This window comes from Bidens hawaiensis, unplaced genomic scaffold, assembly GCF_021521415.1.
Source record: "Bidens hawaiensis isolate Kalapana, Puna unplaced genomic scaffold, B.hawaiensis_p1.1 tig00000978_1, whole genome shotgun sequence".
In the NCBI taxonomy this organism is placed as follows: domain Eukaryota; kingdom Viridiplantae; phylum Streptophyta; class Magnoliopsida; order Asterales; family Asteraceae; genus Bidens; species Bidens hawaiensis.
In genome coordinates, this window is record NW_027491058.1 from 4,770,664 (window position 1) to 4,842,752 (window position 72,089).

Below are 72,089 nucleotides of genomic sequence, written 5' to 3' on the forward strand. Positions count from 1 at the left end.
GAATGGGGGAAACAACCTGAGAGCGACACTTAAGATTTTATGGTAGACAATTATATAGATACTTAGATGTTATTAAAGTATATAAACACACTTATAATATTTATTATTTTTATTTTTTTGAACGACGACTTTCTTTTAGGCTATCGCACTCTCCAAATTTGGAGAGTTCGATGCCCACTCTTGCTTGACTATATTATCTTAATCGGGCCCACGCTAGCTTCAGAGTTTGGCTAAGGCATTCCCCCGGGAAACCATATCGCCGATTGGCACATGACTTTCGTGGTGCCACCATAAGAGTAAAAATCTCTGGCGTAACACACAGTTGTTCGAAAACCGAGGTGAGCTCAGGGTTAGAACTGACAACCTTTGCACATAGCCTAGATCAGATTCATCATTTCCAATATCCACCCAAAAGTAACAAAAATAGAATTCGAACTTGAGTCTCCACGGGAAATGTAACATCCCGAAATTTCTAAAAATAATATTAATTATATTATTTAATATTGGTGGGAAAGTTTACTCGGTTTAGTTGGGAAATAATAAAATAAAGTAGGAGTTATTATGAGACGGACTTGTCTTGGGTTAAGTAATATGGGTAATGGACTTGGATGAAACAGGAAGGAAGATAGACCATGGGCTCAAGCCCATGACCCATAGTATATAAACCATAATTAACCCTTAATCCATTTATTTACACATATTCCATACACCACCTAAAACACACGCATAGCTCTCTCTCATCCTACCTTCTCTCTCTAGCCGAAACCAAGAAGCAGAGCTGATCCCGACCCGAGGTAATGATAGTATGATATTGTAGAGATCCAAACCCGTTAGATCTAGCTGTGAAACGACAAGCCGACACCTTAAACCGTTAAAGTCACGAGATCCGGATGGAATCGGGTATAAACCGATCGAAAGATGAGCTTAGGGATCACCCTAGCTCAGATCTGGATCGAATGGGACAATAACGGTGAAAACGGTGGTGAAACAAACGAGATCTCTCTTTTCCAGCGAGATCCCGTTTTTCCTGTAAGTGCGGAGCCGAAAAGGCGGTGCTGAGGTTCTGATGTGATATCTGACGAAATGTCAGAATCCTAGCCCTAGTTCGTTAAAGGGAACGTAACGAACTAATCCTGCTTCGTTAACGGAGACATAACGAATTAACAAGTAATTCGTTATGCCCATTCGTTAAGCCAAGATGACGAATTAGAAATAGCTCATTACGCAATTCGTTAAAAGGGATAACGAACTAGAGGTAATTCATATAGCCAGTTCGTTAAGGTCCAGTTCGTTATGAGGACCAGTTTGTTATGATGACCAGTTCGTTATAAGGTCCAATTTGTTATGAGGACTGGTTTGTTATATGGTCCAATTCGTTAAGGACTGGATAACGAACTAGGAGTATGGCAGAATTACAGAATGGTCCCTGGACTTAAGATAGAATGATTTAATTACATAGAAGCCCCTAGACTTTATTAATTTATGGAAGATACCCTTTAAAGGTTAACGAGTAACAATTAATTAATCGGGTAAAGGTTTAATGCAGTAAAAACAGGCTTAGACGATTAAGACTAAATAACCAAACGGATAGGAATGGGTAGAGCGGTATTTGATATTGTGTTTACTAAGCAGTTAATCGCGCGCAGCTCAAGGAAGGGATAACCATTGGCGGAGAAAGAAACAGTGTTCAGGTGAGTTTCTAGCCCCACTTCCTTATTATGTTTTCGGGGCTGTGTGCATACTCGATTAGATATGCGAATACACTTACCTTAAGTGGTATGTGTATGCTATAATGTTTTATATGATATATATATATATATATATATATAGATGTTATAAATAGATGTCTGTCGATGCGTGAACGATATTCGGATATTGCACGTATAGACATGGAAAGTAATGTTTGTCGGTGCGTGAACGATCTTCGGATATTGCAAGTATCGCCAAGGAGTGTGATTGCTAAGAGGTTATAAGTGTGTATATATTATGATGCAACTTTCTTTTTATGTAATAAGGAACTGATAGTGAGTGTGTTATAGATAAGTAGATGTATAGTGTGATAGAAGTGGAGAGGGGTCTAGTAAGAGTGTTAGTGGCATGATGATAGTACGTGGTAGGGTGAGCCTATACGTGCCTTCGTTAATAAAGTGGAATAGCGTGAGTGTGTGGTGGGACAAGCCTATACGTGCCTTCGTTATTAAGTGGCATAACGTGAGTATGTGGTAGGGTAAGCTTATACGTGCCTTCGTTATTTAGTGGCATGACGTTAGTACGTGGGTGGGTAAGCCTCTACGTGCCTTCGTTAATTTAGTGGCAATACGTAAGTATGCGGTAGGGCAAGCCTTAATGTGCTTCCGTATTTAAGTGGCTAAGCTGTAGGGGTAAATAAGAGGTTAGTGGTGAGGTAAGCAGGTTAGATAGACGACTATGAGTCTTCGGACACATAGTATATTTATAAATGTATGAAGTGGTTATATGATAAGTTGCTTGATTAACTAGAACTCACTCAGCGTAGCTGACCTTTAGTATGCACGCAGGTGATCAGACTAAAGAGCTAGCATGAGGATGGCACATGGCATGGATTGAACGGCTGGCGTCTGAAGATGGAAGAAATGATGTTTTTAAATATGATGTTATGGTTTTAAGATAAAGATTAAATATTTTGTAATGAATGATTGAAGTTAACGTTTCCGCGAAAAGTTTTAATTAACTCTGATTGTAGAACTGTGTTTATGAGTAAATCCGACGTTAAAGTAGGGCTACCGGTTCGGGGCCTTACAGGAAAACCCAAGCCTCCTACCACTCAACCACAAGAGGGAGATACTTTTTTAGTTTTTTACTTTTAAAATTAAGATTTATAGTATTAAATTTTTTCAACCCCTTTACTTGATGGGGTACTTAACTTATCTCCACTTGTGGCCTAGTGGTAGGAGACTTGGGTTCTCTGGTGGAGTCCCAAGATCGAATCTCAATTGTGTCACTTTTAAGTTGATATTGGTAATAAAGGTTTTAAGCTAGGCCTTGTTCAAAGGTTGTCAGTTTGAACCCAGAGCCCACCCGAGTTTTAGTCCCACCGTATGTTATGCCAAGGAGTTCTGCTCTTGTGGTGACACAATGACTGTCAAGTGGCAGTCGGCGACATGGTTTTCCGAAGGAACGCCCAAACTAAACTCTGAAGCCAACGTGAAACCAGTTAAGACAGCATAGCCTAGCCAGAGTGAAACATCAGAGCTCTAAAAATTTAAAGAGTGCGATAGCTTAAATACAAAAAAAGTCGTTCTAAAAAAATAGGATACCTAACTTAAAAAAAAGTGTTAGAAACTATCAATAAAATGGATTAAATCTATATGAGGAATATTCACGAGGGAATTCCTAACAACTTTGATAGTGACAATTAAGTCATTAAAAAAATTACTTAATGTAGTCCCATTAATCAAATCCTTAATTAACTTTACACTCGATAATTGCGTAGATTAAGATTGAATATATCTTGGGTTTTAGATATGTGGCGTGCGGCAACCGTTTGTCAATTACCTAGCGGAATTCTACCACGGGCATCACGACCGGAGTTGGACATGCCCATATAACTACATTATTAAAACAAAATATATTGTACACATGGTACCAATATACTATACTAGGCTGTTCATATAGAATGCCACACAATCTATTAGTATTTATAATATTTTTACTTAATTTATTATTAATTAAATTCAATAATTACTTAATTCACTTTTATTATTAAATTTTTTAAAGTGGTATTTCTTTTTGCAATTTCAAACCTTTTTTTACTAGAATTTTAAGTTAAAATATGTTACTGAAATTCTTAATTATGATAATTAACTAAGTTTTATTAAAAAAAATAAAACAAAAAAGTATTTCAATTATATGACATCAAAATTATTGCAAATATTTCTGAAGTTACCGATAATTATTAAAACAAAGATATAATATTTCATATTTTTAGATGATTCCTTATTTTTTCCGCGTATATTATTCATGATCTTGCTGACTTGTTTTTTAAATCAAATATTATGTTTTTTTTTGTATTTCAAATAAAATTTGTCACCAGATAAATTTTATGTTTGGTTAAATACAGGGAAATTGAATTCAAGCTAACGTTTTCAAGTATTGGAGTTTCTGATCTCAAAGGTTTTTTTAGTTTTTAAGTTTTGTAAACGTTGTACGGTGTTTTAAGTAATATAGTTATGTGAAGATGTAATTTTATTACAAAAAAAAAGTAATTAACTTGGATGGTTTTTAATAAACATGCACATCTAAATTGTGTTTTCAATATTTTTTTGTGGTTTAAAGTTATCAATAGTAGATTGTTAGTATTAATGACAAATGATAAAATAACTGTTTCATAAATACTCATTTTGTAATACTTATAATTCACAAAATTCATTACTTACATACTGTTTGTTTTTAACTTGTAAAGTTTATGTTTTTTTTAAAAGTTAACCTTATAATTATAAGTTTAAAAAATATTAATTTCAAGGTTACAAATTATAATTTGTAATGTTTTATTTACCTAAAAAAATTATTATTTTTCGCCCGTATAACATCCTAGTAAAACATAAATTAATGAAACTTATAAACGTAAACTTTCATAAAAAGAAATTGAAATCAAATTGTATCGCAACCAAAAAGCATAAAATTGATTGTGGGTACTGGTTTTGTTCGAACGATATCAATTTGGTTTTGTACACAATTATGTGTATTAAAAGAAATAATAAATTTATTTTACAATGATTTATAGTTGTTTCGCACAGCCTAGAAAAACAATAATCGCTAATACTTTGATATTCTTGTTCCTCATTGCCTTCACCCCGCAAAGAGTTAAACTTTATGATTGTTGGGTCTTGTATAAGTTTTGGATTTGTATGACGGTTGGGACGAATGTTCTGATTTCTTGTTGGGACGATCGTAGCTATATGTTGGTGTATTGATCCTTTCTTGATCCTTTGATCTCCTTCCAACCTAATGAACCGTAGAGCCTGGTTCCTAAATTCATCTAAGTTTCTACAAGGATTCATGACAAGATCCTCATAGAATCAACCACTCTTCAATCCCATCTTGAAAGCTTTTTGGGATATTCAATGCTTCTCTGCTGAACCTGCCAACATAATCTCTAAGATACTCTTCATGCTTTTGAGTGATTATGTATAAATCATTAGTTAACTTCTTAAATGACCTACTACAAGAAAATTGATTATTAAACAAATTAACTAAAGGTGCAAAAAAAGTAATAGAACTAGGAGGGATACTTAATAGCCATTTTAAGGCTGATCTTGTAAGTGTAGATCCAAAGCCCTTGCATAAGCATGCTTCCTTTAGATCGGTTGAGATGGGTATGATCTCCATCCTCTCTTTATATTGAGCCACATGTTCTTCAGGATCCGTTGTTCCATCATAAAGCTTAATGTTGGGAGTTTGGAAACATTTGGGATTTCAACATCACATATTGGTGAGCCAAACCTCGAAACCTTTGTACTTGCAGCGGTCACCTTTGGTATAGGCTGAACTATGTCGGGTATGCTGGGAATCATGTCATTAAGCTTTTGTAGTTCCTTAACCATCGTAGGATTCATACTTGTATCCTGCACAAATCCATCTTTGTTAGAAGTCAAAATAAGATTCTGACTGATGTTACCGATGTGAGGATCATTGTGTGATAATCCTGGGATCCTTTCGGGGATCCTTGCTGTTGCGATTCTGGCGTGTGATTTATGATTCTGAACTTTAGGAAGAGAATCCATAGGAATGAAATCCTCAATACCCCCCCCCCCCCCCGAGGGCCTGATGTGTTTAAATTTTCATTGCTTTTACTTCTGGAACATGAGGCTTCAATGTTTAACTTCTTAGCATGTAGGATAGCTACCGGCTCCACTGCTTTGATCTTCTCTGATTTCAACTTATTTATCTCCTCTAAGAACGTTTTGTTGGTTTGTTGTTGCTCGATCATTTGCTTATGGACTTGGTTAAACAAAGAGATGATATCATTTTATGAAACCGTGATAGGATTCTCAACCCAAGAAAATGGTGGATAAGGCAAGCTAGTAGATGTATTCCTTGTAGAGTTATCTGGCCTTCTTGGAGTTGGTGGCATCAATGGTAAAGATTGGTTCAGACTCGCACTCGTAGATTGGGTTGACGGATGAGTTGACTTGCTTGGAGAAGATGATTGCTTCATCTGAGATGCCATTGGTGATGATCAAAGGGTAGTGATTGATCACGGAAACTAGAATTCGAATGTGTAAAGCGCCACTTACCCCATGAGGGGCGCCAAACTGTTTTGGTAAAAAATTACCGGAGGATAATCAAGTAATCAAACTTTGAGGGTAGAATGCTATATATTGCAGATGAAATAGTAAGTAAATATTTCACGTGACACAACGATTTGGCGAGGAGAAACCCTTGATTCTTAGAGGATGTTCAGCAAAAAACCACGGGAGGGGAAAAGTATCCCGCTGCCTTAATTATATTAATAAAAAAATGATGGTTATAAGTGTTTGAAGTGCTTGATCGCTACTATGAGTACAAGAGTATGTAGTACGGTGTGTGTAATGTGTCTTATGCGATAAGGACATCTTCTATATATAGTTACATGTGTGATAATTAACAATAACTAGCATTTAATGATTTAGCGAGGATCCTTGAGCGGTTATAGATTCACAAATCTTCATCATTAACCGCTTGTAACCGCTTCCAATCTCTTATCTTTACTAGCCTGGCCAAGTCTTTAGCTGGACATCAACTGTTGATCGTTACCAGAAAGACCAAGTCAATGGTGAAAGGATAATGATAGTTAAAAATAATACTTACTGAGGTTCCAGTCTGTGATCCTGACGCGCTGCGAGGATTCTGCCTGCCATGATTCTTGAAATTTCAACCCACAACATCTACCACCCAAAATATTCAATGATCATGTACTTAATATAGGCTTTAGGCGAAACCTTTTATGAATGCCATGTGAACAATGTTTGCACGTTTAAGATAATATCTTCTTACTTCACTCAAATGTAAAGTTTGTCTTTATTTATTAATATATGTGCACCATAATGTTTATTTTAGGCAAACATATTCTTTACCGCCTAACCTATAAATTTAAAGATGATATCATTGCCATAATTGATAGGGGTCTTTGCATTGATCATAATGAAAGTGACTATATCAGTTTGTTTTTATGCTATCATAAGAAGGTTTAACGAAATTACTTAAATTTATTACTTGGCCAATTAGTGTTCTTTTACATGTATATATAGTACACATGTGTTAGTGCACGGTTTTTTCGTCTCGAGTCTTTGTAACTTATCGATTGTAATTTATTATTATTTTAATGTAAGGGTATTTAGGAAAACTATCTACTTTGTTATGTATAGGCCAATTCGTTAAGGATGTTTAACGGATTAGACATTTCGTTATATGTAATGTCCATTCATTAAGGATGTTTAACGAATGGACTGTAATTCGTTATGTATGTTCCCATTAGTCATGGAATGTTGACGAATGGGGTTATAACAAATCAAGTGATTCGTTATGCTTTCCTTTATATTATTGTAAGTTAACGAATTGAAGCCAATTCGTTACGGGGTGTGTAACAAATTGGTCTTCATTGTCTATATAAGGTTGTGTAGCCTTACATTAAGTATTGAGTTATATTATACCGAACCTCTACTCAATCTCTCTCTCTCGTTCAATACTTCCTAATCTTATTACTATTATATCAATTACTATTACACATATAAATATAACTAAGAACATATCATTAACTAGATCTGTAAAACTATTCGATCTAATACGATTATGTTAGATTGATTAGATCTGAGATTGATATAGGTAATTACAAGTGGTATCAGAGCATTCTGGTTGTTAGATTGCTCTTAGTTAATATATTTTGATACGAATTATATATTCGTTGGTTAAGTTTCGGTTTCATTAAACTTTTATTGAACTTTGATTGAATTTCGAATTGAGTTTAATAATTATGGTTTTATTTGGAGTGAATTGGGTTTGGTGTGGATTGAGGAAAGTTTGTGTGGATTGATTGAGTTTTTGTAGTTGATTGAAGTGGTTTTGGTTTAGATCTGAAAGTGTACGGAACAGGGAATCGTTTGGTTGAAAATTGGTGATTGTTGGTTTGATTTAAGTATACGATATAGGTTTTGGTGTGTTCGCGAGTTGATTAGCCAAATTTGCCAAATTGAGGTTGTATTACACATTTATCGTTTGGGTTTTGATTAGTTGTGAATCTGGAAAATTTCCAGATTTCTGGAAATCTGTTTGAAGATTTGAAGATTTGAATATGGCCGTAATTCGTCATGATCAATTCGTTAACCACGTGTCTTAATTAGTTATTAGTCCTTAACTGATTCGTGCCACGTGGATAGTTTGTTACAATTGAATAACAACCTCGTTCGTTATTCACTATAGCTAATTCGTGCTTACTGTAGCTACTTCGTGTTCACTAATTCGTTATCGTTTCATCCTTGATTCGTTATTCTGATTCGTCATTATGATTCGTTATTGACTCATCATTGATTCGTTACTCTTTCGTTACACTTGATTCGTTATTGACTCATCATTGATTCGTTATTGACTCATCTTTGATTCGTTACTAGTTCGTTACACTTAATTCGTCGTTGAATCACTATGTTACTGTTTCTAATTCGTCATTCTCACATCACTTAATTCGTTAAATATCACTGTTCCTGATTCATTAAAGAAATTTTAACTTTTGACCATAAAGTTTGACTTTTATCAAATTTGAACCTTTTACTTAAATGGCTGGTTTTTATGCGTTGGCGTCTCAGAATGTACTTATGAAACAAATGTTACATCTTGATGCGGAAATTCGATCTCATTCGAAATGTCCTCATTTGATGAAATTCAATGACTTTGCCAAATGGGAACCACGTTTTCGAGCACATCTTGGTTATGTGCATCCTGACTGTTCTCATTGTCTTGATGAAGTGTACACAGTTCCTATGATTGGTAGTGAAACAACGGGTTTTATCCCAAAAGCTTTATCTCAATACTCACAAGAAGAAAATAAGGCATTAGAGATTGAGACCAATGCTTACTCAACTCTGACTATGGCATTACACGATAACATATTTCATCAAGTTGGAAGTATTAAGATAAGTGCTTTATTGTTCCAACACATTAAGATGAGAAGCATGGGAAACACAGAAGAAAGCAAGAAAGTGATGTTGAAGTTTCAATTTCGAAACTTTAACTTACAAAAGGGTGAGACTGTCGAAGAGATGCTTACTCGTTTCAATCACTTGATTGCTGAAATTAACAAACTGAAGATGGAGCCTTTTGAATCTGACAAGATTGATACTGTCAAGAATGCTTTACCGGGTTCGTATTCAACATTCCTGTAACATTTCGGGTTTTCATTTATGTATTCTTGAAATTATACCCGGCCCGTTTAAGGGTTCGGGTCACTCATTTAATAAAATCGACGCATTTATTGAGTTTTTTTAATTGTTTTAGTTTTATTATTTAATAGTTAAATATTTAAACTTACAAGAATTTGAAATTTTCACCCAAACTCAAACTTTAACCCATTCCCGTTTCCATCTATAAACTCCAGGGGCCTGTTACGTAAATTCTGATATTATAAAATAATATATTATATTCAAAAATAACCCTAACCCTTCTAACCGGTCCGACCAGACCACCCTTAGATCCAATCCAACCCGGCGCACCCCAAACCATTCAAACCTTCAATTCCTGCTCGTTTATGATCGATTAATTTAGGAATTTGGCATATTCCACCGAATAAACGCTTAACCGTCATCCAATTTTAACAAATATGCTTTCATCATCCGTAATTTAATCAATTAACTATATTAAGCCCCAAACGAACCCTACATTGTGATCTTATATAAACCCTTCGTCATGGATCAATTAAAGTTACAAAAACCTTATTCTCCCCGTCGCCAACGTTTCCTCTAAACTCAATTCAGTTTACACTATCATCCTGTCACATAAATTAACCCACTTCCAGCCGCAACTCGCTTGATCAATTTCACCATCTTACCGGTCGTTATAATTCAATTAATATGTATGGTTGGAATCCCGATTTACCATAGATCAATAGCCTCAACTTTGTTTGATCGAACATGGACCAGATTATCCAATTGGATAATCTAGGGTTCATGTTCCTTTATAATTGTGTTTATATATTTTCGGTTCTGCAATGTTAACAACTTGTTTAGTTGGCTCAGTTGGTTGGTCACTTGTGTAACAATGGCTGGGTCGGGGTCGCGGGTTCGAACCCGACCCAACCGGTTTTGGAAATTCTTTTTCTTTTTTTTGTTAACTTTATTTAATTGTTTAAAAAAAATTATCCTCTACACAAATAAACATTTAAATATTATAAACCGATACATTTTCCCGTCATCCTAAAACCGGTTTTACTAGCGTTATATTATTATTATTATTATTAATGCTTATTATTATTATTTTCTAATATTATTATTATTAGTATTGTTGCTATTATTATTACTAGTACTATTGTTTAACTATTATTATCATTATTACTGCAAATATTAATTGGAAATATTCTTATAAATAAGTATTACCTTTATTAAAAATATATTGAATATTATTAAACTTAAAATATTTCATTTAAGTCCCTCGTTCATTATTTACTTATACTTTTAATCCCGAATAATCAAGTTTCTTTTCTTATCTTTTCAATTATCGCAAGAGAATTATTATTAATAATCCTCTAAAATCAAGTTCGTTGTACGTCTTATTAGCGTCCATATTAATTCGTTTATTATATCAAGGAACCTTGGTAGACGTAGTGCGAGGAGTTTAATTGATTTTATTGTATTCTCATCCTCATCAACGATTTTACATGGTAAGTAAATACACATCCCATGTTTTACCGCTTTACAATTTTGGGAGCGTTATGCGTTAAAAATCAACTTATTGTTTTCACTATAATTCCATTATATGCATAATTGTAATTGCTCGATTAGTTGTTATGTGCGAATATGACTATATGCTTATTTTATGTTGGTTGGTACCTCATTCTCATCCTCATCCTCATCCTCATTAGTATGATAATACGCCGTCGGAGTAAATCGTTATCAATGCGATTCGGTTGAAAAGACAACTTTTATTTATTGTTACTAGTTGTAGTAATTTACGATTATTGCATGGAATTGTCATTTTAGTATTATATGTATTTCAAAAAATGTGGTTTACTTGCTCAACTTTATGTTGACAAATATATATATATATATATATATATATATATATATATATATTCCCGCATGACGCAGGTAGCTTTATTGGATGAATCAGGTATTGAAGTTTAGATGATACGTTTGGTTGCTTTGATGAATGAAGAACACATTAATTTTAAGTTATTTACGATTTGAATATTTGTAACGTTATTTTTGAGACAATTTTTGTGCTTTTGAAATTTGATATATGAATGAATAATTTAGATATTTACACGTGTATTTTAATTAGTGTCTTCTGAGCTATGATACAATATTGTCGTGCCCCGACATGTTCCGCCGTAGGTTGGGGTGTGACAGATTAGTATCAGATCCGAAGGCTATAAGATAGGTGGTTAGACGTAACGACCTAGTTGCATGCTTAAGGTTCCTATACGTGTTCCTAAACGTGCACCCTACTTGTTTAAATTTTTGTACATAGCTTAGCATATTTATATTGTTTATCATATACAATCATTCACAAAAGCACACAATTATTCCGAGGCTATGCCTCACTCTCAAAAATTATTTTTAAAACTCTAGGACCATTTTTAATCTAGAAATTCCATATGAAATCCCACCTTTTTACTCCCATCTCCTTGAGGATGATTCGTGAGACGAATAAGTAGTAACTGTAAGAGGAACGCACTTGTTTACTGAACCCTTAACACCAAGGCTTGCGAGCCTAAGGAAGTGCAATGCGCATAAATCTCAATCAATCGCGAGACCTGGTTTCCTTCCTGGAGTGTTCGGTAAGGGTGTGGAACTTATTAACCCAAAGCATATAACACCAAACGTACCCGAATCTACTACTCTCATTGTATCAAACATGGTCATGTGACGATTACATCCTTAAATTTATAACCGAATTCACGGAGATCCGTGGCTAAACTCGGTTTTTCTGTATTGTATTTTGTTGAACGGATGGATGAAGTATGTATAATGGGGTGGTTCCTGAACTACTTCAACTATCTACCTCAACATCCCCTCAAATCCGATTTTCGATTGATTTTATCTAATTGTTGTTAGATATTTTTCATTTGTCGAAACTACCCATGGTGGTTCATGAATCCCTAACTAACAAATGAACCCATGTATTTTAATTTAAGTTATGCTATTATATATATTCATTTTTCTCAAAATGTTAAAGATGATAAAATGTTATATAATCAAGTCTCGTAAGTAATGAAATTCTCAATCTCAACCATAATCAAAACCACAAATTATTAATAAAATTCACAAGTATCAATTAATGCTACTCATATATATACAAAAATTACCCGAGCCTCACGAAATTTTTTGCATTTTACCCTTGCAGTATGTCTTCCCGCCTCATCAACCGTAACCATCGCACTGGCAACTCTGGCCGTAGAATGTCATCCCGCATTGCTAAGGGCATCGTGGAAGCCCAAAGATCATCTCTCAATTATAAACCGTAACTCCGAACCCAATTTCTTGCTCCATCAAACAATTCAAGAGTGCCAATCCGCCCGAATACTTCGGTATCGACGGTGCTACCATTCTCCTCCAATGGTTCAAAGAAATGGCAGGCGTGTTCCTCCAATGTGAATGCCCCGAGGACAAGAAAACCACTTACAACTCTAGCGTACTCAACAAGAATGCCCTCAATTAGGGGAATAGTGAGAAGAGCACGCTTGGTGCTGAGGTTACCATGGCCTTGCCATGGGATGGCCTCAACAAACCCATGCTCAAGAAGTTTTGCCCAAAACATGAGCATCGGAAGTTGGAAGATGAATTTTGGAATTTGATACAAGAAAGTGGTAATGACACCATCTACAAGGATCGTTTCCATGAACTGAGCCTTCTCATCCCCCACATGGTCACTCCCCTTGAGCGTTCAATCGACAAGTACATATCAGGTTTGCCTATGCAAATACAGGATTGCATCCTAAGTCGTGACCCTCAAACCTCCATGATGCCATCACCATAGCCGGTACCCTCACCGAGAACCATGTTAAGGCCGGGACCTTGACGCGGAAGAGTTCTAAGAAACCCAATGATAAGCCACACCTGAGCCAACTAAGGAATCTAAGCCTGAATCCTCTAAGCCTAAATCCTCCAAGAATAACAACCACAACAACTCATCCCACTACCACAACAACAAGAGAAAACACAATTCCTAAAATTATGTCTTAGCCCAACCACAAGCCCAACAAGCCCCTCCAAACAAGGAACCCTACACTAGCCCACACCCGTACTGCAACACTTGCCAACGCCACCATCCGGCCCAAGCTACTTGTCGGGTGTGCACCAATTGCAACCGATTCGGCCACCTCACCCAATATTGTCGAGAAGCACGTGCAAGCCGCTCCACCGCAGTTCGCACCGACAAACCAACCCAACCGAGCTATCCCTCGTGCTCCAATCATTAACCCCGTTAGGGCTTGCTACAATTACGGTGACCTAGATCACCTCCGTAACGCGTGTCCTCGACTCGCTCAAGCACACTAAGACTATGTTTCACCACAACCCTACTACACCTCCCAAGCCTATTAAGTGCAAACTTATCAACCCCAAGTACCCCAACTCATGGCTCCTCCAACTCTTCAAGTTCAACCCATGATCATTCAAGCCTATCAAGCCCCAACACCTCAAGCTTCGACTTCTCAAACCCAAGCACCTCGAGGAACTTAAGGACAAGATTTCACCATCAATGCTTATCAAACCCGAAACTGGAATGATATGGTGAACGATACGTTCCTAGTTAATAAGCACCATGCTTCAGTACTATTTGATTCTGGAGCTGATAGGAGCTTTATTTCCTTTGATTTTGAATACATACTTGATGTGCCCCGTAGTAAATTATCTAAGCCCTTCACGGTAGAGATAGCCAACGGTAGTTTGATCACTATTGACTCCGTCATTCGAAATTACACGATTACTCTCAATGGACAAAAGTTCTCTATCGACCTTATACCTATGAAAATGGGTAGCTTCGATGTTATCATTGGTATGGATTGGCTCTCTCTCCACCATGACGAAATTTATGTTTCGAGAAACTCATTCAAATCCCTATCGATGGGGGCGTGATTCTAAATGTTCTTGGAGAAAGACCCTTCTCCAAGCTAAACTTCATGTCGTGCTTCAAAGCCCAACGTTACTTACGCAAGAAGTATGTCGCCTTCTTAGCCCACGTCACCACAAAATCCGATGAAGAAAAGAAACTTTCCGACATCCCGATTGTCCGCGACTTCCCTGAAGTCTTTCCCAATGACGTTTCTGGACTCCCTCCCATCCGTTATTTGGAGTTCCGTATTGATCTCGTACTAGAGCAAACCTCGTAGCCAAAGCACCTTACCGCCTTGCACCTTCTGAGATGCAAGAACTCTCTAACCAAATCCAAGAACTTATGGACAAGGGATTCATTCTCCCGAGTTTGTCTCCATGGGGCGCACCCATCTTGTTTGTTAAAAAAATACGGTACTCATCGTATGTGCATCGATTACCGTGAGCTCAACAAGCTTACTATCAAGAACCGTTATCCCCTTCGGCGTATCGATGATCTTTTCGATTAACTCCAAGGAGCGGCATGTTTTTCTAAGATTGATCTATGCTCGGGTTATCACCAACTCCGTGTCCAAGAAGATGACATCCCCAAGACCGCCTTCTGTACTCGTTATGGCCACTTTGAGTTCTGAGTAATGCCTTTTAGGTTGACTACTGCTACTGCCATTTTCATGGACCTTATGAACCGTGTTTGTAAACCCTACCTCGAAAAGTTTGTGATTGATTTCATCGATGATATCTTGATATACTCTAAATCCGAGACCAAGTACAAAGACTATTTGCGCGCCATTCTCAACTTGTTACGAAAGGAACAACTTTATGCTAAGTTCTCCAAATGCGACTTTTGGCTAAAGCAAGTTTCAATTCTTGGGCCACATCGTTAACAACAAGGGTATTCACGTTGATCTCCCTAAAATTGAGGTCGTTAAAATTGGATGACCCCGTCCTCTCCAACAGAGGTTCGTTCATTTCTTGGTTTAGCGGGGTATTACCGTCGTTTTATCTGCAACTTTTCAAAGATTGCTTCACCCCTTAGCGCACTAACCCACAAAGGGAAGGTTTACGAATGGGGTTCCGATCAAGAGGAAGCTTTTCACACTCTTAAGGACATGCTTTGCAATGCTCCAATTCTTGCTCTTCCCAAAGGCAACGACGATTTTGTTGTCTTTTGTGACGCTTCTATTCAAGGTCTTGGTTGTGTTCTTATGCAACGAGACAAGGTCATTACTTACGCTTCGCGTTAACTCAAGGTGCACGAGAAAAATTACATGACGCACGACCTGAAACTTGGTGCGGTCGTGTTTGCCCTGAAAATATGGAGACACTACCTTTACGGCACGAAATGTGTGGTCTTCATTGACCATAAAAGTTTACAACACATTTTCAACCAAAATGACCTCAATATGAGACAAAGACGATGGGCCGAATTGTTAAGTGATTACGATTGCGAAATTCTCTACCACCCCGGGATAGAAAATGTCGTGGCCGATTCTCTTGGTCGTAAGAGTCATATTAAATTTGTCTTGCTCCATTGTGTCACCTTCCAATCTGACCTCCAATACGGAATCTTCGACGCACAACACGTCTCTGTCACCGAGGGTAACTTACACGACGTGACATGGAACATCATTTGCCTCCATGGAATGCCTTTGACCATTATTTCCGATCGTGATGGTCGGTTTACCTCTCATTTTTGGAGATCGTTGCAAACCGTTTTGGGTAACCATATTGATCTAAGAACCGCTTATCACCCGCAAATCGATGGTTAATCCGAGAGAACGATCCAAACTCTCAAAGATATGCTCCGCTCTTGCATACTAGAATTTGGGGGGAATTGGGATACTCACTTACCGCTAGTAGAGTGTTCCTACAATGATAGATTTCACACTGGTATTGGCATGGCACATTTTGAAGCTCTTTATGGCCGAAAATGTCGTTCTCCAATTTGTTGGAACGATGTTGGTGAATCACAAATCACCGGTCATGATCTTGTTCAAGAAACTTCTGATCGAATCGCTCTTATTCGTCAAAATCTTCTTGTCGCTCGTAGCCGTCAAAAGAGCTACGCCGATAAGCGTCGTAAACCTCTTGAGTTCAATGTTGGTGATCAAGTTCTCCTTAAAGTATCTCCTTGGAACTGGGTTGTTCGTTTTGGCAAAAGGAATAAACTATCTCCTCATTTCGTTGGCCAGTTCGAGATAGTTGAAAGGATCGGTAAAGTTGCTTATCATCTCAACTTTCCTGATGAACTCTCCAATGTTCATCCAACCTTTCACGTTTCCCAACTCAAGAAATGCTTAGCCGAGGGAATTCTTCATATACCTCTTAATGAAGTCCAAGTCGATGAATCATTGCTGACTATTGAGAGACCCGTTGAGGTTATGGATCGTAAAGACAAAGAGACCAAGCGTAGTCGTATACCGTTGGTTAAAGTTCGATGGGAATTTAAACGTGGTACCGAGTTCACTTGGGTAAGGGAAGATCAGATGAAGTCCAATTACCCACACCTCTTCGTTACGGCTTACTTTTATAATTTCGGGATGAAATTTCCTAAAGTAGTGAATGCTGTAACATTTCAGGTTTTCATTTATGTATTCTTGAAATTATACCCGACCCGTTTAAGGGTTCGGGTCACTTATTTAATAAAATCGACGCATTTATTGAGTATTTTCATTGTTTTAGTTTTATTATATAATAGTTAAATATTTAAACATACAAGAATTTGCAATTTTCACCCAAACTCAAACTTAACCCATTCTCGTTTCCATATAAAAACTCCAGGGGCCTGTTATGTATATTCTGATATTATAAAATAATATATTATATTAAAAAATAACCCTAACCCTTCTAACCGGTTCGACCAAACCACCCTTGGATCCAATCCAACTCGGCGCACCCCAAACCATTCGAAACCTTCAATTCCCGCTCGTTTATGATCGATGAATTTAGGAATTTGGCATATTCCACCGAATAAACGCTTAACCGTCATCCAGTTTTAAAAAATGCGCGTTAATCATCAATAATTTAATCAATTAACTATATTAGGCTTCAAATGAACCCTAACTTGTGATCTTATATAAACCCTTCGCTGTGGATCAATTAAAGTTACAAAAACCTTCTTCTCCCCGTCGCCTACATTTCCCCTAAACTCAATTCAGTTTACATTATCATCCCGTCACCTAAATTAACCCACTTCTTGCCGCAACTCGCTTGATCAATTTCACCATCTTACTAGTCATTATAACTCAATTAATAGGTATGGTTGGAATCGCGATTAACCATAGATCAGAAGCCCCAACTTTGTTTGATCGAACATGGACTAGATTATCCAATTGGATAATCTCCGGTTCATGTTCCTTTATAATTGTGTTTATATATTTTCGGGTCTGCATTGTTAAAAACTTGTTTAGTTGGCTCAGTTGGTTGGTCACTTGTGTAGCAATGGCTGGGTCGCGGGTTCGAACCCGACCTAGTCGGTTTTGGCAATTTTTTTTTCTTTTTTAGTAAACTTTATTTAATTGTTTAAACAATAATTATCCTCTACACAAATAAACATTTAAATATGATAAACTGACACATTGAGACATTTTCCCGTCATCCTAAAACCGGTTGTACTAGCATTATATTAACATTATTATTATTATTAATGTTTATTATTATTATTTACTAATATTATTATTATTAGTATTGTTACTATTATTATTACTAGTACTATTGTTTAACTATTATTATCATTATTACTACAAATATTAATTGGAAATATTCTTATAAATAAGTATTGTTTTAACCAAAAATATCTTAAATATTATTAAACTTAAATATTTCATTTAAGCCCCTCGTTCATTATTTACTTATACTTTTAATCCCAAATAATCAAGTTTAGTTTTTTATCTTTTCAGTTATCGCAAGAGAATTATTATTAATAATCCTCTAAAATCAAGTTCGTTGTACGTCTTATTAGTGTTCCATATTAATTCGTTTATTATATCTAGGAACCTTGGTAGACATAGCGCGAGGGGTTTAATTTCTTTTATTGTTCTCATCCTTATCAACACTTTAACAAGGTAAGTAAATACACATCCCCCGTTTTACCGCTATACAATTTTGGGGGATTTATGCGTTCAAAATCAACTTATTGTTTTCACTACAATTCCGTTATATGCATAATTGTAATTGCTCGATTCGTTGTTATGTGTAAATATGACTATGTGTTTATTCTATGTTGGTTGGTACCTCATACTCATCCTCATTAGTATGATCATACGCCATCAGAGTAAATCGTTATCAATGTGATTCGGTTGAAAAGACAACTTTTATTTATTGTTTACTAGTTGTAGTAATTTACGATTATTGAATGAAATTTCATTTTAGTATTATGTGTATCTCAAAAATTGTGGTTTACTTGCTCAAATTTATGTTGACAAATATATATATATTTTCCCGCATGACGCTGGTAGCTTTATTGGATGAATCAAGTATTGAAGTTCAGATGATACCTTAGGTTGCTTTGATGAATGAAGAACACATTTATTTTAAGTTATTTACGATTCGAATATTTGTAACGTCATTTTTGAGACAATGTATGTGCTTTTGAAATTTGATATATAAATGAATAATTTAGATATTGACACGTGAATTTTAATTAGTGTCTTCTGAGCTATGATAAAATCTTGTCGCACCCCGGCATGTTCCGTCGTAGGTTGGGGTGTGACAATTCCTGATGGTGTTGAAAGAAAATAATTATTTCAAAAATGAAGAATTATTTAGCTTCAGAATTCATGCAAAAGGTTGAAGCTAGAGAATATGATCTGAAGTGTCTGAAATCGTCAAAAGAAATTCAAGATCCATCTTTTCATGGAGGAAGTATGCCATTAAGTAGCACTGCATCTCCGTTCACTGCATTTCTCACTCAAAATGCAAATGAAGGATCATCAACTTATAGTGATCCAAATGTATGCTTTATGGCATCTGGATTCACTGATAATTCTGGTGGGTCTTCTTCTACAAACAAGTTCACTCCACCTCCAAACATGAACATGAAAGAAACCAAGCAGAATTTCTCATTTCTGTGTGCTTTTATGACATCGTATGAGAATCTGGTGGGTAGAAAGATTGCTACGAGTGAGCTAACTGTTAAAGATTATGACCAAATAGATCTAGGCAATTTGGAACTTATGGATCTTAAGTGGAACATGGCAATGATTGTGAGAAAAGTGAAGAAATTCATGCAAAGGACTGGTAAATATCTACCATCTTTGAACAATAGAGATGGGTTTGATAAACTGAAAGTCAAGTGCTATAACTATCAAGAACATGGCCATTATGCGAACGAGTGTAATAAGCCAAAGAATGAGTATAATGGACCACGAAGCCAAGATATAAGTTCTGGGATAAAGGGTAATGATGATGATAAACCTTGTGGCAGTAAACCTTCTGCTTCGGGATCACAAGCTCTGCATTCTGCTGCTGATGGGACTGACTGGACCCAAAGGTTTTTATGCAACGTCAATCAAGCTAACTTGGCTATGTTCGAAATGAAGGAAAGATTTCAAGACGCAAGTGGGAATGAGCTGTCATCCAACAATGAAACGGAATCAGATTCTGATGATTCGTGTCATATGCAACCAACTTCTTTTGCTTTCATGGCTAAAATTGACGAGGTTAGTTCTTCTTCCTCTTCTTCTATTAATTTATCTGCAAATTTGGCATGTGTTGATTGTGAGAGTGTTAAGCCTAGGTTAGAATCACTGAAAGAGCATAATGACCTAGGTTACATATAGACAATCACTAGAATCACAAATGAGATATAGGGAGAAAATAGAGGCATTGTCTATTAGTAACCATGACATAAAAGCTGATTGTCTGTCAAAATGACAATTAATGATCAACAGTTTCAAGAGATTTTGAAACATCAAACTAAGATTACAGAACTTGAGAATGAGGTTCTTGATTTGAAAAGCAAGTTGGGCAAGTTTCAAAACTCATCTTGTTTGCTAAATGAAATTATTGAAGTGACTGTTAAGCAAAAAGATCTAAGAAAGGTGTAGGTTTTGTTGAAGTACCACCACCATTTCATAATGATTATACTGCAAATCCTTTTGCGGGAAAAGAAGAAATTGTTGTTAGTGAACCCGTTGTTGAGATAAAACCTAAAGTGGTTAAAAATGACAATTTGAATGCCCAATCTTCATCTCAAAAACCTCATATTCAAAGTAACAAAATCTTTATAGAAAATGTTGATAAGGTAATCATTGAGGATGTATTTGAACCTGAAGTTATACATAAATACCAGGACATTCCAAGTTCAAATCACATTTTTTGTGAACCTTATGAATTTGAGGAGGCTGTGTATGGTTCAAATGCATCTCAAGTGAAAAGGTAGAAACCGGTTAAGGTTAAGGCAAAGAAATAAGAAAAGAATAAGATTTCTGATGAGGATTCGATGCGTTTTGTCAATCCTGTTGCTTCTAAACCATCTACTGGTCGAGTGTTTAAACAGAAAAGGATTAGCAAAGTTTCACTGAGAAAGACATTCCTCTTAATCTAATCAAGCCTGAATTGATTGAAAGCGTCTTTCAAAATGAAACTTCCAACATACAAGATCTTGAACATAAGTTAGTGAACTCCAAAACATCAAATGCAACAGATCCTTTGATAAAAGCTAAACAATTGTTAAAAAATGCAAAGAATGTTCAATTTGTTAAATCAAATGGAACTGACACTTTACAAAGCTTTTCCAATTGTTCAAACCTTTATTTCCATATGAAAAGGAAATCTGTGACATTTGATGACTTGGACAAAGGTCCCATTGCTGGTGTGTTTCATCCACCTTATGTTGCACAAGTTTATGCTAAACCGCAACGTGAAAGTGTTGACATAAGAATGTGTTTTCTCTGTGGTGAACAAGGTCACGTAGTCAGAAACTGTGGTCTGAGGAAATCTCAAACTCTTCATCCATTTATTAAGGAACAATCCAAACCTGTTCCTGTGATTAAGGAGATTTTGAAAAAAACCAATGTCTTTCGATGATGAAACCCATATCATGCTTTCTGATATTAATCCTTGTAAGGTGATTCATGTTAATGAAAGTTCAAGTAACTTAAAGCCCAAATATGTTCCAACGGAACCTATTTTCGAAAACATGAATACGAATGTCGTTCAAGCTGCATACTTAAGACGAAAGTACAAATGTAACATCGTGAAAATTTTGAGTTCAAAATGTCAACCTTCCAAAGTCTAGGGACCAAAAATGTCAAAATTCAAAAACTTAGGACTTAAAAAAAATTCTGATTTTCTGTCCCATCGCGATACGTGTCGGGACAAAGGACAAGTCCATCGCGTATCGCGAAGGGCTTAGTCAAACCTTTCTAGAAGAAGGTCAACGGCGATACGCGATCGTCATGGAACCGACGTCATCGCGTATCGCGATGACGTGGTCTAACACCTCTGGCTTACGTCCTACCACGTGTCCACACGTGGCACACCGTCTGCCACGTGTCCTGACACGTGGCCACACGTGGCACGTCGTCCACCACGTGTCAACACATGGCACACCGTCTGTCACGTGGCAGACCTATATGGTGACTGGCCTGGGCTACGTCGCGATACGCGATGGGTGACCAGGAGGCCATCGCATATCGCGATGGGCTTCCAGGTTTTTCCTATAAATAGCAAGTCCGGGATCTTCATTCTTCACACCACAATTCAGTAATTCTCACTAGAACTCCATAATCAAACCCTCGATTTGCCTCGAAAAGCGTGCCCTAATTCCCTGTTTTCCGTGATTGTTTCCTCAAAGTTCGTGCCACTATCCACCGACGTATCAACCAAGAAGGTGTTTGTTATATCTCGACATCAATATGGTGAGTCTCGTAAGGCGTGCTGACAAGTGGTGAAAGATTGGTGTTTGTCGTTTGGCGTAACAAGGAAAGGATAACGAGAGAAAGGGTTGAACGAGAAGGAAAAGAAGGTAAAGCGGTGTTGGAGTGCTGCTCGAGTAATTTGGGTTTCCATAAGCCAACAAAGGTAGGCATAACACCAATGAAAATAATAATAAAAAATATTATAAAAGGCTTAAACCTTAAGTCGAGGTTATACTCGATACCTCGATAAAATAAAAGAAAACATAACAAAGAAAGAATAAAAGATAAGATTGTGAATATTGATATATATATATATATATGTGTGTGTGTGTGTGTGTGTGTGTGTAAGTATATATATTCTTTGTTATGAAAAAAATTATTTAAGTAATAATAACTATTCTTAAATAATAAAGAAAAGAATATGTTTCTTAGAGAAGAAGAAACATAGGGTTTTATAAATAAACTAAAGGTTTATAAATTACTTTTACACTAAAGGTTTTAAAGTAAAAGAGATTTTGAACTAAAGGTTCATCGACGTAAAGTTTATAAAATAGGACTAAAGGTCTTAAGTCGGATTGTATATCCGAATAACAATTGGTTATACTCGTGCTATAGGTGCAAGATAGCAACGGGAAAGACCCTCGGACGGTGTTTGAAGCTGATCCAAATTAAAAGGTGAATACGCCCCAACTTTTACAAACTTGTTTTCAGATGAGTCAACGTGTTATATGAAAACCTTTACATGAGACTAAGTGTCTCTAAAACATTTATAAACAAGGGTATAAATACTGCCTCAGGCTATCGTGTACTTTGTCCGGATCCTTTCATATGTGGTGGGCACATCACACGTGGTCACAATTACGCTCGCCTACGGGGAGTATGACCTTGTGTATACGTATAGGCACTCAACTAGTCGAACGCTGCGGTGTTTTGCTGGGGGAACCGAGTATAGAGACTTGAGTTTATAAATTGTATTGTTTTAACTTGATTATTCCTAAGCCACGTTGGGCCGAAACCGACGTAGTCTCGAAGGGTGATTAAGTCAAGAAAATATTTTTAGCGTTAGTATATTCACCAGCATTCGTTGCTGACGCATTTTCTTACATTTTGTAGGTGATCAAGGTTAGCGCTTGGATAAACGAAGTGCTCAAGATATCCGATGACTCGGATCTTTTTGTTAAACATAATATAAAGTAAATGGTGGTTTTTGTAAAGTAAAACAAGTAATCTTTAAACATCAAACGGGAAACTTATAAATCCCGTCTTTTGTATATGTAAATATATATTACACTTTTAATCCACATGTTTATAAGTCTTTCGCTAATTTACCGTAACTCTGATTTATTTACAAATGTGGTACCAACATAGGTGTCACATGCCTAGTCCGTGGTCTGGGGTGTGAAAATAAAAGACCTGTGACTTATTCACAAGCGGCTAAACCACATTTGGATTCACTTAACATTAAAACTTCAAGTTAAACTCAAAAGGTGCCAAGACCAAGGCCTGGGCTGCCTTTTTGAACTAATCATTTTTCATTGATGTGCAGAGTTCATCCAAGACTGTTTCTGGTGAAAAATGGATAATGGATAGTGAATGCCCTCGTCATATTACCAGCAACATTAACCTCTTAACAAATGTCAATAATATACAAGGAGGGTATGTCGCGTTTGTGGGTAATTCGGGTGGAATGATTACTAAAGAAGGCGATGTGTCAAATGGGCGTATCACTTTTTAGAAGGTTAATTATTGTGACAAAGTTTATCACAATTTATTATGTGTCACAGATTTGTGATAAGAAATACACAACCGTATTTAATGATAAGGAGTGCATAATACTGAAACCGGGATACGTCATTCCCGAGGATATGGTAGTTATGCAATCTCCTCGATCAAACGATATTTATGTGTTAAACATGACTTCTAAGGCATCTACTTCTGTCGAAACGTGTTTGTTTCTAAGGCAATAGAAAAAGACACGATTCTATGGCACAGAAGGATGGGTGATATTCATGTTAGGAAAATGAATTATTTAATGTCAAATGACCTAGTTGATGGTGTTTCCTTGAAACATTTTAAATTAACTGACCACTGTGTTGCTTGTAAAAAGGGCAAACAGAAGAAGAAGTCACACCCATCTAAGTTAATCAATACCATTGATATTCCACTGGAACGACCTCATATGGATTTGTTCGGTTCTGTGAATCGTGCGAGAATTGCTGGTGATTGGTATTGTTTATTTGTCACTGATGACTATTCAAGATATTCTTGTGTATTATTTATGAGTTTGAAAGATCAAACACCCATTGTGGTTTAAAATCTCATCACTAAGATCGAATCATTGTATAAACTGAAAGTGAGACGTATTCGAAATGATAACGGTATAGATTTCAAAAATACAGTATTGGATTTCTTTTGCCTTCAGAAAGGAAATCATCTAGAATACAGTGCTCCATATGTACCTCAACAGGATGGTGTTGCAGAAAGAATAAATAGAACATTGATTGAAGCGGCATGAACAATGCTAGCAGAAGCTCTTCCTATTCAGTTCTGAAATGAGGCTGTAAATACTGCTTGTTACACGCTTAATCGTGTTTTGACTGTGATATGAACTGCTGAACAAGAGAAAGCCTAATTTAAAGTACTTGGATCCATTTGGGTGTCTTTGTACTATGTTGAAGAAAGATGCGGGAAAATTTGATGAAAAAGCGATTGAAGGATATTTCTTGGGTTACACATCACCTAAAAAACGTGTATTTAACTTTACTTCAGTTGTGTAGAGGAGTGGTACCATGTTGACTGTCAACGATACACTACACCTCCCCAAGGTAAATGACCTAATTGGATGTTCGACTATGAGAGTTTATTTAATTCATTCACTCAAATAGTTGATCAACCAGATGAAGACTTGGTACGTGCTTATTTAAAAGATCAGTTATTACCTCCAAGATCTTCTGGTTCTAATTATGATGATGCTCCACAAGATGATCTTCCTGATACATCTGATGTGATTTCTATCTCGTCTGATGATGGTCATTTTGTTGGTTCATCCTCGACTCCATTTCCAGAAACACATGAGATTGGTGAATCATCTCATGATGTTGAAGAGAATCCAACTAATTTAACCAACAATGTTGTTGTGCCTGAGAATCCAACTCTTTAGATTCACTCTTATCATCCATAGGACAACATAATTGGTGCTCTTGATGTCGGTGTGCAAAGACATCATCAAGTTGCTACTTCAAATGATTCTAACATATTGTGTGCGTATGCCGATATGCATTCCTCAGGAATCATGAATCTCAATTAATACACTTGCTTTCTATCTCAAGTAGAACCAACAAATGTTCGTATGGCGCTTGAAGACCCATCTAGGGTAGAAGCGATGCAAGAAGAGTTGCAACAGTTTAATCGACCGGGTGTATGGGATCTCATTGACAAATCCGTTAGAGTTAAGAAGCCAATTTCTACGAAATGGGTATTTAAGTGCAAAAAGGACGATCGTGGGGTGATCGTAAGAAACAAAGTACGACTGGTTGTTCAAGGCTTTCATCAGCAAGAAGGTATAGATTACACTGAAGTATATGCTCCAGTTGTAAGATTGGAGGCTATATGAATATTTTTAGCTTACACGGCTTTCAAAAAAATTAAAGTTTATCAAATGGATGTTAAAAGTGCATTTCTCAACGGGGAATTACATGAAAAGTGTTTGTTTGCAGCCTTCTGGTTTTGAAGATCCAGATTATCCAGACTGTGTTTACCGATTGAATAAGGCCATGTATGGTCTACACCAAGCCCCGAGAGCTTGGTACGGCACACTTTCTGACCATCTTACCGATAATGGCTTCAAGCGAGGAACTGTGGACTGCACTCTATTTTACAAGAATGTTGGTGATGATCTGCTCCTTTTACAAATATATGTCGATGAGATTATATTTGATTCAACGAACGACAAGTTTTGTAAAGAATTTGAGTAGTCGATGCAGACTAAGTTTGAAATGAGCTCGATGGGGGAGATGAATTTTTTCCTAGGGTTGTAGGTTATCAGTCTGATACGAGAATATTTATTCATCAGAAGAAATACGTGAACGATGTCTTGAGCCGATTCAAGATAACATCCAGAAAAATCCCTTCGACACATCTTCCCGTGGGTCACAATTTGTCACTGGATGAATTGAAGGATATGGTAGATTCTACCCTTTACCGAGCGATGATTGGTTCATTAATGTATTTAACTACTTCTCGTCCTGACATAATGTTAGCAGTTTGTTTGTGTGCCAGGTACCAATCAAGTCCCCGAGTGACTCATCTGGCGGAGGTTAAACATATACTTCACTATCTGAGGGGTAATCCTGACATCGGGTTATGGTATCCCAAGGATAATAGCTTTAATCTCACTGCGTTTTTCGATTCTGATTATGGAGGAAGCAAGATCAATTTCAAGTCAACTTCAGCGGGTTGTCAATTTTTAGGAATCCGGCTTGTTTCCTGGCAGTGTAAGAAGCTGACAACGGTCTCCACTTCAACCGCGGAAGCAGAATATGTGGCAGGCTCGAGTTGTTGTTCACGGGTTCGTTAGATCCAGCAACACTTGTGGGATTACGGTTTGAAGTTTCTTATTACTCTCATCTTTATTGATAACTCTGCTGCTATAAGTATCACCAAAAATCTCGTGCAACACTCAAAGACTAATCTTATCGAAATTCGATATCATTTTATACGGGATTGCTTTGAAAAGAAATTAATTAATATTGAGAAAGTGCACACTGATTTTCCAAAAAGCTGATCTGTTTACCTAAGCATTTGACAAAACACATTTAACTTTTTGCTAGGTTTAAACGGATTAAAATCTCTTGCTGCTAACCTGTTATAAGGATAATTATCTTTATTTTGTTTTTGTTTACTTTTTCTTTCATTTTTATGTTTTGGGTTCTGGGGGTGAAAAGGTAAAATACAAAAATGTTGGGATTTTGTTTGTATAGAGAAAATCCAAAAACATTACAAATTTTGGAAAATACAAAAATATTTTGATTTTTGTTTAAAATATTTTGAAAAATACAAAAACATTGAAAACTTAAAAAAATCAAAAAGATTGTGGTTTTGTTTGTAAATAAAAAAATTAAAAAGAAAAAAAGATATTGTTTTAGCATGTACAAAGAAAAACAAAAAAAGATTTTTGCACTCTTTCGCTTAAAATTATGCCATTTACTCATATCTGAAGGACATATACTTGTATATGTTTGGTCCTAATATTTACTTGTAAATGTTCGGGATAGCCATTTACCTGATAAATGAAAGTAGTTGGGGCGACTGTTGTGCGGTTTTATTTAATTCTTTCGCTGAAAATTATGTCGGTTATTTATGTTTGTGGAACATGCTTGCATGTTTTGGTATTATCTACTTAAAGATTTATAGGATAGCTATTAATCTATAGACTGAAATTGACTGGGTGATTGAATTTATATTTATGCCCCTCAAAAATGAGTTTTAAGCAAAAAGAGAAAATAATAGTACATTGATCATCTGGTCCCATATCCAGCAAGAAATAAGCTTAAAAGGCTGACTGCTTAATTACATTGGTGTATTGATAGGTCTTAAACAAGCCGTTAGAATAAATTGTGTGATATAAACATAAAGAAATGCCAAATTGAAAGAGGTGTTAGTCTTTACCAAAAATCTCGGTAATGATGGCAGAAATGTAGTAGCTTGTTATACTCAAGCCAAAAACAATAAGTTTGAATAAAAAGCATTAGGGTTCTAGACAATGTGAATCTTTATGCAGCCTAACCATCTGGGTATTCATAAGCATGAATATTTCAAAAGCTTTTAGAGCAAACCCAAAGTCATTAAACTTGATCACTACTGTGAATCGTACAATTTGAATTACTGAGTTGATCAAAATCTGTTGTTAGTCATACATTGTTCCTCCCTTGCGAGCGTCTCAATACCAATAAGAAACAGACCCAAGGGGACACAATGTATGTAAGCCTATAGATGGACTTGTACATATTCATTCATAGTAAAAGAATCTTGGTGCATCAATCAAAAAATATATATAAAATTCTAAATTTTGATCGGCAGCATAATGGTTTAAGTCAAGTTGGAGTGACACGGTAAAAATCAAATTAAGCTTGAACCGAGATTACAGGCTGATAGTTTCTGATATTCAGTGCTCTAATTGAACATTTAATCATATCACCAAAATGCTTGAAAGTTTGTTATAAGATTTAAAAGGACAACAATATCAATGACCGGCTTAACGCCAGTCATAATAACGCTGAAATATAAAACTGCGATGGAAGGGCAATTTGGTCAATATGATTCTCTGCTTAAACTCACAAAAATATGTACTGTTTTCGAAAAATATATTTTATTTTGATTAAAATAGAATAGATTTTATTTTGATAAAAATATTCAAAAATACAAAAATATTTATTTTATGTTGATTAAAATATTCAAAAATACAAAAAATTTATTTCCTATTTTTATTTTATTTTATTTTTGTTTTTCGGGTTTAAGGGTAAATATTTGAAAAGAAACAAAAATACCAAAAAAAAATTATTATTTTTTCTCTATATTTATTCTTTCAATATTATTTAATTCATTTTAAGTTATTCGGTTTCTAAGTTATGTGTTTTTGAGCATAAAACACATTAAGGTATTGCATCTTACTCGGTTGAGTAAGATTGGTAAGGTAAAGTACATCGGGACATGGGTTTCGTTACTTTATTTAATTCATTATTTAGTGCTTTTAAAATTAAATTGAAAATGAATTTTAAATTTTAATTGATTATCAATTCGTTATCTGTCTGGATAACGAATGAGGGTCATTTTGATAACGAATTAACCCAGTTCGTTATCCTTAATTCGCTTCCGTCACTCTGTAACGAATGACCCCATTCGCCATCTAACCTTTAACGAATAAAGTACGAAGTACCCCTAATTCGTTATTAATTCGTGATATTTTTTAACGAACTACTCATTCGTTACCGTGTCTTACGAATGAGATAACGAATTAGCTAATTCATCAATTTTGAATTAACGAATTGGCTTATTCGTTCTCTTGGAAAGTGTGCCAATTTGTCTTATATATTGAACAGTAGTGAATGAATCAGGTCATTCGTATTCACAAACTATTCTTCCTCCTACAGTTCCTCTGCCCAAAATTTTTCAGAAATTTCGACCTTCACGAAAACCTATTTTGATCATCATTTAAGATACCTAAGAGACTCATAATCATAACGTGATCAAATTCGTCAAAAGTAATGACCGTTTCAGGGGTTAATTAGATATTTATAATGTCGGGTGTTAACTTACAAATATTAACCTTTATAAACCTAGTTTACACTAAGATTTACCAAAATGGGTATCATATATTGGCTATCGATGTATTTCCGAGCCGATTCTTGTTATCTATTGGATGTGTCATCGATTAACATGGTGTAATTGAATCTGCGATTGCATGTTTTACTATTTTGGTTCATCCTAATTTTGACTTTGACTCCTGATAGTCAAAGATCTTAATAATTGGTGACCATTCGTTATAAGTTAATGAATGAACACTCATTCATGTTCAATTCGTTATGAATCACATAATGAATCAACTACTTAGCTCTTTTGATAACGAATTAACTCACAATTCATTTCTTAATTCGTTATTCATCCGTTCATGATTCGTTATAGATAATTCTCTTTGATTATTTATAACGAATTAAGCAATTCGTTATAACGAATTACTTGATTCGTTATAACAAATCAGAAAAGATAATAACGAATGACACTTAAGTTTATTTTGAAATTATAAAATTAAAATTATTAGATAATTTAAATTGTTTGAATGTTAATTTTACAAATCCTCGGGTTTATATATTTTCAGTTATGGCTGACGAAAACGTTCAGGATGCTCTCATGGCTAAGCAACAACCAGTACAACAACCTCAGGAGTCTGAACCCCCACTGTTGTCGTTCGATAAGAAGCATAAAAGTTTGCTGACGAGGACGTGTTTCATGATATGCTAGCTTTAATACAACGTTCTCGTATAAGCTATGCCATTACAGCTAACCCGAAGATCCATTTTAGCATCGTACGACCGATTTGGAATTTAGCTAGGTATGTTGAGTCCAAAAACCAAATCGTCGCTGAGGTCAACAGGAAACTGGACGTCATCACACCCGGAGTTATCAGGCGTGTGTCGCAGTTTGTGGATGACATGGACAACCAGTGTGAGTTTGATATGGGGTTGATCCACGGATTATTCCTTCGTGTGTTCTATGCTGGTGACCTTAACCGTTCCATGTATAACAAGGCTAACGTGTGCCGCACGTACAAGTATCTACTACACGTTCTTATTCATTTCCTTGGTGGATGCAACGGTGAATACGACGAGTGTCGTATCATGTCACAATCGGCATTTGTCGCTTTGATTTTGAACAAACCATTCAACTTCTCAGAGATGATATTTTATCATGTAACACCGAAAAATATTATATTAATCGTGTCGATTTGTATGAAACATGAAAAGTTTGAAACACGTAACTAGGATAATATTCAACCTAGTTAGTACTTAAGTTAATAATGGTGAAATATTTATATATTTCAAAAAGTCTTAAACTAGATAACTTATTAATCAAGAGGGACTGAAGTTGTCAAGTTGGAAAGTAGAATCCTTAAAAGGGAAAATAAATTAAAAGTGTGTTTGGTTGTGTCGATCATCAGATCATCAGGAGAAGAACAAGAGGTGAGAAACCCTTGTTCTTCAAATTCATCAAACTGAAAGGCAAATTGGATGATAAAAACCTTGCATGTGAGTAAGGTTGTGCTCATCTCAACTTGGAGAACATAAGATATGTTCAAATATCTTCAATTGTTAATACCTCAAGATTGAGAGAAAACTAGTTATGTTGAATAATAAATTTGGATGAGGAACAAGGTGATTTATGTTTAGAACACTTATTTTTAAGGCTATGTTTTTGATCACACACCAATTGTTTGATGAAATGCTCACATGAAACTTGAATTGTGCAATATAGTATGAAATCCGTCACTTTTGACAGATTTAAATAGTTAATTTGCGGAGCGTATCTCACTCGTCGTTAAGAGTTAGAAGTCGGCCTTATATCGTTGGAAAGGTCTATTTGTCTATTTCAATTCATATTTGATCAAGAAAGTCTAAATAGAATCGGAAGTTGTCCAAAACAGTAGACCAAAGTGACTAGTCAGGATATAAACATGTTGACTGGGAATATTTATGCTTCTGTCCTGATTTTGTAAAAATCATATAAAATCATAGAAAATTAGTTAGAGGGTGTTCTTTATATGCCTGAAAAGGAATTTGAGTTCCCTACGATCCATCTTTGAACAGGTTGAACCAGTTCGGATGTTACATGGGTCAAAATGGCTGATTACAACAGAGATATATGAAATCGCTGCACATTAACAAAGATATTAGTAATCGAGTAAACGCATAAGCTTGCATTAGGTATGATGCATTGATTGTATAGAACTAATAAACTTCATGTTATATACTTAAAGTGTCTAAAGGACTTGCAAATGGTTTGTATGAGTATTTACACCATTGTATGTAATGATAGGAAAATATATATACCCATGAGCAGTTTGACTTTTAAAAGTGAAACTGACAAAAAAAAAACTAGTGTGTTTAATAAATTGGTATGTATGAGTCCATAGGATTTTGTGGTCATGTTATATATAATGACTAACCCGACAATATTGTGGAAATTGGACAAAGTTTGATCTTGCTAGGTGGAGGCTTGGATAAAACGGGTCAACAAGCTAATGGAGTGCACCTGAGTTCTAGTTAGCAAAGAAATGTAAGTGACTTCGTTCACTTCAATTTATAAGCTAAAGTTTCTTGTCAAATTGTAATATTGCTTAGATGACTAACAAAAAGATTGAAATGTTAAGAAAACTTAAGAAGGGAAGTTTGGGGGTATTAAGGTACAACCCGGGATTGGGTTGTAATCTTTAATGTTCGAGACTTGGTTCAAATTGGCCTAAAAGGGTCAAATGAGCATAGAAAACTAATAATCCTAGTATTTGGGACAAGGATTTTAATGGTTATCGGGCGTGGTTTATAGACCAAGTCATAAATGGGTACTATGGGTAAATTGGTGTTAAATCACTTATTTGGTAATAACCCGTTGTAAGATTAAGAAACAAAAAAAAGGGACCCAGAATGGGTATATGCGTGAACGGGTCATACATGTCAAATGGTGAAACTATCACCATTTGAAGTTGACATATAACGCTTGTCCTGTTGAGAATTATCCTACAGGTAAGCATGATAGTAATAGAATGTGTTGTCAAGTTCACTAAAAGGAGTTACAAGGTATTGGTAACGGGTAACAACTTTGACCATGCCAGGTACTTGAATTAAATCATGATATTGGTAAATGTTAAAAATGACCAAAATGCCCGCCGGGCAATGGTATGGGAGTCGTCTCAGGCATAAAGAGTCAGACAACAAGGTTAGTGTAAACACTGACTTAAAAATGAATAACAGGGTCGTGAAGATTATATTTACGAACCATGAAGTTACCGGCTACAATATGGTTGTAGTGGAAAAAGGGTAACGGGATAACAGGAAACGGGAAATGGGTGTAAATGGGCTGCTTATGCCGGTGTACAATTACTGAGTTCGTGCTTGTTGGGTTTATCTGTTATTTTAAAACCGTTTAACTCTTACGATTAATCCGAATAAGTAAATTGTTGTATAAACGACTCATGGGGTCGTAGAGGCTAGGGCTTTGTGCATGAACGTACAAATACTAATTTTTGGTTGTAAATACTAAAATGAGAAATATAAAAGGACAAAAAGGGGGATATACTAAGTGAGAACACTTAGACCCTCTTAATGTTTTAAAAGAAAATTTGTATAAAGACAATGATAGTGAAAGTATTAATGAATGGGTTAAGTATACTTGTGTTTATTACAAGTAGATGTAAAGTATGTATGACTAATTGTTATGGCGAATTTCCATGACAGGTTTTAACTTAATTGAAGGACATGGATTGATGGTCAAGCTATCGAAGAACTGAACACAACCGAAATGAACAAGCTTCCGCTATAATGATTCATTTTAGAAGATAAAGTCTAATATAGTCTTCGTATCATATAAATATAAAATTTTTATTACTAGTTATGTATGTCGTGTCTTGTTATCACGTCATCTGCAAAAGTTTTAATTAGACCTGGCTTTTAAATCCTAACGAGCGTATGTTTACGCCTAAAATTGTTATAAATGTGTTAGGGTCTTACATATCATCTCAAGGGAAACTGCTTGGTCAAAAACCGAGGCAGTAAATTCATTATGTATCCACGATTCATCCAGCTGATCATTCAGGATCTAATTCAGGATTTAGATATTGACTTGACGCTACGAGATGAAATATTGAAGCTTGAGCCTATTAACGCTGATACAGTTAAAAGGATGAAGTCGTACAGGCAAGACGCGCCGAGGACCAAACGATTGATTGGTCATCTGTCTAATCTGGCATATGAGTGTCCTTCTAATGATCGTTGGATCCACGATGACTCGGATTCCAAACGTGAAGAGGGCCCAGGTGGGAACGAAGGTGGTGATGATGGGGATGAAGGTGGTGATGGTGGTCAGGGAGGTGACCAACGCGTGTTGACGTTATGGCAGCAAGTTCGCAGGCTGCATAACAAAAACGGAAGGGCAAAGAACTTGCTTCTAACAACCGCCCAAATGTCATGATCGACATGGATCTGGGGGTGGGAATAGGTCCACGTGAGCCAAGGTCGTTTGATCCTCAAAGTCTGGCGGTGCCGCTTACAACTAGCACCCCGGAATTAACTTTGACGACTACACCTACGTCCGATCCAAGGTTTGCATGATTCCTCAATCGATCTTATCTAGGATGCTAAGGCCTACTGCTGCTTCGGTGGTTCCTCCGACACCAACAATGATGCCGACTAACCCTTTGAACATCTCATTAATGAGAATTAGTCGTCCTCAGGGTCCAGTGTAGTCGGTACCTCCGACTTTTCATTCTTTGACCCCAACCAATCAGATGGACATGCTCTTGAGTTCGATTCATCTTTACGAGAATCAAATGGCGGCCGATCGTCAAGCTCAAGAGAAGATGATGCAGAACCAGAGTCGTCTGATGGGTTACGTCTCTTATTGCCAAAAGGAGACTAAGGAGCTTTATGAGATTGTCACGGCTTAGGGGTGAAGATTAGGGAACAGGAGGATCTCATCCTTCAGCTTACGTGCAAAGATGATGAACTAAGGAAGCTGAAGAACGATGATGATGATCCTGACGCTCCAGGTGCTGGAGGTAGTGAGCCGAAATAAGCTCACGGCTCATCCTCAGGTTCTGGTACGAGCAAAGGTGAAGGCAATGATAGAAAACTGGTGGTCTATCATGACTCGACGAACGCACAACCTATCGAGTCAATCAAAGCCAACACCATCCTGTTCATGGACTTCAAGAAAGGCATAGTGATGATTTCTGCCAACCTTGATGAGATAGAAGAAGGTCAGTTCGTCGATCAGTCCCTAACGCGAGATCAGATTTCATTATTGTTGGGACTGAACGATGAGGAACTGGACGCGTTAGAAACTGAGGAGGGTGTGGAGGTGGTGAACGATGAGGAAGTCTTACTGGATACGACTAATCCACATGGGAATACGTCGTTCATTTACGAAGATGAGGAGATTGAGATTGAAGATGTGACAGCAGAGGAACACCCCGATCGTTATCAACTATCTAATGTTGATCAAGGTGTTCCTACCTTTACTACAGAAAATGCCAAAGCTGTTGAAGATCATTTGGAGAAAGTATCGAAGAATAAAGCCAAGATGTCTGAACGCGATGCTGATCCAATTGAGGCTAACATTCTGGGTTGGGTCGAGTACCGCAGAAAATGGGCTCGTAAAATTATTACGTTAATCAAGAATAGAAAACGGACGCTATCGCACGTGCCAAAGCTAATCAGAAGACCACATTCAAAGTCGTGTCGACAATGAAAGGTGACATTGTATCTTGGCGATTCTGATTTAAAGGTCTTTATTATCAAGTGGGAGAAAGGCATACAGTATTATCAACATATCACTGACATTATCTCACTACCGCGTTGGGATGGTCGTACCCTTGCGAGTCGACCTTTTATTAATCGCGATGGAGATCGTCGAGCAGAATGGTTTTATCAACATTTTCTCTTCAAAGTAAACCGTGGTTTTAAGTTCTTTAAGCCATAAGTCCTAACCCATAAACGTATAGACGAGATTGATCCTCATACGGGTTGGAGAAAACTCGTGCTTAAGGTAAAACCACCGAAGATAACGAAACATGTACCGGTGAAGACGTTTCCACAAAATCTTCACCTATCGTTTAATCGATGGTACTATGATAATCGTACCTGTGAGGCCGTCATTATTCTGGGTAAAGGCTTGAAGACCTGTTTTATTAGAGTTATCGACCCAATGTGGCTTATTAACTTATCCGAAACAGACAATGACGTGTTGTTCAAGAACAAGATACTGATCGAGCGCCATGAAGACAACTACCGAGCTATGCAGTTCTAGCATGTCGTACGTGTATGTCACGAGTTCGGGATTCATAGTTGTCGAGATTGGCTGACAAACACTTCAAATAACTTAAAGACAAAGAGCTCAAGACGAGGGGGTGTTTGTTAGTGCACGGTTTTATCGTCTCGAATCTTTGTAACTTATCGGTTGTAATTTATTATTATTTTAAATTAGGGCATTTATGGAAAACTATCTAGTTCGTTATGTATAGGCTAATTCGCTAAGGACGTTTAACGAATTAGCCAGTTCGTTATATGTAATGTCTATTCGTTAAGGATGTTCAACGAATGGACTGTAATTCGTTATGTATGTTCCCATTCGTCATAGAATGTTGACGAATGGGGGTATAACAAATCAAGTGATACGTTATGTTTTCCTTTATATTATTATAAGTTAACGAATTTAAGCCAATTCGTTACGGGATGTGTAACGAATTGGTCTTTATTGTCTATATAAGGCCGTGTAGCCTTACATAATTTATGTATTGAGTTATATTATACCAAATCTCTGCTCAGTCTCTCTCTCGTTCAATACTTCCTAATCTTATTACTATTATATCAATTACTATTACACATATAAATATAACTAAGAACATATCATTAACTAGATCCGTAAAACTATTTGATCTAATGCGATTATGTTAGTTTGATTATATCTGAGATTGTTTAAGGTAATTATAACATGTATAATTTTAGTAAAATGGCCTCGCAGCCAAATAGGAGAATGTTAGAAGTATTTATATCGATTTTAACCATTAAACATTTATATGGACAAATGTGTGTATCCCTATACTTAATGTATGTAATTTGATGAATGTTAATACCTTAAGGGGTCAAGGTGTAAATACGATGGTTAATATAATATTAAGTCATTGCCCTAATTTAACCGTCACAACGATCGTTTCTTCATTCTTACGATCACATGCCCGGTTTGGTTGGATGGAATTCAAGGGATTTCAATGGAATGGAAATTTATATTCCATTCCTTGTCCTATTTGGTTTGAATCGGAATCTAATTAAAATCCCACCAAATCCTTCACTAAAGAGAATTCAGAATCCTTCAATGATCTGAATGAAAGTTTAAAATATATGAAATGTTAGGTAAGTTACCAAAGTACCCCGACCCTAATGTTTACTCCTAAAATCAACCCTCATCCTCATCCACATCGGAAACCTTATCCGCCATTAAAAATCTATGGTTTTGAAAACGTTGTTGTATTGCAATATGTGAACAGACTATATATATTAAGAAATAGTATCTACATATCTACCCATAAATCATCTATTTTGATCAAGTACTTTTTATATGTATCGTTTTGTATTTCATTGTCATTTCAATTGTAGACTATTGTTTGCATATAACTTAGCTTCTATCATTTTATTACGATGTGAGTCTCATCACTCGTCTAGAGCGAGTCAATAGTCATGACGGTCTTGTATGCGTTATATATATATATATATATATATATATGTGTGTGTGTGTGTGTGTGTGTGTGAAACATGATAGACAATAAAACAAACACATAACGCATGATCATTTCTTAAACATAATCATGACCACCAGATGTTTTCTCACAAGATTCAACATCATTGTGTTTTAACACCACTGTCTTCGTACCATCACAAGGTTGTTGATCTATTGATGACTCCTGATCTTGTTGGTTTTGATCTTGTTGGTTTTGATCTTTGCTCTTGCCCCATAAGACCATATATAAGCCAACGACTATAACTACTGCTCCAATTGCACTATATCAAATTAAAAAAAAAATCATTGGAAACTTATTTCCCACAAAACGAGGGGATAAACTAATAAATTTTGCGTGTTTTATAATACTATCGGAGTCCACATTTGACCACTCGTAGTGGTGAAGTCTTGAAGGTGAAAACGAGCCCAAAACGCTGGGAACACCGTCCCCGACGCGATTTGGGTCTCGTTTTGGAGGATCTCATTGGATATACAACGATGTGGTAGCTTGGCCAATTAGGTTTTTTTCCTTCATATTTATATTTTTATTTATGCTAAAAATAATTGTGTAATAATTGAAAGGGTGTTATGGGGCATTTTACCACTACGCAACCTTTTAACAAAACTAGTCATTGTTGACTATCACATGTCACACAACTCCCTACGTGTTTAATTATCACTACGCGTGGTCTTAGAAGTTGTGTATTATACATACACTGTCATTCTTTCATCTATGCAATAAATATTAAACTTTGTGTGTGTTCTAATACATTATACTCCATAGATGCACTATGTACAACCCACAGAACATGTATGCTAAAATAAATCATTCATCGGTTGGTTCTTTGTTATGATTGTTTGCCCATGTAGTTAAAACATTAAGAGTTGACACATGGTGTTAGGCTAAGATCAAATATGATTATATGGCTTTACCTCTTAAATCATTTCTTGACATATGGTCAAGTTTGGTTCAGAAAAGGCCCAACTTAAAGACTTCAATAGCATGAAAACTGAGATTGTATTGGGTTTGTTTGTTTGTTAATAGCTCGAAAATAAATACGAAAAAATGCTTGATAAAATTTTGAAGATCAAATGGTTAGAACTTGTCTTGAAAACTATACTTACTATATGCTAATTAATGTGTGTATATATTATATGTTTATCATATGTCTTTATGGTTTTATAAACTTGCTCATTTTGTACTCGATAAAGTTCAACACCTTCATGATAGTGTTACTTTTTTCCGTCTCTAACCTTTTCAACAATTTATATTTTACTTACGTTTATCGTAATATGTTTTAACTTATAGCTAAACAAAAAAACGTAACCGCTTATAAAACGGATCAACCGAGATCGTGAATTTACCTTCCTAAGTTCAGTTTCTCAGCTAAAATGGAAGACCCCAAAATTGCCATAATAACCATCCCAAGAGGGCTGAAAGCAGTCACAAAAACTGCTCCTCTATCCTGCATCACTACTCCAGAAATATAATATGAGCAGCCAGTACACAGTATTCCCTATCAAACAATGCCAAAAGAACTATTAGTACATAATAAGTTTAATATTTAGACCGATTGTAGTGGAAGGCCATGGGGGCGCCACCCACAGCCATGTGACCATGTGACAATTTTCGATAGTTTGTATTGTGAAGGGTTATTCTGTAATAGTTGACAACAAGAGGGACTATTGTGATACTTTGATAGTTAGGTCGGTTGTTTGTTAGTTGTTGTATAATAATTGAATTGGTTAATGAGAAAGGTAGCTAAGAGTTTGATGAATTTTCCTTCTGTTCTTCTCTGATTTCGATTAACAGCGGTATCAAAGTGGTTCAATCCTCTCGTAACACGATCCGGTGACCAAGTCGTTCAGAGTCCAATCACCTTTCTGTTCAATTTCCAATCAGTCTTTAGATTTCAATCACTTTTCCGTTCAGTTATCAGTCTTCAGATTCCGTTCAATTTCCGATCAATCATTGGAAAATTTTTTATTTCATTTACCGGAATTGATTGTTGTCGATCAATTTCTTTTCAATTACTTTCTAAAATTCTGAAACTGACCATTTGTTTGGTCAATTTTTCTGTTCAAATTCATTTAAATTCTTGAATTGGTTGGTGATTCAAGAAATTTTGTTCGACCATGACTAATACTCGTAGTCAAGAATCCATAAAGATCCAGGAGATTGAAAGAACACTCATGGAACATGAATCATCCTTGTTAGATTTGAAGTCAATGGTGGAGAACAACACTACACAACTGGCTGAGATACTGCCATTATTGAAGAGCTTACAACCTAATCACATCAATGATGGTCCGAGAAATTCGAGGCCACAACAAGAATTTTTTCAAAGAACTGATGGTGATATTGATAGACAAGAGGATCAAGACTCCAATGGTTATTACAGAAATCATAACCGCTTAACCAAACTTGAATTTCCTAAGTTTAATGGTGATAATTTGGAAGGTTGGCTGTGCAAAGCATATCACTATTTTGAGATAGATGAGACTCCAGAAAAATTAAAAGTCAGATTTGTTGTTATTATTCTTGATGGATCAGCACTACAATGGCACCAATCCTTTGTCAGATCTAGGGGAGGGTCAATAAGAAATATGCTCTGAACTGATTATGTAAGTTCATTATCTACAAGATTTTCTGATTCGCTCAAATATGATGCCATAGGAGCCTTAGTATCATTGAAACAAACTGGGTCACTACAGGACTTATGTCAAGAATTTTATCTATGGTTAACTAGAGTCTCAATCAGTGAAGAATATGCCATTAGTCTTTTCTTGAGGGCTGTGAAGCCAGAGATTGGGTACCCAGTTAGAATCTTGAGGCCGAGGAGTTTACATGAGGCATATCTGCTAGCTAGTATACAAGATGAGTCTAATCAAGATATTAATCCACCAAGCCATAACATATATTCTAAATCTACTGTTACAAACCATCTTAGTGCATCTAAGGATTCCACAATCCTAGCACCAACAAAATATCTCTACTACCTACTCCTACTCCTACCCCTAATAACAAGAATTATAAGAAATTAACACCTAAAGAGTATGAAGAAAAGCGGTCTAAGGGTGAATGTTTCGGGTGTAATGAAAAATTTTCACCTGGACATGTTGGTAAAAGTAAACAAATGTTTGTGATAGAATTAAGTGTTGATAACTGTGAAGATGAATAATTTGAGGAAATATTGTATGACCCTCCTGTTGTGACTCCACAAATCTCATTAAATGCAATTATAGGGGTGTCATCTTTTTCCACCACGAGGTTTATGGATCCATTGGAACTAAAATTTTGCACATTTTAGTTGACTATGGATCAACACACAATTAATTAGACTTAGAACTTGCACCTAAACTCAAATGTCCAACAGTGCAAGTTCCTGCAATGAACATCACTATTGCTAATGGCAATAAGGTGTCATGCACTGAAATATGTGAAAATTTTAGATGGGTCATGTAGAGTAATTGGTTTAAAGAAAATGTAATGTTAATTCCAATTACCAATTATGATATGTTGTTGGGGTTGCAACGGTTACAAACCTTAGATGATATTATGTGGAATTTAAGGAATTGGTGATAAAGTTTAAGGTAGGAGGGTTATTGTTTGAGTTGAAGGGTATAAACTCTAATTCTATGCCTAGTTGTTCTTCCAAGAAAATCTAGTATGCTGAAACAGTCTGTTAGCTTAGCTAGTGCCCAACTTTATAGGCTACAAACATCTCATAATGGTCTGTTCCAACATGAACCCACTGTATTTGCCTTAAGTAACAATCCTACTCTGTTGTCACTACTTGATAAGTTTCCTGATGTCTTTTCAATTCCTACTACCCTACTCCTACCAGATCATGTGACCATAGATTACTTTGAAAGATGAGAACACCACCATTAACTTGAGGGCCAACAGATACCATGCAGTACAAAAAAATGTCATAGATACCATGCAGTACAAAAAAAATGTCATTGAGTCACTAACTAAGGATCTAGTTGATTCAGGAGTAGTAAGTGGCGGTCAAAGTGCATTTACCTCTCCTGTGGTTTTGGTTAAGAAGAAAGATGGGACTTGGCGGTTCTGTGTGGACTATAGAAGGCTAAATGAGGCCACAATTTAGAATAGATATCCCATTACACTCATCAAAGAATTACTAGATGAGCTTGGAAAGGCTATTATTTTCCCTAAACTTGAACCCAAAGCAGGGTACCATCAAGTAAGAATGGCAGAAGAAGACATACATAAAACTACATTCAAAACTAACCAGGGGCTGTTTGAATTTATGGTGATGCCCTTTGTGCTAAAAGATGCACCTTCTACATTTTCATGAACACTACTTTTCAGGAAAATATGAGAAAGTTTACTTTAGTGTTTTTTGATGACGTTTTGGTTTATAGTTCGGATGCCACTCAACATTTGGTACACTTAGAAAAGGTTCTAACTTTGTTACAATCTCATTCTTTGTATGCTAAAAGGTCCAAGTGTTCTTTTGGTGGATCCATCGTGGAGTATTTGGGGCATGTCATCTCCGGCCAAGGTGTAGCCACTGATCCTACCAAAATAATAGCAGTACAACAGTGGCCTTGTCCACGGACTCTTAAGCAATTAAGAGGGTTCTTAGGTCTTGCAGGCTATTATAGAAGATTTATTCGATCTTTTGGAGTTCTAGCTAAACCCCTTACTGATCTTTTAAAAAAAGATTCATTTCATTGGACGGCAGAAGCTCAATACTCATTTGATCAATTTAAAAATGTTCTAACCACTGCTCCAGTTTTAGCATTACCTAATTTTGATAAAGAATTTCTGGTAGAGACAGATGTTTCTTCTAAAGGGTTAAGAGTTGTGTTAATGCAAGAGAACCATCCTATTGCATATATCAGCAAAGCTTTATCTACTAAACAAATATTAATGTCTGTTTATGAAAAGGAACTGCTAAAATTCTCATAGCAGTTAAGCAGTGGCACCATTATTTGTTACCTAAGAAGTTTGTAATCAAGACATATCATAAACTCTTAAGTACTTACTTTCTCAAAAAGTGACCACTCCACTGCAAAAAAAAACTTGACTAGCTAAGTTGATGGGCTATATCTATGAAATTGTATACAAGAAAGGGGTAGATAATGTGGTTGCATATGGTTTATCTACGGTAAGTGGAATGGCCCTATTTGAAATGGGAGTCAGTTCCATTGGTCCACTGTTTCTGGATAGAATTAAAGCTTCTTGGAATTATGATCCCAAGTTACAAGTCATCATTCATAAATTGGACCAAGGTATTCTAGTTAATCATTACAAATGGCAACAATAATTATTAACAAGGAAAGATAAATTGTATATTGGAAAAGTTGAGGTTCATAGGAAAGATCTTTTGCAACTGTTTCACTCTTCTTCTATTGGGGACACTCAGGTTTTACTCTTCTCTAAATAGACTTACTTCTATTTGTTATTGGAAGGGTTGCTCCAAAGATGTTTTGGAGTTTGTGAGGGCATGTGCAATTTTCCAGACGGGAAAGTATGAGAATTTAGCTTCTCCAGGTCTCTTACAACTTTTACTTATTCCCACGTTTTCAGTGATATATCCATGGATTTTATTAGTGAGTTGCCTAAAGTTCAAGGAAAAGACACCATTTTTGTAGTGGTGGACAGACTAACTAAATACATCCATTTTGTTCCTTCGTGCCATCCCTTTACCGTAGCTAATGTGGCTCAACTTTTCCTAGACAACGTATTCAAGTTACATGGCAACCCTACAACAATTGTATCTGACAGAGACCCAATTTTTTTAAGTAAGTTCTGGCATGAGTTTACGAGATTGCAAGGGGTACAACTAGCTCTATCTACTACTTATCATCCCCAAAGTGATGGGAAAATAGAGGTGGTCAACAGATGCCTCAAATCATACTTGAGAAGTATGATCATGGATGTTTCTAACATCTGCGTTAAGGGGTTGCCACTTGCAGAGTGGTGGTATAATACTACCTATCACTTTGCACTAAAAATAACCCATTTTGAGGCTTTGTATGGCTATAAACCCCCTTTGTACTTACCCTTTATCCCTAATGACACAACAGTTGCTGAGGTGGAAACCTTACATAGAAATAGGGAAATGGTGATTCAAAAATTGAAAACAAACTTACAAGTTGCAAGAAAGAGGATGAAACAGCATGCAGATGATAAAAGAATAGAAAGACATTTTCAAGTATGGGACTTTGTGTACTCGGAGCTGCAACAACATGTTCAGAGTTCAATTAGGAAGCAGTCGCATTCTAAATTAGATCCTTGGTACTATGGGTCGTTCATGATTGTTGAAAGAATTGGCACAACAGCTTACAAATCAGATGTACTAGGTGATTCTCAGATCCACCCTGTATTTCATGTATCGCTATTGAAGAAAGATTTTGGTTCCAATTGGGTGATTACACCACTTCCTAAAGATCATCGAATGTTGTGTTAACCACAAGCTATTGTTGATCGGAAGCTTGCTAAGAAGAAAGATCGTCTGATTACTCAAATATTAGTTCACTGGAAGGGTTTGCCATTATCTAAAGCTACTTGGGAGAATTTTGAAGAATTTAAGCTGAGATTACCAGATTTCCATTCTTGAGGCCAAGAATATTTTAAAAGAGGGGAGTTTTGTTACATGTAAAAGATTACAGTGGTCACTTGTGACAATTTCAGATAGTTTGTATTGTGAAGGGTCATTCTGTAATAGTTGATTACAATATGGACTATGGTGATACTTTTATAGTTAGGTCGGTTATTAGTTAGTTGCTGTATAATAACTGAACTGGTTATTGAGAAAGGTAGCTAAGAGTTTGATGAATTTTCCTTCTTTTCTGATTTCAATTAGCTATCAAGATTGGTAGATGTTAACTAAAGGGAAGGAGATGTGCCAACCAATAAAAACAACCCAAATTGTCATGGGGGCGCCACCCATGGCCTTTCACTAAACTCAATCTTTTAGGGTGTCGGTAAACATACTTCTCACTCTACCAAACTTAGGGGTGAACCCTACCATTATATATTTACTTTTGAATTTGAACGGAGTTTCCTTAGATAATTGGATTTGGATTTTAATATTCATGTTAGATTATGAGGTAAATTTATATGACTAATTGGGTTAAGACTTGTGATTTCAAGTGTGGTGGTGTGGTAAGGTGGTCTGGGTTTGGATTGTTATATTTTCTTACACTGTAAATTGTCGCAAATAGTTTAATGTCCCAGTTAATTGCCCAGATTGAGGTATTGGCCCTCTCGGCCACAAAAGTGAGTATGGAGCCTTCCAATGATCCAATCATGCACATTAGCGTTGTGAGAGAGAGCTCAGCCGGGTACGACTTCAATGTAAATGCCTGTTTTGCACCAAACAAACAAAGAGAATTAGTATCTTTTGTCACGCACTAAAATCTGGTTGCTAATATCATATACAACAATATAAGTATGCATATAAATATGCATATAAGTTAAACTTCATCTTGTTTTTAGTCTTGTTCCCGTGGTCTGATTAGTGAACAGATAGTCTAGTTAAGAATTAAACTAGTCTGCAGGTTATTTAGGGACATTATTTTTCTTCTAATTAGTGACGAGTTAATAATCACAAATGACATTTCTTGTTTTAAATGCCCCTTGGCATATATAGTCCATTCGTGTATGGAAACAAATTTCAAAAAACTTTATTGAAACAAGACTGTAGCATTCTCCTTCCACAAGTCCATCACAATTCACAAAGAATTTGATAATAATTTTTTCAAATTTTGAATGGAAAACTTACTTGGACAATGACAAAACTTGCCCAAGAAAAGCAATCAGCGGTGATCAGGAGAGATCCTTTAATCTGGTCTTGAGTACTAAATGTGTTAACCGAAGTTTGATGGTGAATAGTACGATGATTTCTCCATAGAAATTGAATTGCATGGCCTCTTATTAGAGTCATTATCATAGCTCCTCCAACACTCACTAATGTCCCTATGATCTTCCCTTGGCTATGCAAACTTTTCATTTTCACCTTCTCAAGTCTACCAATTTTAAAAAAAAAAAAACCTTTGTTTGAAAATATATATTTGATTGTTTATGCACTATGCTCTACAAAATTGAAACGATTTTATTTTTAACCCCTTTAGTCCCTAAACCTGACACTATCCAAAGATTATGTTAGAATCTTTATAGAGAGAAGCAGGGATGGAGTTGATGTGGCATGAAACAGACTACACTACTACACAAATAGGCATTTGCCACGGATTTTTGCTACGGGAAAAAATGGTAGCAATTTTTGCTACGAATTAGCTACAGTTTTGCTAGGGAAAAATTTTGCTACAATTTTGCTACGAATATTCCATAGCAAAAAACAATTTGTAGCGAAATCCGTAGCAAACTGGAGAAAATAAGCATTTTAAAAATGACTTCAAAAAATTGGTAGCAAAATCTGTAGCAAACTTGAGATAATGCGTATCATAAACATAATTTTTAGAAATTGGTAGCAAAATCCGTAGCAAAATGAGTAGCCAAAAAAAATACTTACTAATTTTTCAAAATTCATAGCAAGTTTGCGGCAAAATAGTATAGAGCTTTGTAAACAACGCTTTTGACAAACTTGTTTGAATTTGGCATATCTTCAAATAAGATCTTCAGATACCATATTAAACACATAGGACTGGAAAATTCAAAATATGTATATCACATAACAGCCGGGAATGCACAAACACTTTAATTTTTTAGTCAGATACAATATATCTAAATAACTATAACTAAATATATAGTATATCAAGGATTATGCAACAGCCGAAGATGCTAATGAAGTAGGTGATGAGGATGATGAAGACGAAGAGCATTTCTTTCAAGATAATGAAAGGTTAGTATGTACAGCAACTGATGATTTGCTCCCTATTAATCATGTACAAGAAAATACAATAGAAGAAGTTGAGGATATAAGTGATGATGATCATGAAGTTATAAATGATGATTGTGAACAAGTCGTATTTGAAGACACTGATTTAGATGATGATGATGACGCAGAAGAATTTGATGATGAAAATTAGGTGATTTATTGTTTAGATTGCATATATAAGGTATAATACTACGGTTAATGGTTTTTACTAATTTTTATTTATAACGATTCTTGTGAACAACAACAACAATAATATATGTGTTTATGTTGCAAAAATATGGCTCACGACTTAAAATTAGGCGCAAGGATTGAAGGGAAACATGGCAAATTTGAACGAGATAAAGTAGAGAAGCATTTAACGTTTTATAAAATGATCAAGATATGGGTATATGTTGGTATAAAAACTAGATTTGAATATTTATTATGTTAGCGTTTGATATTCTGGATGTTTATTGTGTTACATTTGATAGCTTGGATCTTTATTATGTTACATTTAATGTTTTTAAAACTAAACCTATCATAGAACTAGGTGTTCAACTTGTTAAAACGTATAATAATTAAAATGGAATATTTTGTATTAGCGTGCACTTATTTTCAAAACAATAATATTTAAATATTAAAGATAACCTTAAAACGAATTGTGGTATACTGGCTCTACGGGTTCTAGTATATATTTTATATTAAATATACTATTTTGATTCAAAACATTAAACATTAAATTGAATATTTTTAATTCAAAAAGATATACATCAATCAAACAAGATAGGAATTTCTTTAGTTTAGGAGTTTTCAGGTGGTGACCGGCCAAACAAAAAATATTTAACCGCCAAAGATATTTTTTCTAGTGGTAAAAACTGCACAAATTGGATTTAGCCTAGCCATAGTCAAACTAAGCAGATTCTTCTCCTCGATTGGACTTATTGGACCCTAATCGGACTCCTCATTCAAAGGTAATTTATGTTATTTTTTTATCATTTAATTGTTTACTTTTTTTAATATATGTGTATTCTAAATTGGAAGAATTTTTTGCGTTTGGAACAATTGTCGACTTCATCTTCATGCTTTTGTGTAGAACTGGAATTATTTTTAGTTGTTTATTATGTTTAATATAATATATCGTTTTATGGTTATTCTTAATAATGTTCCTTAGAGATATTAGCTATACTAAATCGTTTCATGGTTATGCCATTGGTTATTGATAAAGTTTGGTTTTTTATTATTATTAGGTGTATTTGTTGTAGCCAGTATTATTAAATTGATTATAGATAATTGATTTTTAAGTTTTAGATAAGTGATACCCAATATTCTAACTTTAAATTTGAAAGCAACCATTTTTTTTAATCTTTTGAAGTTAAGATATAATTATTTGGAATGGTGGATGTAAAAAGACTGATTTTTATTGGAAATTTGTAAAGTTTGAATGATATGTTTGATTGATAATGTTTGGTTTTTTAAGAAAGTAATGGTTAATTAGGTGAAATTAATGGTGTGTGTGTTGTAATTAGTATTGAATTGAGTAAGATAGTTGATTATTATGTGTTAGATAAATGATATTCATGAGCAGAAGCATACCAGATTGAGTACTCGGCACTTTTTAAGAGGTTACAGTAGTTTTCTTGTCAAAGATCCAAAATATGCTCCCAACTTTAAATTTGAAAGCAACTATTTTTTTTTATCTTTTGAAGCTGACCAAGTTTAATTATATTTGTATGTAGGTTGTATACATAATGAATGGAGTAAAAATAATTCCGGTAGTAGTGGTGCTCGCGGGGCTGGTAGTGGTCTTCGTGGTGGAGAGGCCAAACAAGTTGCACGGAGACGTAATGATCGTGACATTGAGTCTCAGGAGCCTGATCCCAATAGAGGTGCACATGATAAACCTACTGTTTGGAGTCATGGGCCGTATGTGATGATACGGCCTGCAAGAGGTCCTGGAGTCACATTGCGCATAGTCGGAACAAGTAGTCATAGCCGTGTGTATGGTGGTGATCTGATGACTAAGTTAGCTGGGTCGTCAGATACCACTACAACAATACAAGACGTGTCAAAGAATATCCTTGATGACAATGATGATGATTTCAATGGGGATTTTGATGACGATGATGATGGTGGCGATGGAGACGGTAGGGATTTGATAGAACGCCAAGAAAAAAGGTATGCTTTTAATTTTAAAATTTTAAGTTATGTTATTTATTAATCCTATACATAAGAGTAATTGCGAGTATTAATACTTTTGCTTTGTTGTAAGAATTGTGACACGCAATGCATCAGGAGGTGTTAGAGGTAGAGGTCGAGGTGGTGATCGAGGTAGCAGGCGAGGTAACGGTCACGGTAATAACACTATAACCTTAAGTTTATCATATATTTATGAATAATATAAATCTGATTTGTATTCTTATTATAACATCAAATCCAAACTATAGTTGTTGTGGGTATTAATAAATCAGTTAATAATTACTTTTGTGTGAAAAAATAGTTATTGCCATATGATTTTAATATATTTGAACTTCACCAGTAGCATAAATTAGAATAGACTTACTATTAGTTTCTCACACTTTTACATAGTGTTTGTCATATATCTTAAATATAAATGTAAGTTTAAAATGAATTGGTCATGCAGTTTGGATAACAACTCAAAGTTATAAGCTTTTATACAAGTATGAGTAGGGTTTAATTGATGAGTAATTCTATTTTAATTGTTTAATTTGAGAAAATTATTAAAGGGGTGAATTCTTTTAGTAAGGCCTTTAACTAGTTCATAATTTAGTTTTACGTTTCTTTAATTTTAATAGACTTGTTTTTTTTAGAAATTATGGCACGCAATTCAATAGGAGATGATGGTCGAGGTAGCGAGCAAGTTAACATTCATGGTAGTACAGAGCCTCTCCATGAACCTAGGATGAGCCAATTGCTATAGGTCGGGGACCGGTTGTTCCACCTCCGATACCTGCACCTGAAAATCACATTTGGATTTGGGTTGAAAATGACGAGTAAGTGTGAGACATATGTGTGTGTATATATATTAATATTCTCTTTCAGGTGGCTACAAAAGTATTATTATTGTTGATTGTGGTGCATTGTTTCCATTTCTAGATTTAATATTCAAAATCCGGTTTCCCGAATTATTGGTTGCATTTTAAAGTTGATGTGGTTACAAACACATGCAAAGAAAGGGTCAAGACCTCTGGATAAGTTACCGGTTTGTAGCGAGTTAGTAGATGTCGATTTGGAAGAAGCTAATGATGTGGAAGATATTATTCAAGACAAAAATGTGGATTGGGTTGACCCAAGGGCTGGTGAAGCTTATGTAAGTCTCATTACACTATAAATGTATGTTTTAAGTTCTTGATTTTTATAATGTGAATGTACTAATTGCTAAAGTTCTCATTGTAGGAATCATATAAGAAACTGGTTGAAAAGAAGTATGGAGAAGACAGTAGCTTACACCCAGAATTTGATATGGAATTATGGTCAAGAATTGCGGGGGGGGGGGGGGGGGAGAAAAAACGTAGGCTATACGGGACTAACAACATCACCGACCCGTATGTTGTTTTGACGGGCGCACCATCATTGCCGAGTAGTAGTCGTTCTTTTTCATCGGGGAGAAATAACAAGGTTTGTATTCTCTACTAAAACAATATATAGATTTTGTTTTTCTTTTCGCTCCAATGAGGAGCATGCACCTGGTACAATCTTAAACCAGACCAATTACACTTGTTGGTCCAGGTTTTGAAACACATTTTAAGGGATGAGTTCATGGGTTTTACTTAGTTGTTAAAAACTTCAAACCGTGATGAATTATTTTGTTTGCAGTTTATATTGGAAACCAGTCATAAAATTGGACCACCACATAGAAGATTATATAACTTATATTAGGTTTAATATTAAACAAAATTGCTTACTTAAAAATTGTACATAAAGCTTTTTTTATTTGTATAAAACATTGAATGTTTATGTGTTCTTAAGAATAATCAATTGATTTAATACAATTACAGGTGCAACAATTGGAGGAAAAAATAGCCGAGTTAGAACGAGAAAAAATAATGGAACTAGAACAAGGAAAAGTAGAAAAGCAATCAATGTTGGAGAAAATTGAAGAAAATGCGAGATTGTTTGCTGAAATGAATGAGAAACTTAAGCTATTGTTAGGAAATCAGCAACAAAACATTCCACCAAGTTAAGATATAGGAATTTCACTTTTTATTATGTTACTTTTTGGATGATTTAGATTGTTCTTGTAGTACATTTGGATATTTTATGTTATTTGGTTTGGATATTTAACTTTGTTTTGATATTTTATAATTTTTGAATCTAATGTTTATATAGAACAGGTAGAAAAAAAAAACAGGATATCTTTTAGAAATATACAGAACGTATAGCTAAATGAGTAACCAAAACCATATATAAGCCATAGCAAAATTTGCGAATTTTTGTAGCTACATTTGTAGCAAAAACATCTAAAATTTGTAGCAAAATTTCATAGCAAAAACCATAGCAAATTTCTGTAGCTAGACAGTGGTAAATCTTTAGATGAAACTCGTAGCTAATGTTGTAGTTGAAACCGGTAGCAAACTCCGTAACTAAAAGACTGTAGCAAAGCAGTTATAGAATCATTGCAAAATTCCGTACCTAATAATTCGTAGCCAACAATTCTGTAGCAAAATCTATGGCTAATGCAGCTAAAATAGCGACCTCTCTTTCGGTAGCTAAAATCGTAGCAAACTTCAGATTTCGTAGCAAATATCCATAGCAAATAAGTTAGCTACGAGACTTGTACCTACGGACCTAATCCGTAGCAAACACCCGTTAGCTATGGATTTGCTACGGATTTGACCGTAACAAATGCATGTTTTTGTAGTAGTGCTAAACTTTAAAAGAGGTTGAAGAGATTATTTTTAAGCAGTTCTACAATATTGTTTTCCCACGGATCAAAGTTAGGACCTTTGGTGTTAACATTTAGGATTTCGGTCTTGACATCGGTTTGGATCATGAGCAACCTTGTTCCTGTTAATAGAATAGATTTGGCAGTATAACTCTAACCAAATCAATCAATTTGGGTTCTGATTTCGCATATTCTCCATCTTCAATGCAGGAAAGTAGAGGTGAATTGTTGTAGGTCATGACACTTTTGTGAAGAAAATCACATTATAAAAAGTTATACTTCCTCCTGGTCAAAGTTTCTTAGTTAAAAACACAAAGTTTAAGATAGATTAAATTATTGGTTTCTTTGTTTACCAAATGACAATAATGCCCTTGAAAATTGGGTCTATCAATATTGTTTATTAATGTTATTTGTGTGTTTAAGGGTAAACTTGGAATTGGCTAATAAATTTTGAAAGTGGACATTTGTAATGAGAAAAAAAAAAGAAAATGTGGACACTTTCAATAGAACAGAGAGAATAATAATTAGAAAATGAGGAAAGCATATTTTTATAAAATAAATAAATTGGTTAAGTAGTTAATAAAGCTTTAAACAATATATTCAATAAAATAACAATGATAAAAAGAAAGAATATTGGATTTTAATAATCCCTATTGAATGATATTGGCCGATAATAATCCCTGTTCATTTTATCGTCATTGGCGGTCCCAAATTCAAAAAAGTTGCCCCCCAATGGTCCCCCGTTAAATATGAATTAACGGCGTTATAGTTCTTTCTGAATATCAAGCCAATGTTTTAGGGCTTTTGATCGTTAGGAGGATACGAGTCGATTGGTGTAAACCTTAGTTCGAAACTGTGCTTCAAAATGACGAAACAATGCTTCAATTCGGGTGTTCAAACTTACAATTAACAAAAATAAGTCGTTTAGATCATTCTTTGGAGCAAAGTTTTATATCATTCAACTCGTATATTCCTCCGATTAATAGCCCTTAAAAGTTAGTTTGAAATTCGGAAAAAAGTATAACGTTGTTAAGTCATTTTTAACGGGGGGGCATTGGGGGCCAACTTTTTTGAATTTGGGACCGCCAGTAGCGATAAAATGAATAGGGATTATTATCGGCCAATACCATTCAATAAAGATTATTAAAATCCAATATTCCTAAAAAGAATAAAAAAAGGAAAGTGAAGAAAAATAAATAAACTTTACCATTACAAAAATAGCCATTTATAAGTATAAATATGACTTAAGTTAACAAAAATATTTGATGACAGCTAGTCAAAATGATAAGAAATGAAAACTTTTGCCACATAAATATTCCACGTAAGCAAAAACTAGTTGGGATAATATTCAATTCTTATTGCCACATAACCAATTCATGTATCAGAACTTCCATCTTTTATCACATAAGTAGTAAACGTCAGTAAAAACTTACCGAGTTAACTTTCTGTTAGTATAAAATCATTGAAAGAAAATAAACTCAAAGTTAAAGCTGACGGTAAAAAGTTTTTGAGTTAGAATTAATCACGGATAATAGGTCAAAATAGAATTATTAAAATTACTTTTTAATGAAAAAGGATATCCAAACCCATGTAACTTTATTGGTTACCAACCTTCCATTAAACAAGAAACATGTTGTAAGTAAAAAAGAAACAACAAAGAGAAGATTCAGGGGCTCTTTGGTAGCCTCTTAATGACTCTCTTAATAGTCAATAAAATGCTACCTCTTAATGGCTCATAACCTCTTAATGGTTAAGAGGTAACCTAAAGTCTGAATGGTTAAAAGATAACTATTAAGAGGTAACCTCTTAATTACCATTAAGAAATAATGTTACCTCTTAACCATTAAAAGGTTATAAGCCATTAAGAGGTAGCCTCTTAATGACCGTTAAGAGGCTACCAAAGAAAAGTTAGATTTTAATAACTGTAACTATGACCTATTGGCCGATATAATTCTATACTTACACTTTATACAAATGATAATCCTATATTTTACTTTTAGTGTCAAAAGTAGTCCCAGTACAATAATTATTTTTCTCACAATAATGATTATTAACGAAATGGAGAAACGTATTTGCGGAATCGAGAATAAGAAATGTAAATTGAGTGGCAATGACGATTATGCTATCGGGATTGCTCTTAGAAACAAAAGTGAAAGTTAGAATTATCATTGATAAAATTGTAAGTAATAATTATTGTTGATCAGTTTGAATTATTAAAATACAATTCTTTAGGAAAAAGAAATAATAATAATCCACTAACTGCTTTTGGTATGGTATATTTTACTAGTGACTCATACACCTAAGCTACCATTCGAAGCTTATAAACAAACTTTTGCATACCATTTACCCGGCCAATTCTACTCTCTAGATGATTTGCATTATCCATTAACATGATTGAAATCCTTTCAAGGACTGCAACAATTAAATGAAGTCTCTAGAAAATTGAACTTTATGAAACAAGATTATTACCCAAAGTTCCAAACCATAACAAAGATAAGGGCCAGAGCAATGTTGCAGTTAGCCATCCCAAAAGTTATATATTAAGCAACAATCAGCTTGAATAAGAATACCTAAATATCCAAGCCATAACAATGGTAATGGCTGGAACAGTGTTGCGTATAGCCATCGCAGAAGTAGTTGTCGTAAATTTCAGTCACGCATAAAACAAGTTCTGATCCATCACTGGCCTGTTATTTAAAAATCCACAATAACCAATACAGAATAATAGATGAAACCTAGTTTCTAGTTTGCTATGAACTAGTCATCATTATGCATGGATGATAAACAAATATGTTAAACATCTTACAATAACAAGAATAAGTAGAAATTAGTAAATTAGAATTAATATAAAAAAAATGTTTGATAAAAATAGTTTTAATAAGGTTTTCACTAATTTTGATTGGGTTTACGTTATGCAATGTGAGAGCTTCGTAACACAAAAAACCATGTCCAAAGCGCAACTAAAGTAATAGGATAACGATGTTCAAAGTTATGTATAGGAAATGGGAAAGTTGTGAAAAATGGGTATCCCCAATAGAAGAGGAGAACCATGAATTAATTTGTAATTAAGTGGAAGATTTTAAAAAAAAAAAAAGAACTATTGTTTTGTTAGAAGAGACAAAACTATTGTTATGTCCAAATGCTTCTTTTCAAAAGCTAGCGGTTTCGATGCTTAGAAGCGATCCATAAGCTTCGGTTCTGAAGCAAGGACCGAGGACTTCTTAATTAATGTATTCTGTAAATTTCTGTTTAGAGGCTTGTGTATAGAAGATTATACAAGATGGCCCTTTTAAGAAGTTCGGTCCAGAAGTGGGATCATAATAACTCAGAAGTCTCTGTCTCTTTGACAAGATGTTTAGATACACTTGTGAAGTTGCGAGTCTCTGAAATATATAACAAGTCATTTGAAATCCATTTTATCAGTTTGAAACTATTCTAATTGTTATTAAAAATATATAACATAATTTAATTTTTGGATTGATAAGATTAAAGGATCATTTGACATTTTTTTTCATTTAAAGTGACTATAAAACTATGATGTTACCTTCGATTGGATAGTTAAGAGAACTATTGTACACCAAAATTCATAGAAAACGCAAAAGTTTCAAGAAACAAACGACAAACTATCGTCACCATTTAAGACTTGATTGTCAATTCTTGCGGTTGTTTTACCATGGAAGCAAAATTTTCAAAGAAGACGTGAAAACCATTTTAAAAAACTGTGCCAAACATGGACTCGGTGATTCTGCATCTACCTATGAGGCTATCTTTATTTCAAATTTTAATTGTATTGTAACTGGAACATTTTATTCAACATATGAATTAACCTAAGTAATTTAACAAAAAAAAAGGTATCGTTTAATAAGAATTACATGTGTTCATAATTCTTTCGAGATTTAGTGTTTCTTTTCTCTTCCAATTTATTTGAATAAGAAATACATACCCTAGTAATGCCACCAACACGATCTTCAGGAAGATCGAAATTGTCATCTTTTGCCTGATTTTCCTGTTTTTGCCAAAAAAACAATGATCAAACAAATGATAACAAGAAAACTATATGTTCATATCGCACCAACCTAGTAATTAACAGACCTTTCAAGGAAGAATGCAAAAGGGCCAAAGAAGAGAGCTGCGAACACGTTTCGATAGACAGAAAAAGTGTAATGATTCAAGCCTTTGTTTAGTGCAGACTTGGCAATTAAACCGTTGACAGCATACGAAGTTTGCAAAAAAATCATTAACATATAAGGCTTTGTACAAACATATACCTTCTTAAACCACTCTTTAGACATGGTAGAATTTATGTTTGATATTAAAATGGTATGTAGTGGTATATATATACACAAAATGGCATTTTCTGAACGTACGTTTAAAAGTAAGTTGATTTTTAGCAAGGTCATCATGTCAAAAGTAATATCTCTTTGTCAGTATGTATATATTGGTTATTGTTATATCAAACTGTATGAAATTTGACTTGCAAATTTAACGGTTTAATATTGCTGTGCTGAATTTAAAAGTTCTTGACTTAAAAGATGCATCTTTAGATAACCAGTCACTTCAGAAAGTGATATTAGTAAGGCTTTCCACTAAGATTCACTATTATTTGAATATGAGTGGTAGGGAAATGAGTTTTGATTGTGTGAGTATAAGCTAGATATTTTTGAAATTATTAACAATATGTATTATGTGTGTCTACTTTGTTGGATGATTTTTTTTTTTCAGAAACCCCATTGACGCTCATCTTTACGTCATGAGCATTGATTTCCTTAGAAAGTTTGAATCCACGACGTTAATGACATTTTCTAAGCTTTAAAATTGCCATATTTAAAGCCAAGAGATTTTAACTGGAATTAGCAATATTCCGTTTTTTCACCAAATAAGAGAGAACGATGGTAGTAAGTGCTTTAAGTTTCTCCATCATTTGCTCTTTTTTATTCTCTATCAACTTAATATTTTGTTGTAGAGGAGAAGTGACATGAACCGAGCTCAAATAATTGAATGGTTGCCGGGAAATACAACAAGCAAATCAAATTTAAATTATGTATCTTGTGCTAAAACCAAATGCTCAATACAACTTCATCACAAGAGATATGATAAAATCCCGTGCCCATACAACTTCGTCATTAGAGTTTGAATATTGTACTTTTTTATTGTAATTATAAAGTCTACACTTTGTACTAGGTTATCATAGTTTGTTTTAAATTTGCAAGTTTTGTATTCATTTAAAAACAAGCTAAACTATTTTCTGATTTATTTTTCTTTTTATCATAGAAAACTAAAAAAAGTTACTTTCTTTATTTATAATTACCAACGGAACACCGATGGCCTATCCATTAGTAATTATTCATACCTTAACTTCAGTAATTCGCCGGTAAAGTTGACATCTATGAACCTTCGGTGCCTGTTGGGGAAAGTGTTGCATGCAACCAAAATACCGATACAGCATCGCCGATGGATTCTCGTGGGTTATGAGTATCCCCGACTGAATTCCAATGGATGTATTCGTCGGTGGTATCTCTATTTTCTAGTAGTGTTAAACATAGCCAACTCATATTGGTTTGGTATTGCTCAGTTTATAAAAGAAATAAAATAAAAAAAATCAACCAGCCTTAACTTAAGAGCTTAACAAGTTCAGGTATAATACATATATACAAACTGGGTTCACCAAATACAAATTAAGTTCAAACTTTAATATATATATATATATATATATATATATATATATACTAGTTTTTATCCCCCGTATTACGGGGGTTGTTTTATATTATTTGTTCTAATATTTATTTTTTTTTAATTTATATTTTTTTTATTGTATAAAAGTTAATAATATACTTATGATTTGATGATAAATTGTTTCACAAATAAATGAGATTTTATAACCCGGTATAAAAGCTATATGGTTTTGATGAGACATAAGACCCGTTTATTTTTTTACTATGAAATTGGTTTTTTAATTATAAATAATATTTATGAAAATTAATAATATACTTATGGTTTGATGAGACCAAAAACCCGTTTATTTCTTTTACTATCAAATTGGTTTTTTAATTTAAATAATATATATATATATATATATTAAAATAAATAATATATTATTTTTTATTATATCCTATTTTATAAGATTTTTACATAAATAATTTGGTGAGAATAATTTTTAATTTAATGAGATTTTATAACCCGTTTAAGGAATATCTGGGTTTGGTAAGACTTATACCCATGAATTCGGGTCAAATGCATGAGAAACCTCCATTTAAAAATCAAGCAAATCTGATGACTCCAAAAAAGGGGGAGCGACCATATCGCGACACGTAGGATTTTTATGTCTTCATTTATATATTATATATATATATATGATTGATTTCTTTTAAGAACCACTTTGAGTTTTAAGAACTCGAAAGAACTCAACGTAACAAAAAAAAATTCGAATTTTTTTACACATGTGTAATACGTAAGTGTAAGTGATGTACAAAAAATTACGGTATTTTTTTACACACCGAATTGACTTTTTACACATGTGTAACTAACGTTTAAACTTGTGTAATTATCAAAATATTTATTCTCTCTCCTGCTTCATTTTTTAATTAAATTTAATCTCAACCACATATTTCATATCATTTAATTAAATGTGTGGTTCAATATTTTGTTCTTAAATTTCTTAAAACTCACCATGGTTCTCAAAATAACATTCCTCTATATATATATATATATATATATATGATTGATTTCTTTTGAGAACCGCTTTGAGCTTTAAGAATTCGAAAGAACTCAACGTAACAAATTTTTTTTCGATTTTTTTTTACACATGTGTAATACGTAAGTGTAAGTAATGTACAAAAAATTACAGTATTTTTTTACACATCGGATTGACTTATTACACATGTGTAACTAATATTTAAACTTGTGTAATCATAAAAAATACTTATACTCTCTCCTCATTCATTTTTTAATTAAATTTAATCTCAGCTACATATCTTATACCATTTAATTAAATGTGTGGTCCAGAATTGAGTTCTTAAAGTTCTTACAACTCATCAATTTCTCAAATTATCCCTCATATATATATATATATATATATATATATATATGAGTATACATCCTCAATTCCTCATCAACAGAATGTATCACAATTCTCATCAGCAGACAAAATACATCTCGATCATCAGATCAGTAAAATGAAGCTGCTAATAATACCAAAAAAGAAAAAAATAGTACATAATTTATAGTAGTCCTAATTAATGAGCTGCATTTACTCTAGAGCTCTACCTATGAAAATCAACAACAGGTGCACATCATTTCAACTTATATATTTTGATCATGAAATTGAAGTAGTTCTGACTTCTAAAAGCATTAGCAACAGTAATAAAAGAATTACGTTTCGACCATAAATAAGAACCTTAGATGTCAATTAGTTGCTAGATCATGATCATCATTCGTGGTATTAATTTCCATATTAGACATCACCCGCCCATCAGATTGTGTTTCAGTTGGATCAACCATACAAACTTTTTTATGGCTTTCCCATAATTACTACTCCATTCAAACAATGTAATTAAATTTGGGAACAACTATATCGTTGACTCATGAAAGTCTATTTACGAATCGCAAAAGATTGATCACATACAATAATTGTTACGGTTTATTCGAGACAACCGTCAATCTCACAAGAACAAGAGAAGAAGAGAAAAGAGACCCAAAATAATATTTCTTTCTTATTCTTTTTCTTAAACAAAGATTACAATATATTGGAAAACAAAAGACATAAAAAAAGAAAAAGATAAATAATAAGTAAACATAATTTGACTACAATTGAAACTAAATAAAAGATAAACTTTAATAATAATAATAATAATAATAATAATTTTATTGTAGGATCGTATCAATTCCCGACTCCTTGAAAACGTCCTTGTCCTCAAGGACGGAATGTCGTTGCCATGGTGGTCGCCACTCGAGTCGTACAACGACAAGTGGGGCGGTCTCAACGTAGCACCACGGTGGCCGCCATTCGAGTCTTCCGGTGTTATTCGGGTCAATGTCAACGGACCCCCACAAGGGGTGCAACACGGGTCGCCTTGTTGTACCTTTTAATGGTGTCGGCGCCAACAAGCTAATTGTATTTTTGTAAATTTGATTGGCATCTTTCTTAACCATCAAATTACAACTTTGTTGCTTATATTTACCAGTTAGATGCCCATCTAAGAAAACATCTCCCAATCCTTGAGTAACTTCTTCAGTAACAATGGTTTTATGATCAGATTTGGCAATTGTATTGACAAAACTAGCGTGAAATTGAGTAAGCATTACTGTAGTGAAATCATCCCAGGTGAGGAAGTCTGAACCTTGAAGCCAACCATTGAACCACCAGAATGGTTCATCATCGAATGATTCAACGACATAGGGAAACCGTTTGTCGCCATAGATCGCGTAAAAAAGAAATATTGCTCTGTTTGAGAGATCCATAGGGCGGGATTAGATCCAGTAAAAAGAGGTAATTGTGGATGCTCCCACAAGAGTTCTTCCAAAGCCATCTAGGCTAAGGCTCAATGAAAGCACCAATTGTTACGGTTTATTCGAGACAACCGTCAATCTCCCAATAATACAAGAGAGAAAGAGAAAATAAGCCCAAAACTATATTTCTTTCTTATTCTTTTTCTTAAACAAAGATTACAATATATAGGAAAACAAAAGACATAAAAATAGAAAAAGATAAATAATAAGGAAACATAATTTAACTACAACTGAAAGTAAATAAAAGATAAACGTTATTAATAATAATAATAATAATAATTTTATTTTAGGATCGTATCAATAACATTATTGGTAGTACCTAGCTAATGAAATTCAATTCAGTTAGCAATTGAAAGTTGAAACAGAAGTAATTGTATTGTTGGAAGTCGGACCCTTGATCGAACAAATTAACATGAGACTGCACAAACTCGTTCAACTATTTTTATAATAATAAAATAAAGCACACAATTACAATAGCCCTTAACCATATATTTTTACTATAAACTCATTCTAATCCAAACACAACTCAAACTCTATTTAAAAACGACAAAAACAGATAAACCTTATTAACTCAAACTATCCATATAGAAAATTAATGAGGCAATCGGAACTGTTATTAAAGGTGAGGCAAAACTATTAAATTCAATGTATTACAATATTAGTGCATAAAGACGCCATAATGTGAAAAAAGATACATGAACATTTTATAGGTGTTACATCAAATAAAAGAGTACGTTAATTAAATGATAACCACCAGAAGAAATCATTTCATTGTAAATATTATAGAAGTGGTATATTTAGAAAATAATAAAAATAGGGAACAAGAAAATTCGAACATGATGATTATTCATTGATTTTTTATCAAGCATTATAAACAATTTTACGAGTGGAATATTTAGAAAGTCATAAAAATTAGGGAACAAGAAATTTGAGCATCATGATTCATTGATTTTAATCGAATGACTCTAATTTAATAATATAAAGATATTTTGGGAAATTTGACTCTAATTTAATCATTTGTTGTTTATTTACAAGATATATATTAACCGGTATATATCCTTCTCCCCTCCCCATTGGTTTAACGTGGGACCTTGAATTGTGAATGACCTCATTATTTGAACACCGTCCCTGATTTGTTTTACTAGTGTCATGAAGCCACCATGGTAAATCGACTCATTTGGAGAATAGCCGATCAAAACTTTTTTTTTTTTTCAATTCTTTGTAAATTAAATAATAAAATAGTGGAAAATGATAAGAATGGCCCATCTCAATGGTTGAAGGGTGAAGTTGAAGGATTGACCAAAAAAAACTAATTTTGATATGATGTAGACGTAACAAATATGGGAATAACTAAAATGAGTCATAACCCTTAGCCTAATAATTTAATATAATGACTTTATAAGAGCATTCCCGGTCTATTTCTTAGAATATCCATATAATTATATTAAAAATTACTATATTTTATCTTTCATTTTCAAATAAATATATTTTTTATGTCATCATTATTTTTGTTTCTACCCCACTTACAATCATACGGTGTAAATAGTAAAACCCAAATTTAACTTTACAACGTTACATTTTCTTTCTTTTGTACGCATAACCACTCATAGCAATACCATATAATTTACAAAACTTAATAGCATACTTACAGGGAACTGACAATGCTCTGATGATGGCATATATGGGTGTGAAGTAAAATCCAGGTTCCGGTCGGCTAATTCTTGCTAAATGAAATTGTGAAGTTTGGAAATTCAGTTGATGATTCCAAGATGAGGAAGAAGACGAATTTAACACTGATTTGGGAAGGTAGGAAACATTTTAATTTGAGATCTCTAGCGATCTTCAAGAGGGTGGAAGATATAAAAGCATTCATGTTCCATTGGGTGAAATGTTTATCAAATCACAGGCGAACCTAGTTATGTGTAAGAGGTCAGCCGTCTCATGTGAATTTTTTTTAGTATTATTATAGCGTATATATATTCCATGACCGTCCCCTGTAAAATTTTGACATCAACCTATCGTGAATTAAATTTGAGTTTAATACACAATTTTAAAGTCCAATATCCAACTCAATCAATCTCTACCCAATTTTAAAGTCCCATGACCAACCCAACCAGCGTTTAACCTAAATAAAAAATTAGTTGGGTCCAATTCTTTTTTTTTTGAAGCGGGTAAACCTACGACTATCGATCTGACCTCTGACCTTACAGATCAATCGCTCACACTGCGAACTGCTAGGTATCTATAGGCTTCTGTTTGTCCCGTTGTCCCTCTCATCCAAACTCTAGTCCACAATTAATTGAAAACTCATGAAAACCGATTGGTCGTACCTCTAACCACATTTAAGAGGTGGTTAGAGAATAGCACAAAAAACGATCGCAATTATTTCTATCATAGCTACTTGTTTATGGATCAAGATGGAAATGACGAGGAAGTTTTCTCTTCTCACCCTATAATTTACACTCACAACCGCTCAAAACCCCACCCTATAATTTTCGAAACTTCCCGCACATACTTTTACGTGATAGGATGAGAATGCTTTTAATAGAATGATTGTCATATTTTACTTCTTCCTAGGTCGTTGCTAGAAGGGGATGAATGAATAAAATCCCCAGATGTTATATATATATATATATAAGGCCCCGATTGCGGTTCCCTACTTTTCATGTCGGATTTACTCATAAACACAGTTCAACAAATCAGAGTTAATTAAAACTTTCGTGGAAACGTGACTTCAATCATTCATTACAAAACATTTAATCTTTTCTTTAAAACTATAACATAATACATCGTATTTTAAAACACCATTTCTTTCATCTTTAGATGCCAGCCGTTCAATCCGTGCCATGTGCCATCCTCATGCTAGCTCTTTAGTCAGATCACCTACGTGCATACTAAAAGTTAGCTGTGAGTTCTAGTTAATCAAGAAACTTACCATACAACCACTACATGCATTTATATACGTGCCCGAAGATACATAATCGTCTATCTAACCTGCTCAACTTACCGCTAACCACTTCACTACCCCTACGACTTAGCCACTTGTTTGCAAAAGCATATAGAGGCTTACCCTCCCACGTACTTACGTTATGCCACTTATTTAACGAAGACACGTAGAGGCTTTTCCTCCCACGTACTGTCATCACGCCACTTAATAACGGAGGCACGTATAGGCTTGCCCTACCACGCACTCACGTCATGCCACTTTAATAACGAAGGCACGTATAGGCTTTCCCTACCACGTACTATCATCATGCCACTAGCCTTTTACTAACCCCTCTCCACTTCTATCACACTCTACTTCTACTTGTATATCACACACTTCCTATCCATACATCATATACGTAATAAGCAAGTCACATCAGAGCATTCATACACACTAATAATCACCTGGCAATCATTCTCCTTGACGATGCATGCAATATCCAAAGATCGTTCACGCAACGTCAAGTGTTATATAATAGCTAACTCGTATTATCATCTATAGGATACACTTACCACTTAAGGTAAGTGTATTTACACTTCACATCGAGTATGCACACAGCCTCGAAAACATAACAAGGAAGTGGGGCTAGAAATTCACCTGAACGCGGTTACGTTTGTCGTTAATGGTTACCCATTTCTTCAGCTGTGCGCGACTAACTGTTTAATAAACCCAATATTAAATACTACTTAGGCCACTCTCATAGTTTACTTAATTAATAAGTGTTTAAGCCGGTTTTACATCATTAAATCATTACCCGGTTAGTTAATCGTTACACGTTAACCTTTAAAGGTATCTTTCATAAATTTACAAAGTCCAAGGGCTATTATGTAACTATATCATTCTTTTCTAAGTCCAGGGACCATTCTGTAATTCTGCCAAACTTCTAGTTCGTTATCCAGCCCTTAACGAATGGGGATCTTAACGAATGAATCCATTCGTTATAACGAACTGGTCATCACAACGAACTGGACCTTAACGAATTATCTCTAGTTCATTATCCCTTCTTAACGAATTGCGTAACGAGTTGTTTCTAATTCGTCATCTCGGCTTAACGAAAGGGCATAACGAATTACTTGCTAATTCGTTATGTCTCCGTTAACGAGTCAGGGTTAGTTCGTCACGTTCCCGCCAATGAACTAGGGTTAGGTAAGAACATTCCCTAACAAGACCTTAACCTTGTACCACATCCTCCGCGGCTGCCTTTCCGGCGCCGTTGTCGCCAGAAAAGCGAGATCTCGCTTGTTTCACCACCGTTTTCACCGTTTTTTGTCCTGTTCAATCCAGATATGAGCTAGGGTGATCCCTAAGCTTATCTTTCGATCGGTTTATACCCGATTTCATCCGGATCTCATGACTTTAACGGTTTAAGGTGTCGGCTCGTCGTTTCGCGACTAGACCTAACGGGTTTGAGTCTCTACAATATCGTACTATCATTACCTCGGGTCGGGATCGACTCTTCTTGGGGATTTAGGCTAGAGAGAGAAAGTAGGATGAGAGAGAGCTAAGTGTGTGTTTTGGGTGGTGTATGGAATGAATGAGAATGAATGGATTAAGGCATAATTAAAGTATTTATATTATGGGTCATGGGTGCCCAGCTTGCGGTGCGCGCATATAATGTATATATGTGTGAACCCTCGGGTGGGCAAAAGTAAAATTGCACTAATTTTGACGTTATTTTACTAATTTTGTGAAAATAACGTTAAAAGTGATGGAAGGTTAACCAGGCATCATGTGGTGGCGTTGATAGCCGAAAGACAAGGGTACATGCACCAATCAGCCGACGCCCGATGATTGAGTGCTATGTGCCTTATGTAATATGTCGAAGGCTTGATGCAAAACTACTATCGAGCCGGGGGTCTCACCGGAAGCAGCCTCTCTATCCCCATTGGGTAGAGGTAAGGCTGTCTACATCTTACCCCCCTACCATAGCTTTGCTATTGGTGGGATATACTGAGTACGATGATGATGATGAAGATATTATGGGTCATGGGCCTGAGCACATGGTCTATTTTCCTTCCTTTCTAATCTAAGTCCATTACCCATATTATTTAACCCAACACAAACCCGACTCGATATAACTCCTACTTTATTTTATTATTTCTCCACTAACCCGAGTAAACTTTCTCACCAATATTAAATAATATAATTAATATTATCTTTTTAGAAATCAGGATGTTACAAGCCTTCCCCTCTTAAAGAGGTTTCGTCCCCGAAACCTAACTTATTCCTTGTAAAAGGAACACTTCTTATATTTACACACTTTATTGAATCGCCTTCGCTTTCTGGGTTATCCTTCTTACTCCTGACTTGCAGTCATCGAGTGGTGTTCATGTGTTTTAGCTATTAAGACAGCTTGTCCATGAGGCCCTCGATGTACCAAGTCTCGTCTCGTCTTCCCAAGGAACCTTGTTTTATATAATAACGCTAACGCCTAAGGCGACGCTTATCACCACACAACTATTTATCATAACCAACATGCATTCAAGATAATTCATAAGTCATTCATACAAAATCACAAGAAATCACAAGTCATTCATAAAACATAAAAAGGAAATCATTTAGGCTTCCTAGACAAACATAGGTTCAGCCGTAACATAAAACACCCCTTAACAGTACTAATATAAAACAACTGTGACGAGCCACTTATTCTCCTACAACCTTCCCAGCGACTGATAAACCATCCTTTTATGCGTCTCCCCTCCTTCCCTCCACTGCCACAGCTTCTCCACAATCTCTAGCTATGTGACCTGACTTACCGCACTTGTAACATTTCTGGTCCTCGGTGCATTCACGATAGATGTGTCCCTTCTTCCCGCACCGGTAGCACTTGGGCCAGCCTTGCATTCTACCAAGTGCATTTTCTCGCACACCTTGCATGTTTCCTTGCTTGCAATCTTTTGTGTCTTCTTCCCCGCATAATCCATGACATCTGCAGTCCGTTTGGTTCCTTTCCCTTCTTCCACATCATCCGCCGCTAGATCATCGTAAACCACCTATGCTAACTCCACTGCAGACTCAAAGGTAGTGGGTTTGTTAGCCCTGAATAACGTGCGGACCTTCTGGGGAAGCCCCTTGATGTAGCACTTGGTCCGTTTCGCCTCAGTGTTCACCATGTCAGGCACCAGCCTAGACATGCGGTTAAGTTCGGTGGTGTACTCGCGGTGTTTCATCTTGCCTGCTTTCAGATATAGAAACTTCATCTCGGCCCTCCCAACCTCGGCATCAGCACAAAACCTTTTTATCACTAGCTCCTTCAGGTCATTCAACCTTATTTACTTAATCTCTTCTCGGGTCTTTCTTTGTTCCACAGTATCCCACCATTACATAGCCTCATCTCCAAATGACTGAGTGGCATAACCCACTTCTTGGTCTGGACGACACTCGCTAATTCGGATAATCTTGTCCATAGTGGTAATCCATTTGAGAGTAGCGATTGCGTCTCCTAGACCAGTCAGCTTCAGCGGGTTACAACCCTTGAAGGATTTGTAGTTACATCCACCTCGGCCTTTCCTCCTGTCGTCAACCTTCACTGACTTAACCCTACTCGTCTCCTCTTTCTCTCTTTCATCATCTTTCTTACCCTTTTCACCTAACCCTTCGGCAGTTCCCCTATGGCTTGCAGTAGATCTCTCGGGATTCAGGTTCTTCACCGCAGCGGCTACAGCTTGAACAATAGCTGCTTGGACTGCAGGGTCAAGTTGATACCCTTCGTTGTTGCTCGGGTTTCTCCCAGCTGCGCTTCCTTCGTCTTCCGTGTTGGAAGCTGTTTCTTCCGAAGGTTGTTGGACAAGACGAGGTCTGCCAAGACGTCAGTGCGACCTCCAGCTCTCACAACTTCTCCAGATACAGCCATCGTATTCTAAAAGGAAAACACAAACGTTATCACTCTAGTAATATTTAGCACATGATTCGTAAGGTAAGTAGTTAATGACAGTGGCCAAGTGTAATTAACTATTTGCTTTACTCCTAAGGTTCTACATACTTCCCTTTATGATTTCACTTTGTGCTAGTTTCTACTTTTAAACAGTTAATCAATCAAACAAACAATTAATCATATCCCTAACATACACATATCCATCCTTTAGCAATTAAGCTAACATCTTTGCACATTATTTAACCATATACTCTACCTTTACTGAGCTTGCTTTAGTGACACATGGCTTTCTTGAACTGGCATCTTCTTTCTTTTCTTATTTAAATCCCATTCTAGTTCGAGTCTAAGCATGTAGGATGCTTAAATCTCTCGAACTTTGCTCTGATACCAACTTGTAAGGCCCCGATTCCGGTGCCCTACTTTTCATGTCGGATTTACTCATAAACACAGTTCTACATATCAGAGTTAATTAAAACTTTCGCGAAAACGTGACTTCAATCATTCAATCCGTGCCATGTGTCATTCTCATGCTAGCTCTTTAGTCAGATCACCTGCGTGCAAACTAAAATTCATCTACGCTGAGTGAGTTCTAGTTAATCAAGCAACTTACCATACAACCAGTACATGCATTTATATACGTATCCGAAGACACATAGTCGTCTATCTAACCTGGTCACCTTACCGCTAACTACTTCACTACCCCTACGGTTTAGTCACTTGTTTACGGAAGCACATAGAGGCTTACCCTCCCACGTACTTACGTTATGCCACTTATTTAACGAAGACACGTAGAGGATTTTCCTCCCACGTACGATCGTCATGCCACTTAATAACGGAGGCACGTATAGGCTTGCCCTACCACGCACTCATGTCATGCCACTTTAATAACGAAGGAACTTATAGGCTTGCCCTACCACGTACTATCATCATGCCACTAGCACTCTTACTAACCCCTCTCCACTTCTATCACACTCTACTTCTACTTGTATATCACACACTTCCTATCCGTACATCATTTACGTAATAAGCAAGTCACATCATAACATTCATACACACTAATAATCACCTGGCAATAATTCTCCTTGATGATGCGTGTAATATTCGAAGATCGTTCATGCACCGACAAGCGTTATATAATAGCTAACTCGTATTATCATCTATAGCATACACTTACCACTTAAGGTAAGTGTATTCACACTTCACATCGAGTATGCACAAAGCCCCGAAAACATAACAAGGAAGTGGGGCTATAAACTCACCTGAACGCGGTTACGTTCGTCGTTAATGGTTGCCCCTTTCTTCCCTGACAAGACCTTAACCTCGTACCACATCCTCCGGCGCCGCCTTTCCAGCGTCGTTGTCGCCGGAAAACCGGGATCTTGCCGGAAAAGCGAAATCTCGCTTTTTTCTCCATCGTTTTTCGTCCCTTTCAATCCAGATCTGAGCTAGGGTGATCCCTAAGCTCATCTTTCGATCGGTTTATACCCAATTCCATCTGGATCTCGTGACTTTAACGATTTAAGGTGTCGGCTCGTCGTTTGGCGACTAGATCTAACGGGTTTGGGTCTCTACAATATCATACTATCAATACCTCGGGTCAGGATCGGCTCTTCTTGCTGATTTCGGCTAGAGAGAAAAAGTAGGATGAGAGAGAGCTAAGTGTGTGTTTTGGGTGGTGTATGGAATGGATGAGAATGAATGGATTAAGACATAATTAAAGGTTTTATATTATGGGTCATGTGCTTGAGCCCATGGTCTATTTTCCTTCCTTTCTAACCAAGTCCATTACCCATATTACTTAACCCAACACAAACCCGACTCAATATAACTCCTACTATATTTTATTATTTCTCCACTAATCCGAGTAAACTTTCTCACAAATAAAAAAATAATATAATTAATATTATTTTTTTAGAAATTTCGGGATGTTGCAACTCTTCCTCCCTTAAAGAGGTTTCGTCCTCGAAACCTAACTTATGCCTTGTAAAATGAACACTTATATTTACACACTTTATTGAATCACATTCGCTTTCTGGGTTATCCTTCTTACTCTTGACTTGCAGTCATCGAGTGGTGTTCATGTGTTTTAGCTATTAAGGCAGGTTGTCCATGAGGCCCTCGATGTACCAAGTCTCGTCTCGTCTTCCCAAGGAACCTTGTTTTATATAATAACGCTAACGCTTAAGACGACACTTATCAGCACACAACTATTTATCATAACCAACATGCATTTAAGATAATTCATAAGTCATTCATACAAAATCACAAGAAATCACAAGTCATTCATAAAACATAAAAAGGAAATCATTTAAGTTTGCTAGACAAACATAGGTTCAGCCGTAACATAAAACACCCCTTAACAGTACTAACATAAAACAACTGTGACGAGCCACTTATTCTCCTGCAACCTTCCCAGTGACTGATAAACCATCCTTTTACGCGTCTCCCCTCCTTCCCTCCACTGCCACAGCTTCTCCACAATCTCTAGCTATGTGACCTGACTTACCGCACTTGTAACATTTCTGGTCCTCGGTGCATTCACGAGAGATGTGTCCCTTCTTCCCGCACCGGTAGCACTTGTTTGGGCCAGCCTTGCATTCTCCCAAGTGCACTTTCCTGCACACCTTGCATGTTTCCTTGCCTGCAATCTTCTGTGTCTTCTTACTCGCATACTCCACGACATCTGCAGTCCGTTTGGTTCCTTTCCCTTCTTCCTTATCTTCCACTTCCACATCATCCGCCGCCAGATCATCGTAAACCACCTATGCTAACTCCATTGCAGACTCAAAGGTAGTAGGTTTGTTAGCCCTTCTTGGTGATTTCGGCTAGAGAGAGAAAGTAGGATGAGAGAAAACTAAGTTTGTGTTTTGGGTGGTGTATGGAATGGATGAGAATGAATGGATTAAGACATAATTAAAGGTTTTATATTATGGGTCATGTGCTTGAGCCCATGGTCTATTTTCCTTCCTTTCTAACCAAGTCCATTACCCATATTACTTAACCCAACACAAACCCGACTCAATATAACTCCTACTATATTTTATTATTTCTCCACTAATCCGAGTAAACTTTCTCACAAATAAAAAAAATAATATAATTAATATTATTTTTTAAGAAATTTCGGGATGTTACAATATATATATATATATAATAAATAAAGCTTTCTAAAATCACATGTCATCACGAAAGTGTTCCTTACAAAATTTTCTCTCACCTTTCTTATATTAAATACATTTTTCTCTTTCTTACTAATAGTTTTGTATTTCATATATTCCTTTTTAATCTTAAATTTTCTCTTTTAAATAATTTTTTCTTGATTTAAAAATTTAAATACCAGCATAAATATTTATTTTCTTTTATATAAATATATTGTATTATTATTAATATTAGGTTTATATATGTAACAAATTTTCACGTTAATTTTGAATAATGAGTGCAAAAATTAAGGTTTTAAATCTATTATATGTTAGTTAATTAATATTAAGGTTTTATAAGAAATGATATTATTGAATGAAGAGGTAAGATTAGCTGAAATTTAAAATTTCAGTAAACTTTAACTTATTTAATACATATGATTGTTTAAAAAATTACAAGATTTTTTTATTTCAAACCCTTAAAATACAAATTAACCATTGATGTATTCTCAATGTTTATGTTAATTTAAACGAGCGGGTTTCTTTAACTGGTTAAAGTATCAAACATCTTTCAGGTCAAAACAGTTTATGATTAGAATGAGTTTCGGTCACGGGTTTGTTTAAAAAGTAACCATTTACAACTTCTTTTGTTTTAACTGATTATTTAACCAACTCATCATTTATGCTAAGTTCATCATCTTAAAAATTCACAAACATATAAACCTAGACTACATGTTTTGGTTTTCAGGTGGATACACCAACTTCTTATCTTTGGAATACAAATGTTAGAAATTATTACATTGTTAATCAGATGACAAATTTACTTTGTATATCCTTCTATTTTTGAAGATTTCAAAAATATAGATTTCTTTAGTGAACAAGTTGTACTTGCACCAAAAAATGAGGTCGTTCAAGAAATTAGCAGACGTTAGTCATCCATGTTTCCGGGAGATGAAAAATATTACCATTTTAAAAGACTAAAATACCCCTACTGGTTACAACAAATGGATCTTACTTTAGTTTATTTCCTTTTTATTTGCGGAAAAAACTTATCACTATTCGAGCCCGAGCTCAGCTTGTTTCGAGCTCTGTTTTTAAACCTCGAGCTCAACAGTTGGTAGTTTTGAAGCCTGAGCTCACTCTTGGCTCGTTTATTACGAGAGATCGAGCTCTATTTTTAAAGCTCAAGCTCGGCTCGTTAGCAGTTTTTCAAGTGTGAGGTCGACTTTTTTGCGCGCTACTTCTAAAGATCAAGCGCGACTCTTCAGTAGTTTTTCAAGCTTAAGTTTGAGCTTGAGCTCAATTCGTCTATTATTAATTAATTTATTTATATACCTTTTCTAATTTTGTTTCATTTAAGTGCGCTCTTTTTCCTCGAGCCATCTCTTTTTCACGCTTTGCACCTATGCCCAGATAAGGCCTATGCACCTTAAATTTGTCTAGCGCCTTTGATAACCATGAAATCATTTCATTGATCTCAGCCAAACGCCAATGTTCTTGTGTGAGTCTCTAAGTTTCAAACTACTGGATCAGATTAATATCAAACCATTTGACATTTACAAATAAATAATATAACAAAAATACTTACTCTTAATCCGTAAGCACTAAGGTGACTCTTGACAACAAGAAAACCAAGACTGGTCCCGCACTAAATATATCTACTCAGTGGATGATATCATAATCAGGCTTGCTACACCAATAATTTACCACACAAACATAAAAAATATACAAGACCTAAAATTTGTAAACCTACTGTCACCTAAATAAAACCAAAAGCTACAAAGTCTAATTCAAATTCAATTTTATAATATTAAACCCTGAGTACCTATAACAAAAAAGATATTAACTCAAGAAAGTCAAATATAATACGACATTCAAATTCATATATCAACCAGTAAACACATAAACATTAAGAAAGTTATTAGTAGCTTGGTTTCGGTTCAATTTCGGTTTTTGTTTGTTTCATTTAACTTCGATTTCAGTTTAATCAATTTTCTATTTCAATTATGTTTCAGTTTTCTCTTCGGTTTCAGTTTATTCGGTTTTTAGTTTCAATGTTTCGTTGAGGTTTGGTCAACTTTATGTTCAAACTGAACCAAAAACAATCTCAAAATATCAAAAACTGTTTGGTTTCGCTTTTATTATTGTTGGTGCATGATGTCAGTAGTTCAATGTCGAGTGTCTGTAATCGTGTTAGTTGGATTTGTTTTTGTATGTAGCGAAGTTGCTAACAAGTTCGCTGATATGGGCGAACTTGTTAGACAAGCGAAGTTAGTGACAACTTCGCCTGAACATGCCAGGCGAAGTTGTCGTGATTATATAAACTTAGGTTACGGCTTAAGTTGATATCAATCAATCAATCATTCATTCAGTATTCGAGTTTTCGTGTATTCGAGTCAGAGAGAGTCTGTATTAGTGATCATAGTATCACGTGTTAACGGTTGAAATACAACGTGTGTTTGATTATCGTATCGTGTTTTCTATACTCGTAACGTCTTACGTAGGGATTCCGCACCTACGTAGAACGCGATATCACGTGTAGATCCGGCTGGGAACCTGCAATTGGTATCAGAGCTTTTGCTCGATTGTGTGGTTCGGGATTATCACACGGGTGTAGAAATCGTTCCGTTCGACTATTCGCGGGACGAGTTTTCT

At 35.3% G+C, this 72,089-nt stretch overlaps 1 pseudogene across 1 annotated transcript; it reads right to left on the reverse strand.

The window, feature by feature from the left end:
* Positions 1 to 37,227: 37,227 nt before the first annotated feature.
* LOC143550030 (WAT1-related protein At2g39510-like) lies at positions 37,228 to 55,227 on the reverse strand (annotated as a pseudogene). The gene is made up of 7 exons (XR_013138256.1): positions 55,028 to 55,227; positions 54,879 to 54,941; positions 53,506 to 53,622; positions 44,941 to 45,184; positions 44,360 to 44,521; positions 38,543 to 38,694; positions 37,228 to 37,458 (listed from the first exon to the last, which is right to left on the reverse strand). The product of XR_013138256.1 is annotated as a WAT1-related protein At2g39510-like (transcript).
* Positions 55,228 to 72,089: the final 16,862 nt, after the last annotated feature.